The sequence below is a fragment of the Canis lupus genome, chromosome 2, assembly GCF_003254725.2.
Source record: "Canis lupus dingo isolate Sandy chromosome 2, ASM325472v2, whole genome shotgun sequence".
Classification (NCBI taxonomy): domain Eukaryota; kingdom Metazoa; phylum Chordata; class Mammalia; order Carnivora; family Canidae; genus Canis; species Canis lupus.
In genome coordinates this window covers 68,651,266-68,710,684 of record NC_064244.1, presented here as the reverse complement: position 1 = coordinate 68,710,684, position 59,419 = coordinate 68,651,266, and the positions used below count along the sequence as shown (strand labels likewise).

Genomic DNA, 59,419 nt, shown 5'->3' with positions numbered 1-59,419 from the left:
AGGCCAGGAAGAGTCACCACATTAGTAAGAGCAGCACAGGGCCGGGGAACAATACCACTTCTTAATAAAAGGCATAATCGAAATGGCACCTGTGATCTTAAAATAGCTGTCCCCCCAGTTGCAGGGGTGTCAGGTGTAGGGGAAGTCCGCAGACCCTGGAAGGGCACAAACCCAGCTTCACTCCTCACCTTTGCCCCTGGTAAGCTGTGTGGCCTAGGGCCAGTCTCATCACCTCTCTCGGTTTCCTTGTCTGTAAAATGGGTATAACAACAGGTTGGCCTTTCTTGCAGAAGTATTATAAAGATTAAGATAATGGGGGCGCCTGGCTGCCTGTCAGTTGAGCGTCTGGCTCTCGGTTTTGGCTCGGGTCCTGATCTCAGGTCAAGGGATCAGGGCCTGCATTGGGCTCCACACTCAGCATGGAGTCTGCTTGGCCCTCTCCCTCCCCCTCTGCTCTTCCACCCCCCACCCCCCCACCCCTACTCTATGAGGCGTCTATCCCTACCCCCTCCCATCACCTTCCCCCTGCCAGACATATTCTTAAAGGCTGGTTCTGAACAAGCCCTGTCTGGCTCAAGAACTTTCAGTGGCTCCCCCATAGCCTGTAGGACCCGTCCTCTGGCAGCCACTAATTAGGGGCTGCTACTCTGTCTGCACCACCCCAGTAAAGCCAAGGCCTCAGACATCTCCCGGATCCTCCAAAGTGGGGCAGCTCCGGGGCCCAGAGCCCCTGCACATGCCATCCCCAACTCCCCAAAGACACCTTGGCCACGAGGGCTGGGGGATACAAGCCTGAAGATGTCGCTGGTTTCCCCAACCTCAGCTCCACCCCATTCCCCTAAAACCCCACTGGAGGGAAACGTGGGGGTGTTTGTGGTCGGACAAGTGTACTATTTCCCATGGGGCTAATCTGATGTTGACATTTTCCACCCCACCCCTCAGCTTTGCTTTGCTAAGCAGCTCTGCTATGTGCTCCTGCTGGGGAGGACGGGGACTGGGCGAGCTCTGCCCCCGAGGGGGTTCCCAGGAATGACAGCAGGCAGTGCGGAAAGGGCAACTTGGCAGAGCACGTTGGGAGGGTTGGCTTTCCACATGCCTCATCCCATCTCACCCCGTGAAGGTTGGCTCTTGTCCCCATTTTATGGACTAAAAAACTGAGGACCCCGGGGGTGAACTGGTTTGCTGGGCTTACATTCAGAACTGAGGTTTGGGCTTGACCTGCTTTCTACTTTCCACCACACCACAGGATCCCCTGATGCTCAGGACTAAAAGGAAATGTTGAAATCCATGCAGGGTGTGCAGGGTGCAGATCTTCTCCATCTTCTCTACCTCTCCATTTCCCTCTAAAGGATGCCTGAGACTATCCTGTTAGCCCTTCTCCCTATGGGTAAAGGAATACCCTTGCCATTAACTTTATTTTTATCTTTTTATTTATTCATTTGAGAGAGAGAGAGAGAATGAGCAAAGGGGGGGCAGAAGGAGAGGTAAAGGGACAAGCAGACTCCTGGCTGAGTGTGGAGCCTGACATGGGGCTCAATCCCAGGACCCTGAGATCACCACCTGAGCTAAAGTCAGACACTTCACCAACTAAGCCACCCAGGCACCCCCCCCCCACTTGTTTTTTAAGAAAAGGTTGATTGATTGGTTGATTTTTTTTTTTTTTTTTTTTTTTTTTTTTTTTTTTAGAGAAGGAGTGTGTGTGTGAGAGTCAGGGGAGGGCCAGAAGGAGAGAATCCCCAAGCACATTCCCCGCACTGAGTGTGAGCCTGACACAGGGCTCCATCGTACAACCCAGGAGATCACAACCTGAACCGAAACCAAGAGTCGAACACCCAACCGACTAAGCCAACCAGGAGCTCCGCCATTCACTTTTTAAATTGATTTTGAATAGATAACAAATGTATGTGATATAAAATTTAAAGAACACAAAAGAACATAAAGTGAAAAATGAGTGTTCAACTCACCCCTGTCCAACAGCTACCCACTCCATCAGCCTCCCCCGGGGTAACACTATTACCAGGTTTCGGGTGTTTCCTTCCAGAGATTACTGTGCATATATAAGCACATCCATATATATACCATTACCAGAAATAGTACCATACCTTATTTACACATGTTGTGCACCATGTGTTTTTCACCAAAAAATACTTTTGGAGCTTGCTCTGTATAAGTACATGAAAAGCGTTCCCGGTCTGTATAAGGGCTTCCCCTCGACTGACTGTCTCATAACTAAAAAACCTTTCTTTCTTTCTTTCTTTTTTTAAAGATCTTATTTATTTGTTTATTTATTCATGAGAGACACAGAGAGAGAGAAGCAGAGACACAGACTGAGGGAGAAGCAGTCTCCACGCAGGGAGGCCAATGTGGGACTCGATCCTGGGACTCCAGGATCACGCCCTGGGCTGAAGGCAGGTGCTCAACCACTGAACCACCTAGGCACCCCCTAGATAACCCTTCATGGATATCCAGTAGATATTAGATTGCTCTCCATTCTTTTTCAGTTACAAATCCACAGCAATAGATACCATTGTATATGCACCGATTTCACACTGTTCAAGGACATGTGCAAAACAAACCCCTAAAAATTGAATTACTCACTTAAAGGGTACGAGTGTGCCAACTTTGATCATTATGGGCAAATTACACTTCACAGAGGTTGTACCAACACATACTCCCACCAGCAATGTAAGAGTGTCTGTTTCCCACATCCTCATCAACACAGTGAGTTATCAAACTTTTCATCTTTACCAGTATCATAGATGAAAAAATGGCTTGCATTGCAGTCAATTCATTTTATAAGTTAAGAATATCTTCATGGGTTTAGGAGCCATTTGTGTTTCTTTTTCTAAAAACTGTCTGGATCCTTTGCCGATTTGAGGGGGTGGTGGTGATCTGTTTCTTATTGATTTGAAGGTACTCTTTACATATTAAGGAAGTTCATCTTTTGTCAGCAATATAAGTCGCAAATATTTTTACACAGTTTATCTTTTGATATACCAGCAAGTTTTTTTCACCATTTTTAAAGGATCCTTGAATGTATTGATATTTTGTTATAGTATCTGTTAAGATGTCAGATTATAAAAATATTCCTGTTTTTTTTTCTAGTGCTTTTATGCTGTGTTTCTGTGTCATTTCCTCTTTTGAATTACTTGTGTATTACTGGTTTGTACCATTTTTCAGGCCGTGATCATGTTGTCTCTTCTTCCTGTTTGTGTGTTAGTCTGGAGTGGAGGCTGAACCAGGCAAGGGAGAGGCTAGGCACAGAGTGGGTGTCCTTAATGTTTGTCCCCAGGCTGCCTGTGTTCCTGGAAGGGAAGGAGTACGGGAGGCCATGTGTTGTGCAGGGAAGAGCCCTATACCAGAAACCACTCCTGCCTTCCTCCCCTTGTGTCCTGACTTGCTCTTCTATGCCTCAGTTTATTCATTCGTGAAATCAGACATTCTTCCCTCATGGATATTCAGTAGTTGCACGTGGAAGGCCATTAAACAGAAAAGGCAGAGAGACTGCAGAAGGAAGAACAGTAGGGAATCTCCAAACCAGCTCTGCTCCTAGGTCACTGTGCTACCTGACCCAAACCCCTCCTCTTCTTTGGGCGTCAGGATGAGAAGGCTGTCCTAGATGCTCTCACCAAGCTCCCCTCCTGCTGCTGTCCCACTGCTGAGCTATTTATTCTTTGAGTCTGGAGGCTGCTGTGCAGCCTGGGCTGTGGCGATCAGGGAAGACCTCCAGGAGGAGGCAGGCCTCCAGCCAGGCTCTGATGTGCTGAGACCTGAGTCTTGGATGCAGCCCGGGAGCCAAACTTGAGAGGGAGGCTGTGTGCCGAGCCCCTGCTTTGTAGCACGCAGGCTTACCTTATTGGCCTACCCTCACAACATCCCAGCGATTCAGAAAGACTGGATTCCCATTTTACAGATGAGAAAACCGAGGCTTTGAGAGGCTGAGCAGTCTGCCCAGGATCCTCCAGCCAGTACGTGGTAGAGCTGCAGTTCAAATGCTGGCTTAGGATGAGCAGAAGCTTTTTCTTGGCTTCTCTGGGGGCCCTGGGCCAGGGTGTGGACAGTGGTTGGCAATCCGTGGCTCCTCTTCAGGGCAGGAGGGTAGGTGGGGGAACAGCCGGAGCCGGGAGACAGGAAGCCAAGGGCAGGAGGTGGGCGGGCGATGTGCACAGCCCCACAGCTGGCCCCACACGGAGGCTGGAACAGGGACATGTCACTCCCGGGCTGGCGGGGCCCACGGCGGGGTTTCCCTGGGCCTGGATGCCGCAGCCCCCGCCAGGCCTCCACCGGCTCCACTGGGGCCATGTGACAGGGAGAGAAGGCCGGGGTCTGTCCCTCCGCCTCAAGCCAGCTACTCGGAAAACGATCGGTGGGGCCTGCGCCCCATGCTTCCTGTGGCTGCGGCCCGGGACTGCCTTCACCGGGGCCTCCTGCGCCCTCCCATCCCGCAGCCCCCCACCTCCTCGGCCCGACCCTCGCAGCTGCTCACATCACACCCTCACCCCCACACCTGCCCCCTGACTCCGTGAGTGTGACCCTCTGACCCAGCAGGGTGGAGACACTGAGGGTCAGAGTGTACAGTGGGCTGGGAGAGGGGATATTTGAAGGAAACTGGCAAGAGTCCCAGAGCCCCACGGTGGAACGGACTAGAACTCAGGATCCCCAACTCCCACTCCTGTGCTCACTCACCTACCTTCTCTGCTTCCCAGATGCCCTGGGGCAGGGGGAGAAGCAGAAAACCCCAAAGGAAAAAAGGGAGAAATCAATGTTCTTCTGATGGCTGGTCCTGCAACTCACCCGGCGACCCAAGCCAAGCCCCTGCCCCCCCAGGACTCAGTTTCCCTATCCACATGCAAGGAGGTTGGACCAATGACAGAGGGGGCTCCTGGGAACAACTCAGTCCACCTCTCCTTCTCCGGCCCAGAGACCACAGAGGACAAACGGCACGTTCCTTGGGCCTATTCCACTCAAGCTAATATTGACCGAGGGCTGTTGCCTTTGGCCTTGTGCGGGGACTGTGTTTGCTCTGGCGGGACCCCCAGCCAGGCCTGCGCCCCTCTGGGCTTCAGCTGTGCCAGCCAAGGCGGGAGGGGCCAGGCGGAGGAAGCGTGCCCCACAGGCCGGGAGGCCAAGCAGAGTCCGTGAGAGGTCCAGGGCCCAATCCCATGACCCACCCCCCCAGTCCCAGCTTTGAAAGCTTCTAGTGTGTTTAAAAAAATAAATAAATAAGAACTGCCCAAACATCGTTATAAAACATCTGGGTTTTTTTGACGTTGTGTTTCATAAATGAACACTCTGAGCACACATCCAACACACGCGCCTCCGTGCCCCCGTAATGCAGTCACTGTGTGTCCTACCTCATTTGGGAATCACATGGAAAACTTAAAATTTAGCCCCTTCCTTGGAGAAAAGCTGGTTGCAGAGCAGGGTCCGGGGACAGGACAAGATAACAGGATGTCTTTTGGTGCCAGAAAGTTAGGAAGTGTTGAAGAATGGCAGGGACGCAGGAGGCAGGCAGCATGAGGGCCTCCCCAGTCCCTTTGCAAAAGCAAAATAAAAAAATGTTAGTAACACACGATGATGCCCTGAACAAAACCAGAAACCATGAAGTTCACATTGATGTGAATAAACAAGCACATGAATTAAAAGTCTGATGAGGGGGCAGCCCAGGTGGCTCAGCGGTTTAGCGCCTGCCTTTGACCCAGGGCATGATTCTGGAGACCCAAGATCGAGTCCCACGTCGGGCTCCCTGAATGGAGCCTGCTTCTCCCTCTGCCTGTGTCTCTCTCTCTCTGTGTCTCTCATGAATAAATAAATAAAATATTTAAAAAAATAGTCTGATGAGGAAAGAGCAATGTACATGGTCTCAAAGTCCCTCCCTGCAAGATGCTTTCTCCTTGTGGAGGGGGAAGGAGTAACGGGGGGTGCAGGCGGACCCCAGTCAGTGGATCCAGTGACTGTGGATCCATCGGCATCACAGCGTTGTTTGTGGGGACAATGTCCCCGACAGTAGGAAAGAGATGCTGCAATATTCAAGGGCGTAGGTGGCCACGGTAGCAACTTGCCCTCAAATGCTTGGGAGGGACATAGCTTTTCATGCTGTGCTTGCAAGTCTCCTACACATGTTGAGGTTGTTAGGAAAGAAGAGGGCGGGCAGGGGTGGAGGGGGCAGATCATGACTCGGTTTCCAGCCGGGACACTCAGAAGAGGCCAGGAAGAGAAACAAACTGCCTTGAAAGAGGCCGCCTCCTCCTGGCCCCTCACCTCCCTCTGCGTTCAAAGCACCTCCAGCAGAGAAGAGAAGAAACCGATGTCCAGAGAGGGCACAGCCCTGCCTGAGGCCACACAGCCGGGGGGGCACCCGGGCACCAGCAGCTACTTTCTTTTTGCATTTCTCGCTCCACACTCAGGCTTTCTCATGCCTCCCCAGGGATCTTGGGCAGCAGCAGGTCCCACGGGGCTGACAGCAGACAGAGACGGGAGTGTCAGCCCTCCCTCCGCCTTGACTTGCACACCTGCTAGGTCAGCTTGGTCCCTTCTCTAGGCCTCCACTCCCCACGTGGTCCAAGGTACAAGCTCAGCCTCCCTGATGCTCTTGCTAGTGGCTTTCTACAGCTGGGACCTGGGGACTTGAGTTCGGCCACTCGGGCCTCTGACCTGCTGGACAACCTGGGCCAGGTCACTTAACCTCTCTGTGCTTGCTTCCTTGTCAGCACGTGGTAGGATAACATGTTGAAACACCCACCAGTGCCTCTCCCCAGAATTTCCTGGGCCCCCCTACACCGCATCCCCGCGAGGCCCTGACCACCCCCGCTCAGTCCCCATGCCGTGGAGCATGCTGCTGACGTAAGGAATAACACAGAAGAATGCAGACAACACAGGAGTCCAGTTCCCTGGCTTCTGAGTTTCCAAAATCCAGACCCTGCCGTAGTGCAGAAAATGTGGAAGCCCGTGCGATGAGCCAGAGAAACCCCCCTGCCCTTGAGACCGGGTGGACTTCCAAGCTATGGAAGAGGCAGGCAAGGAGCAGCGGAGAGAGCTGGGGGGCTGGGGGTCCCGAGCCCCCGCTGCAGTCAGAGTTGCCCAAATGTCTCTGGAGACCCAAGACAGAGGCTCAGGATGTAATGAGAACAGAGGTGCCGCCTGGCGCAGGAGCCAGGGACATGGCCCTTCTTGGGAGCAGATCCTCAGCCAGACCCCCGGCCCCTGGCCGGTGCCCAGAGAGCTCTCCCCTCAGAGGGGCAGGTGCAGTGCCATGCCTCCCCGGCACCCCTGGCGGCATAGACGCAGCACTGACCAGGGAGCTGGTGGCTCTGAACGTGACATTGTGATCAGGAATGAGGGAGGACCCAGCAGGACCCTGCAAGGAGGAGACAAGAGCAGGGACCACACCCAGAGGAAGCCAGGAGATGACGACGTCGGGGTCTAATGGGCCCCTCTCGGCCAGCGTCTCAGCGCCACTTAAACCCCCAGGCCTTCCACAACCCTCGGGCTAGGGGACCAAGAATGACCAGATGGATGATGATGTTTCATGACTTCAGGGGGGTGAAGACATCAAATAGGAATTAGGGTCACTTCAGAAAATAGAAAGCTGCCTTCCTCACATGTCTCTGCTTGCAAATCACAACCACCTCCCAGCACACAGATGGATGGGAAAGCGAACAGCCCAGCGGTGTGCTTGGAGCAGCCTCCCCGCCTCCCCCTGCCCCGGCTGGTGAGGCCGGCGGGGCCCCAGCGTCCCTAACTGTGCTCAGCAACCTTCTCAGCCACAGCGGAGGTGTTTCCCCATGGAAACTGGCAAACACCAGCAGTCAGTGATAATTGCTGCAGTTGGCTTTGTCTTTCAGAGAGATCCTGTTTACCAGCACATCCTTGGATAGGATCTCCCCCCACCCAGGGTGGTCACGGGCATCAAGTAAAATTATGCGGAGTGCTCTGCACCCGGCCTGGCACGCAGCAGATGTTTTGTAAGTGGTGGCTGCTGTCGGGGCTGTTGCCCTAACACAGGGAGGCCTGGCCCCAGCCCCGAGCCTTGTCCCTCCCCTGTCTCACTGCTGGAGGAGGGCTGTTGGGGGGGGGGGGAATGATCAAAGCCGTCCTACGTGAGGGACCCCCTGAGAAAGTCTTTTCTTGAGGATGCTGCACTGGAAGATTCGCGAGTATGCAGGGGCACAGGGGAGGCCCTCCCAGGCCAGCTGGAAGCACCAGTCTCTGGGCAGGACCCAGAGAGAGGTAGCAGCAGGGTAACGAGCCCCTGATGGTCGGGGCAGCAAAGCCAAGAGGGAGAGCCCCCCCCCCCCGCCCCCGGACACCTGGGCACTCAACTGTAGCCAACTTCATAAGGGCAAGAAAATTGCAGAGTTGTTTTGCCCCGTCCCGTGGGCTGTGTCTGTGTTTGTCATCAGCCGACAAGAACACGGTTTTCTTCCCGGATCTTGAGGCCTATCGAATGCCCCGTCACACACCGTGGAGGCCTCGCAGCCAGGTGACACCAGGATTGTTTATGTTATTTTATTTTTATTATTTAATTTACTTCGGTTCAGGATGCCCCGGCCCTGCCCAGAGACCACATTGTCATTAATAGATCACGACACTTCAGGATCCTGGGCCCACTCCACCCAGACCGGGCTTAGGGAATCCAAGGCCTATGCCGGATTCCAGCCACGGACCAGCCCCGGAGCCCGGCAGTGGTAAACGAGGGTGGGCGGGGGACCGACCTCAGGCCTCGCCGGTTGGGGCGGTTTCTTTGGATGAGGGCAGAGAGCACTGGCCAGGTGTCCCAAAATAACTCACGTGGCCAGGGCAGGGAGCCAGTCCCTCCTTGGAAAATTTAAATTAATTCTTCTTGGCTGCAGGTCCGGGCCTCCTGGTGGGCCACAGGGAATCACCTGATTGCTGTGGCTCTGCTGGTTCCAGAAGCCCAAGGAAGCCAGTCCCTGGGGCTCTGGGCTCCGTCACGTAGCCAGAGGTCATGACGTGCCCACAGGAGGACAACCCAGCTGCCAACACTTCCAGCATTGTTCAGAAGGGGAAACTGAGCCCAGAGAAGGCAAACAAAAACCCTAAGAGCAGAAGGGAGGTTTGTCCAGGCCTTGGAGGTGCCGGGCCCTGCGCTAAGCACAAATTCACACCCCACAGAGCAACCCCGCGTGCCACCCGGCAGACCACAGGGCGCTCCAGGCACAGATCTCCTTTCACAGCAGAAGGCCACCCTCGGGTCACACAGTGGGACGGGGGCAGAGTCAGGGCTGGACCCGCATCCCTGGTCCTGAGCGGCCTGCCCTTTCCAGACCCGGGGCTAGAGGAGCCAAGAACGGACCCCGGGGACCCCAGCACCGGCCTCCAGTATCTGCCCTTGGACCTCAGATGGAAAGGGTCTGGCCTCAGGAATTTCCTCGTTCCCCACACACCTGAGGGAGGAGACAGCCTGAGGCCTCGGAGTCAGAGATGGAGCCGCTCCCAGCTGCGCTCGCGGCTTGCTGACGGTCATGGCCAACGCCATGGCCAACGCCGCCGAGTCCCCCCCTGCCAGGTGCAGCAGCTCAATCCCTCAACACTCAGAAGGAAGCACTGGTATTATCATCCCCACTTTACAGATGAGGAGACTGGGGCACAGAAGATATGCGACTTCCTCAAGGTCGCCCGGTATTAGGGGCCAGTCCAAAAGGTCTGCTCATTGGGGACCTGGCCCTTTCTCCACCAGAGACCCTACATGCCCCAAAGCCCCCATCCCCTTGACCTTCCCCAGGGTCCCCAGCACCAAAGACCAGGCCTGGCCCCTCTGGCCTGCAGGGATTCAAGTGAACTGGGGCCGCTCCAGGGGCCCTGGCAGGGGCAGGGACTGGGTAACCAGGGGAACACAGGCCCATTTCATCCCCTTCTCAGCCAGCTGGACCCTCCCTGTCCCCCTGGACCCACTGGGGACTTGGGGTTTGCATACATCTGATTAGCATAAATTAGCAGCTGCCAGCAAGAGGGAGGAATGCTGCATTCCAGGGGGGCCCAGTCCTGTTTTTGGAAACGTTATGGAGTTCTGCTGAGGGCTCCCCTTGTTCAGAGGCCACTGGATGGCGGACTGGTGTTTGTGTACCCAGCAGAGGCCCACCCCAGCCCCTGGTGAGCCCATGGCCCACAGGCTCCAAGGATAACACAAAGGGAAAGAGCATGATGCCCAGGAAGGGGGCACGATGCCCCCAAGGAACATGGTGTCTGCAGACTCCAGACCCTCACTCAGGGCTCCAGACACACCGGGAGAGACCTCTGTCCCGGGTAGTGGGGTCTGCAGGGGGAGGGAACCAATGGCCTCCCCCAGTTTGTCCAGCCGGGGAGCAGGCCAGGGCTACATCCACAGAGCCCTTACAGCTGGGCACACCAACCCCATTCCTTCATGATGAAGCATGTCCACACTGATTTTCCAAGAAAAAGGAGGAGTGTCTTCCATTCCAGAAGGCCCACAGTGTGCCAAGCCCAGGGCTGGGTGCCTCCTGTGTCGTGAAAGGACCCCATGGGTGACAGACGGGCATGAACAGCTTTCGTCTGCCAAACAGCCCTTCCCTCTGCCTCTGATAACTCAGGAACCTTTAGAGCTGTTCTAGGTGAACTGAGAACGTGAGCCCTGGAACCAGACTCGGTTCAAATCCCCGCCGCGCCGCTCACCAGCTGTGTGTCTCCCTGCCTCAGTTCCTTTGCCTGTAAAATGGGGTCCTCGTAGTGAGCATTCAGTGAAGTCCAAGGTCAAGGCCCCTGCATGGAGGGTGCTCACCTGGTAGAGGACCAGGGGGTTCTCAGGGTCCTTTCTGCAAAGAATGGGATCTCATTCCTGAGGGCCCTGCACTCCAGACCTAAGCATCCCCTCACACCATCACCTTGGGGGCAGGTTTCAACATAGAAATGAGGGAGGAGCACCGACATTTGGCCTAGAGGGTGGAGTGTCCTGGGGGGCAGAGCTGCTAGGTGATAGGGCCAAAAGCCTCGACCTAGTCCCAGGGTCCTAGGAGGAACCCCGCGCACCTGTCGTCTCCCCTGTCCCTCCTAGGATGACACATTGGCCCTCTGATGGATGGCTGGGGAAGAAGAGAGAGAGCCTGGGTCTGAGCTCCAGCTCTGCCATTTTCTCAAAGCCCACTTCTCTTCCCTGAACCGGGTTTCCTCATCGGCAAACAGGGAATAATAGTCCTTCCTCCACTCTGTTGGCATGAAATAGGCTGTCACATTGAGGGCACCCACCACCCACTTGGCACCCTGCCAATGTCCCCTTTTCCACTCTCCTTGACAGAGCACAGATTGCTTCAACCCTCCAAGAAACTGAAGCGCCTCAGACGTGAAGGAACTTTCAGGTTCTCAAAAGATCCTCAGGGCAGGGATGGTAACCCCCATTTTAGAGATGGGGAGACTGAGGCTCAGAATGGTTGGGCAGCAGACCCAAGGTCACACAGTTTGTTAATGAGATCTCTCAAACTTTGACCAAGTAGCCCCAAGTCCCTGCCTCAGGGTTCTTTAGGGTCAGAGCTGAGAGCCCATGGAGAGAGATGAGGGTCTGGCAGGTGGTGTGGGACTTGAGAGGGTAAGCCCTAAGGGTTCTGTCCAGCTTCCAGAAGCTTCCAAGCTCTGCTCTCCCCACTCCCTTCAAGCCTAGACTCTGGGTCCTGGGTCGAGGGCTCCCCATGCTGGTCACGAAGGGAATGTGTCCCGGGCTCCTGGAAACCCCAGGGAAGGCACCTGGTCGGTGGACAGGCCAGGAGCTTGACCTCAGGCTCTGCGTGACTTCCATGAGCTACCCCACCTCTCCGAGCCCTGGTTTCTCCTCCGCCAAGTGGAGATAATAACAGTGTAATAAATGAGATAAAGTGCCTGGCACCATGCCCAGATCGGGGGTTCTCAAACCTGAGTGCGCCTCAGAATTACCCAGAATGTTGGTTAAAACCCAGCTCGCTGGGAGTTTCCCATTCAGCCGATCCCTGATGGGGACTGAGAACTTGCACTTCTAACAGGTCTTCGGATGGTGCACAAGCTGCCGGTCCGGGGGAAACAGTGTTCATTAAAATAGGGGATCCCTGGGTGGCTCAGCGGTTTAGCACCTGCCTTCGGGCCCAGGGCGTGACCCTGGAGACCCGGGATTGAGGCCCACGTCGGGCTCCCTGCATGGAGCCTGCTCCTCCCTCTGCCTGTCTCTCTCTCTCTCTCTCTCTGTGTGTGTGTGTGTGTGTGTGTGTCTCATGAATAAATAAAATCTTAAATAAATAAATAGATAAATAAATAAATAAATAAATAAATAAATAAATAAATAAATAAATAAGACTGGGCGCCTGGGTGGCTCAGTCAGTTAAGCATTTGGCTCATGATTTCATGATTTTGGCTCAGGTCATGGTCGCAGGGTCATGAGATCGAGCCCCACCTTAGGCTCCCTGCTCAGCGGGGAGTCCACTGGAGGATTCTCTCTCCCTCTGCCCCTCCACATCCCCTACTCGCACGCACTTTCTCTCTCTCTCTCTCTCTCTCTCTCTCAAATAAGTAAATAAATCTTTAAAAAATAAAAAAAAGACAGATAAGCCCATGAAAAAGATGCTCGACAGCATTAATCATTAGAGAAATGCAAATCAAAACTACAAATACCACTTCATACCCATGAAGACAGGCTACTGTAAGAAACAAAACAGGAAATGAACAAGCACTGGTGAGACTAAGAAGAGAGCTTGGCACTGCTGATGGAAAAAAAATGGGGTGGCCACTGTGGAAAAGGGTTGGCAATTCTTAAATCAAGCATAGAATTGCCATGCGAGGGATGCCTGGGTGGCTCAGCGGTTGAGCGTCTGCCTTCAGCTCAGGGCATGATCCCCATCCAGGGATCGAGTCCCACATTGGACTCCCTACGAGGACCCTGCTTCTCCTCTGCCTGTGTCTCTGCCTCTCTTTCTGTGTCTCATGAATAAATACATAAAATCTTGAAGAAAAAAAAATGCCATGCAATCCAGCAATTTCACCTCGAGGCGTACACCCAAAAGAACTGAAGGCAGGGTCTCAGATACCTGCACACACCCCCGTGTTCAGAGCAGCATTATTCACGATGGCCAAGAGGGAGGCGCGGCCCAAGTGTCCATCCACGCGTGGAAGGATAAGTAAACCACATGTGGTTCACACGCACGGTGGAAGGTCATTCAGCCTTAGAAAGGAAGGGAATTCTGACGCCTGCTACAATGCGGATAAACCTTGGGGACATGTTGCAAAGCGAAATAAGCCAGGGACAAGTGGACAAGTATTATAGGATTCCACTTGATATGAGGCACCTCAAATAGGTCATAGAGACAGAAGGTAGAATGGGAGTTCTCAGGGGCTGGGAGAGGGGGAAACGGGGAGTTCGTGTTTGATGGGTATGGAGTTGGAGTCTGGGAAGATGAAAAAGTTCTGGAGATGGATGGTGGGGATGGTCGCACAACAGCGTGAGTGTATATAATGCCACTGAGCTGTACACTTACAAATGCTTAAAATGGTAAACAGTGTTGTGTATATTTTACCATAAAGAATAAATAGATAAAAGAGCACTTGAACCGAGACCCAAAGGACGGGCGTTCATTCCTCCAAAGAAGGGGAGAGCGTCCAAGCAGAGGGAACGGGGAGTCCAGCCTGAGAGGCCAGAGTTCCCAGGGCATCCCAGGGCCTGGGAGGGAAACTGATCACCGAGACCCCTGCGTCTCAACCTCCTCGGCCAAAATATGGCCATGATGCATCCTCCTCCCAGAGACAAGGTACCCCGTCAGGTCCCCAGAAACAAGGGGAGAGAAAGCCCAACCAGGACCTTGGTTTCTCTGAAGTGGGGATGTGGGTGGCAGGGTTACATTCTGGGGCCAAAAGCTTCCCAGGAACTATAACAACCCCACCTCCACTCATCCTCCCCAAAGGAAAGAAAGCTGCATCCCCCTGTACTGGACCCCGTTCCACCCCCACCCCACCTCGCCCTGCAGAGGACCTGGAGACTGGGGCCTGGACGAGCAGGGTTCTAAGACGCCACCAGGGGGCGCCCTGCACCCGCAAACCCAGCTCAGCTCCAGCTCTGGACAGGGACCCAAGAGGATGACTGTCCTGGGGCCCCTTCGCAGGCAAGGGGCTCCACGGTCTGTTGAGAGGTGCCCCTGGGTGGCGAGAGCAGGGGCCACAGAGTTGGAAGGGACTTAGAATGGGGACATTTTTACAGAGGTGAGGAGCCCTGGTCACACGCAGTTCAGGGAAGAATCGGACCGCCACTTGCATCCCCAGGACACTCACACCTGCTCCTCTCCAGGCCCCTGGAGAGCTTGGCCCAGACAGACCAGGGATCAAGACAAGGAATTGTGGGGAGGGGGCTGTAGCATCCCCACCAGCCCCAGGATGCTGGGCCACAGGGAGACTGAGGCACAGAGAGAGATTGTCTGCATCACTCCTGAGCAAGTCAGGGCCCCAGGGTGGGTGCCAAGGAGCCTCCTCCGCTCCTCCATGGGGCGTATTAGGGGACAGTGCTGTGCCTGGCCGGGCAGACCAGGCCCCTGTGGACACCGGCCCAGAGCCCAGCGGAGAGCCATCGATCGGAGCTGCGGTGGGGAGGGCGCTGGGGTCAGCCCACCACGGGCCCGTGGAGGACAGACCATCTGATGGGGCCCCGGACAGGAGGTGTCCAGAGTCCCACCGGCCTCTGCAGGGCCTCCCTCCCCTCGGCCAGCTCCCGGTCCCACCTCCCTCCTCAAATGTCTGCTGAAAACAGCACCTGCTCCCCATGGAACGAGAAGCCCCAAAGGCCCTCTCCTTTCTAGTTCATCCCCATCTTCCTGCCAAGCCCCCGATGCCTGCATGAAGACGGGGAACTGCTCAGAGGCACCCCAAGAAGGCCGCAGGCAGCCTCCACACCTCGGCCTCCACGGCCCAGGCATTGGCACACGCTGCCCCTATCGTCCTCCGCAGTGCCCTGCCAGGCAGGCCGCTGAAGGCCCCGTCACACGGATGAGGAACACGAGTACCAGAAAACTGTCCCCATGTTGTGCTCTCGGCCATTGCCCAGACCTCGGATGGCAGAGCACCTAGGCGGTCCCTCCATGACCCAGGTGAGAAGCGGGCCTCTGCGGGGCCCGCTGAGCAGGTGAAGGGACCTGCATGGAAAGACCACAGCCAAAGGCCACGCGGGAACACAGGTTGGCCCCCAACGCCTTACCCAGCCCCCCCTCCATTACCATCTGAAACTCTAGAGACTGGAAGGCTAATTTCTCATTTTCCTAACTACCTTCCAGCCAAGGGCATTTCTGGACCAGGAGATCTAGGTGGGAGCCTGCTAGGAGGGCTTCCCTTCCCAAATAAAAAAGACAAAGCCTCCCAAATTGGAGACCTTTGACCTTTCTACCACCCTGCTGCCTGGAATGCATATTAGAGGGCTGGAGGTATGGCAGCCACATTGGGACTAAGAGGGCAAAAACCACAAGTCAGGGACGATAGACTGGAGAGAGCCCCTTCTCTGCGCATGCTGCTGGGCTACTGCGCCAGCCCTAGAATTCTAATCCATGAGAATGAGAAGCCCCAAGTTCTTTCAACAGTGCTAAGGAAGCTTCCTGTTGGTCTCAGCCTACCCCGGTTTGCATTCCCGGCTGATAGGGAGCAGCGCTGAGTAGGGGTTAAGACTGTACTCTTACACTCTTAACCTACAGATTAGCAGCTGTGGGACCTTGAGTAAGTGGTTTTGTGGTTCAGAAGCTCGGGCCCTCATCCACTAAAGGAGCTCACCCAGTGTCCTACCGCAGGGACTGCCTTCAGCCCAGGGCCGCGTGCACACGTACAGGGCAGCTGTCATCAGAGACAGAGGGAAGCACATGAGAAGAAGCAGAGACCAGATGCCCTCCCCTCCGGGAAGGATGCTCGGAAGTGAGGTTTCACTGAGGACAATTGAGCGGCACCTCCTGACAGATCAGGAGCTCCCTGAGCCCCAGACTGTTGACTCCCTTCCCTTTTAATTAAGTGCAAAGCTTAGCAGACTCAATTCGCTGACCCAGCAGGCAAAGGGGCCGCTTCTCTGTCAGGGGGTTGCTGAGTACACCAGGGATGTGGAAAGGACCCTCCCACCCCCACCCAACTTCAGCCTTCCAAGTCTCTCCTTTACCACCTCTCCCAGTCAGGCATTCATTCCACTGTTAGAGATTCACTGCTTTGGGTATAACAGCTTGTAGGAGCTCGGTTCAGAATCTCCAGGGCAGGACTCAGGACACGGGTCTTTGTGTACAGTTCCCCAGGTAAGCCAGGCTGGCACCCTGATAAGAAGCCACGATTTTAGGGGATGTTCCAGAGACCACTACTGAGGTAAATGCCTGGAAACGTGTCACTTTCTTCTTATTTTTTTTTAATATTTTGTTTATTTATCCATGAAAGACACACAGAAAGAGAAAGACAGACACAGGCAGAGGAGCAGGGAGCTCCCCTTCAGGCAGCCGGATGTGGAACCCGATCCCAGGACCCCGGGGTCATACCCTGAGCCAAAGGCAGACGTTCAACGACTGAGCCACCCAGGTGCCCAAAACATGTCACCTTCTCAGCCGTGGTGACCAATGGCACCTGGGAGCAGGGAAGGGAAGAGAAGCCACTCACACCTTGCAGCCGTGCGCAGCACCACAGACCAGAGAGCACACGCGGCCTGGCCTCTGTTAGCACAGCAACGCCGGGAAGGGGAGCCAGCAGCCTCCGAAGAGGTAAGGGACTTGCCCAAGGTCCCACGAGCCACCCCAAGGAGCCTCTGCACTGCAAGGCACAGCCCCGGCCCCGGGCACGGCTCCGTGGAGCAGGCCACCTCCCTCTCCCGGTGGCATCATCTCGGATCTCAGGAAGCCAGAGGCTGTCTGGGGCTAAACCCCAGCCCCGCCCCTTGCACACCCTGAACCCTGCGTGCCTCGGGTGCTCATCTGTGAAGGGGGGGGCCTGGGAGGGGGATAGCGGTCTTGCAGGCTGCAGGCTGTCGTGAGGATCAGCACCCAGGGGCGCGGGCCTGGCCCTCGGGCAGTGCCGCCCTTACTCTGACCCACACCAGTTACTCTCATGGGCGCCCTGAGGCCCCGACAGGTGCCCTGGAGGGGTGAGGACAGAAGCAGGGCAGGAGGTGGCCAGGAAGAGCCGAGCAGTGAGGGCAAGGCAGCCTCCCCAACAGTATTGGTGACGTAAGAGCCGTGTTCCCTGCTCTTCGACCCTCTGATGGTCTCACAAAACTGGGGATAAGCCCCAGGTCCCCACTGCCTGGCCTCTCAAGGAGACCCTTTGTCTGGGGCATCAGAGGCCAGTTCCGGCCCCTCGAGGGCCTGACCAAACTGCAGGGCCGGCCTGGGACAAAAGGCCCTCCCACGGCTCTGTCCGGACGCTCCCGCTGCGCCCCAACTTCCGCGGCCCCGGGGCTGGTGGGGCTGAGCCGGGCCCACGCACACATGCCGCAGCCTGGCCAGGATCCAAGGCAGCAGGGACAGAGGCCAGCACCCGCGGGCAGGGGGCCCTGGGTCAGGGGCGGCAGGAAGGGGCTTGGCAGGGCCTGCTCAGGATCAAAGGCTCCTGAAGTTCCCCATTGGAGAGCCAGAGAGCGATTTCTAAACTAAATAAAGCCCTCAAAGTCCTCCAGAAGCTTCCGCCACCCTCCAGACCACACATCCCCAGCCCCACGAAGCGCGGCCCCTGGGGGCCTCCCTGCAGAACTTTCATCTACACTTTCATCCACTGTCCCCGCCGCCCTCTCGCCCTCTCGCTCTCTCGCAAGGTCACCATGCACCCACCTGCTGCTGAGGCCACCTGCCAGGCTCCAGCCCTCAGGTCCTGTGCCCGGCCTCAGCAGGGGACACGTCTCTCTCCTCTTGACTGCTGGGACAGCCTCTCTCTCCCCAGTCTTCCTCCTGCTTCCTGGCGGCTCCTCCAGAGGCTCCTCCAAGTCAGGACTCGCTGGCTCCCCGCCTCGCCCCCTGCAGTCTCTGGTCTAACCACCTGCTTCCTGCTGAAACTCATGCCTCCGGCCCCAACCTCTCCCCATGGCCCCAAATTCCTGTGTCGGTCCCCATCTCCAGCACGAGTCCAGTGGCCAATGCCCGGGTGAAGCCACCAGGCAGCCCTGCCCTCCACCTGGGGTCCTCCGTAGCCTCCCAGCCTGTGTACAACACCCCTCCCCAGGCCCGGGGCTCCTCACCACCCCCACACCTGTCTCCTGCCCCCCTGCAGGCCGATCCGCCCCTCCACCCTCAAAGCAGACCCAGAATCCGGCCACTGCTACCGCTCCCATTGCCGGCACCCTGGAATTCTGCCAGAGGTCCCGCCCGTCTCCCTACTCCCTGCCCCCCTCCCGCTCTGGCCTACACCACCCTGCACAGCTGCCCTCTGCTGTCACCCTCTGACCTCTGCCCACACCCCTCGCCCCCTCACTCCAGCACAGGGCTCGCCTCACCATTTCACAAACATTCTGAGCTTCCTCCTCACTCAAGACCTTGGCATCTGCTGTTCCCTCCACCTGCACCACCCTTCCCTCAGATCACAGCAAACTCCCTCATTTCCAAGTGTCACTGGATCAGAGTAGCTTCCCTGACTGCCCTTTATTAAAAACAAAAACAACTGGGACGCCCAGGGGCTCAGCGGTTGAGCGTCTGCCTTTGGCTCAGGGCGTGATCCCGGGGTCCTGGGATCGAGTCCCACATCGGGCTCCCTGCATGGAGCCTGCTTCTCCCTCTGCCTGTGTCTCTGTGTGTCTCTCATGAATAAATAAAATCTTTAAAAAACAAAAACAACCACGTCCCCCAGGCACGCTCCCCATCACCCCCATGGCTGAATAATCTCCTCCAACGAATTTATCACCTACTGACACCCTCCGTATTTGCTGCACGCCCTACCCCACCATCCCCAGGAAGAGGCTCCATGAGAACAGACTTCACCTGGTCAATGCTAGCACCTACAAGAGTGCCCACACTTTCTGGTAAAGGGTCTCCACAAATATTTGCTGAATCAGCAAATGAGCTGAGCAGAGGGTTGAAGGAAAAGTGTGTTTGCCAGCTGGGTGGTGGGAAGAGAGGCCAGGGGGAGGGAGCAGCATGTACGAGAGATTGAGGTGTGTTCAAGGAGGCCAGTGAGGAGGTGTGCAGGGTCGACAGTGGAGTGTCTGAGTTTAGTGCTGGGGAGTTAGGCAAGAGCCTGGTCATGAAAGGCATTTGTTCATTTAATTGTTCTTTTAATATTTATTAAGCCCCACGTGGAGCCTGGCCTTCTGCCCCTCTAAGGGGATGGGACTTCATCCTGAGGGTACTTGGGAACCATTGACAGACACAGAGCATGGGCAGCACATCTTGTTACTGTTCGCAATGTTCCAGGAAACCCCAGTAGGCCCCTAGGTCTTCCCCCCCTGCTCCCCAGGGAGCCTGCTCTGCTTCTGCCTCGGCTCCAGGGCAGCCCTTCGGAGGTCTGGGGACACCGTGCCCACTGAGGTTTCTCCTGGTGATGTTGCCCCACAGATGAATCTCCACACGAGCCAGCCCCTCCACCTGTGACCCTCCCAAGGTGAGGGTCGCCACAGCCCAGATGGGGAACTTGAACCTTCCAGGCTAGGGAAGAACCTCAAAGAATCCAGAAATCTTTCATTTCCCAGACGGAGCAACTGAGACCACCAAAGAAAGAGGACGTACTCAAGGTCACGCTGTACCAGTCTCAGCTCTTTGGTTTGTAAGTAACAAGCCCCCAACCTTGATGGACTTGGAGGAGGAGGAGGAGGAGGAGGCAGAGGCAGGAGGGAGAGAGATTTGGGTCACATAACCAGGATACTGAAGAGTGAACTTCAGGTACAGTTGGATCCAGGCCTCAGAAAACAGTTGGCTCAACTTCAGACACAGGCTGTCCCTTGAACCAATTATCGGGCCAGAGGTCTGCAGAACTCTCGATGGCCAAACCTGGGTATGATATGCCTACCTCTGAGGTGGGGTGGGATGAGGAGGGGAGAAGTGTCAGCCTAGCACGACACCCCAGGACTGAGAAAGGGGCAGGGTAGGACCTCAAAGGAACATCAGAGTACTGACCCAAGAAGAGGGGGAAACAGAAGCAGATGTGCGTCCACCACGCCCAGGAACTCAGGGACAGAGCCGAAACGAGGACCCCGGGCACCTGACTCCCGACCACTCACACACCCCACTTTCCAGAACTGTGTCAGCAAGATTAACTAGACCCGAGTGTAGGGGACAGATTGGGCCAGGGTTACAGGCTGTGGGAGCTGGCGGCAGGGGGCCAGTTAGGAGGTCGTCTAGGCTAGAGGTAATGAGCCCCTTGACAGAAACTAATCAATCTCCTAACTCCCTAACCCACTTTCCCACTTCAGCATTTTGCTGAGGGAAACATCTGTCACTTCTCCAAGATGAATGATGCACCAACACCATTATTAATGTATTTTTAAGTGGTGTTTAGAATCTACTTCATTTGAAATCAAAGAAAACGACATAGGTCTTCCCTGACTTGTGTAGACCCTAGAGGCACTGGCACAACACAGCAGCCGCCTCCACAGGGGGATGCGCGGGCTCGTCCCCCAGCAGGTGCCCGGAGCCAGGCCCGCTGCACCCAGAGAGAAACCTGGCGCTGGGGTCGGGGGAGGTGAGATGAACAGTGTCCCGCTGGCGGGACTCAGTGCCGTTTTTTCTGGAAGGAAGGATGTTTGGGTTGCTTCAAGAGGTTTGTATCCTCTGGCCCGCTCGTCCCCGCTTCTGGGAACACCTCTTGAAGATATCACTGAAGACGGGAGACAGGCTTTAGTGCCGGAGATGTTCGTCATGGCATTATTTATAATAGAAAGAAACTGGAAATCACCTAGATGTCCAACCGGAGGTCAGTGATAGAGCAAACCAAGACCGGCCCGCTCAGTGGAACATTTTATGTCTGTCCAAAAATGTTGCCAACAAAGATTATTGGCAAAAGATGATATGATCGGGAAAGCAGAAACTTACGGGAGCTCAAATCACACAGACTATTTTAATGGCCAGAGGAATTCCCCACCGTTCGGCCGCCAACAGCATAGCCGGGAGACACAAAACCTGCCAGGTCCCAGGGCAGCGTGTGTCCCCCGGGGCCACCAGGGCTCTCCCCCGCCTCGCTGCTCTCTGACTTCAGTGCTGTCTCTCTATAGACTGGCTTGGCAGCGCCACCCCAGAGCTTCCCTTCTATTCCAGCTGAGTCTCTGATCTGATCTTCAACTCCTGCAGAAAGAAGAAGAGAAAGGGAGAGAGGGAGAGAGGAAGGAGAAAGGAGGGAGGGAAGGAAGGAAGGAAGGAAGGAAGGAAGGAAGGAAGGAAGGAAGGAAGGAAGGAAGGAAGGAAGGAAGGAAAAAGGAAGAAAGAAAGAGGGAAAGAGGGAAAGAGGGAAAGGAAGAATTTCTGGAAGGAGTCAAGCTGCGTCAGTCAGCTGTGCTGGACCAGGAGCACGGCCCACACTCCATCAGGATTCCATTCCAGGGTTCGGGTGGGGTCAGGCAGGGGGACCGGGTCAGAGGATGAAGTAGTGCTCTACTGCTGCGGAGCATATTACGCCCTAACATTAGTGGTTCAGAGCAGCATTTATTAGCTCTGTGTCTGAGGGTGAGGAATGGAGAAGTGGCTTCGCTGGGTGGTCCTGACTCTGGTCCCTGGTGAGGTTGAAGTCAGATGTCAGCCTGGGCTCTATCTTCTGCAGGCTTGATGGGGCTGGAGGACCCACTTGCAAGCTCACCCTGCGGCCATCGGCCATTGGCTGGAGACTGCAGCTCCTGCCTTCACGGGCCTTCCATCGGGCTGTCCATGGCAGCACAGCTGGCCTTCCCCAGAGCAAATGATCTAAGACAGGGAGGTGACCCGGACTGAAGCTGCCCTGTCTCTTCGGACCTAATCTCAGAAGTGAGGCTCCAGCACTTCCGTCCATATCTTATTGGTCACCAAGACCAGCCCTGGGGGGATCCCTGGGTGGTGCAGCGGTTTGCTGCCTGCCTTTGGCCCAGCGTGTGATCCTGGGGACCCGAGATCGAGTCCCACATCAGGCTCCCTGCATGGAGCCTGCGTCTTCCTCTGCCTCTCTCTCTGTGCCTTTCATGAATAAATAAATAAAATCTTTAAAAAAAAAAAAAAAAAAAAGACCAGCCCTGGTACAATGTGGAGGGAGAGCACTGCACAAGGGCATGAACACCACCAGCAGGATGGATCATAGAAAAACTCACCCTGTAACAATGGTTTCAAAGGTGTATGTGCTCGCCCATTTTTAATATGCAAATCAATTGAGGTGAACCTCATCCAAAAGAAAGCCTTTTTATAAAAATGGCTTGCCTTTGATTTCTTCTACAGGGTCATAGAGGGTCTGACTGAGCCAGAACTGGGACTGGACACACGTGGGGTTGGGGGCTCAGCACCCAGTCATCCACCTGCAACCACTAGGTCACAAGATGGTGGCAGGACCACGATCGCTTTGGGTCCAGGTGCACATGAGACATGCCCGGCAGACGAGAGGCAGGCACCTAATGGAAGCCAGGAAGGACTGTCAGGAACCTAAAGGAGAAACCCTTCATAAGAAAGTCACGGGACAAGCCAGACGTCAGAGTAGGGGCTTCATGATGGAGGGAGTCGGCAAGGTCTAGATATTAATAATAAGGCCACCAGTGAGGCTTTCACCATTTAAGATTCTTACAACCACAAGGTTGGAGATAGCTCAGGAAATCTAGTCCAGACCCACCTGAGGTTGGAATCCTTTGTCCACACATCCCAACCAGACCCTCAAAGTCTTGAACACTCCCAGGAATGGGAGGCTCACCACTCCACCAGGAGGTTCATTCCACAACTGGACCACTCTGACACATGGAGAGTTCCTTCTGAAACTTGAGACAAAATCCATCTTCCGACGGATGACCTCCTATGTCTACACTACACACCCGTGAGAGTGGCTAAAATTGGAAAGACGGACCAGACCAAGTGCTGATGAGGATGTGGAGTGACGGGGACCCCCATACACTGCGGGTGAGGATGGAAAATGGTACGGCCTTCTTGGAAATGGTCCACACGACCCAGCCCTTCCATCACTGGGTATTCACCGAGAGAAACGAAAATATACATCCACACAAAGACTGGTACCCAAATGCTCCTAAGAGCTTTATTTATAACAGCCAAAGCTGTGGGGGGCAGAAAACAACATCCATCAACCAAAGGTGAACAGAAAGACAAGCTGTGGTGCATCCATACCATAGAATCGTACCCAGCAATACAAAGGGACGTGACTGTAGGGATGAATCTCGAAAAGACTACGCCGATGAAGGAAGCCAGACACAGAAGCCTACACGTGGTACGATTTCATTTATATGAACGTCTGGAAAAGGCAAAGCGATCTATACTGACAGAAAACACCTCACTGTGTGCCAGAGAATGGGCCCGGAGGGAGGCAGGTGGCTACAGGCAACGAGAGCACTTGGAGGAGGCCAGAGATGTCAGGCGTGGTGACCGTGGTGGTATTCTCACCAGTGTCTACACCTGTCGAAACCAGATCGAATACTTTAAATATGATCAAGGTGCACACATCAAGTTGGGACAATGAAAAAAAAATTGGGACGTGTTTTAAGTCGTTCTTTAAAAACTGACTTGTGAGGGGCGCCTGGGTGGCTCAGTTGGTTAAGCCATCGATTCTTTGTTATTTTTATTTTTATTTTTTTTAAAGATTTATTTATTTATGATAGACATAGAGAGAGAGAGAGGCAGAGACACCGGCGGAGGGAGAAGCAGGCTCCATGCCGGGAGCCCGATGTGGGACTTGATCCCGGGACTCCAGGATCGCACCCTGGGCCAAAGGCAGGCACTAAACCGCTGGGCCACCCAGGGATCCCCTAAGCCATCGATTCTTGATTTCTGCTCAGGTCACAATCTCAAGGTCATGAGATCAAACCCCACGACAGGCTCCCCGCTCAGCATAGAGTCTCCTTCTCTCTCCCCCTAACTCTCCCTCTGTCTTTCCCCCTGCTTGCTCATACACACTCTCTCTCTCAAATAAATAAATAAATCTTAAAAAAAAAAAAACCAACTATGCTAATCCCTTGATGGGGTGATATAATACCCTGGGGCCACGCTGAGGGCCTCCTGGTCTGTCTTGACAAACCCTGTGTAATTGGTGCATGGACGATGCTCACTGAGCACCTGCCAAACTTGGCAGGTTTCGACCTAGTTCATCTCCGATTCTGGAAGCGGTCTTCCAGGACTCACCAAAGGTCACTCGGCCAAGCCCCGGGTTCAGCCCCGGTGTCCTGAGTCACGGGCTTCTTCCCCACAGTGTAAGAAGAAATAGAAGCCCATGCCATGGAGAGCCTCGAGGTTCCCCGAGCCGCTTGACATCTGTAATCTCATTTCCTGGAGTAATCCTATTTAACACAGTCGAGTGTGTAATGGATAAGACGGGACCGGGAGAAGAACATACAGCTTGTTTATTTATAGCAGGCATCTATCCTGATGGCTTGGGGCCAGGCCAGGCCAATTGTTGAATATCTGGAATAACCCTCCTGGGTTAAGTATCCAGGGCTTTGGAGTCGGAGAGATCCGGGCTGGAATCCAGGCACCACTGCTTACTAGTGGAGCAAACCATTCAACAGCCCCTGAGCCTCAGTTTCCTCCCCCAGGACAAAAAGGGGATACTGGACAGCACGGGTAGCTCAGTGGTTTAGTGCCGCCTTCGGCCCAGGGTGTGATCCTGGAGACCCGGGATCGAGTCCCACATTAGGCTCCCTGCATGGAGCCTGCTTCTCCCTCTGCCTGTGTCTCTGCCTGTGTCTCTGCCTCTCTCTCTCTCTCTCTCTCTCTCTCTCTCTCTCTCCTCTCTCTCTGTCTCTTATAAATAAATAAATAAAATCTTAAAAAAAAAAAAACCAGAAAGGGGATACTGACAGTAACTACCTCATAAAGCCGCAGGGAAGATTAAATGGCATCTAGCATGCAGAAAACACTCAAAGTCTGGCAGCCGCCACTGGTACCCTATTACGAGTAATCTCTACAATACCCTTATGAAGTAGGTCCTATTATTATCCCTATTTCACAGATAAAGACACGAAGGCTCAGAGAGGCAAAGTGATCTGCCCCAGATGACATAGAAAGTCCCTCCCCAAAAAATAAAATAAAATAAAATAAAATAAAATAAAATAAAATAAAATAATAAAAAAATAAAAATAAATTTTTAAAAAAGACATAGAAAGTCCCCTCTGCGGCTCCAAGCCAACTTTGGCTCCCGTGTGCCACACTGTCACCTGCTCGGGTAGTGGCAGGTGCAGCAAGGCCTGTAAGATGGGGAGGTACGATCAATACCCCGACCCACCCACCCGATGTCTGCCGGTTCCAATTAGAGCTGAAGGAAGCCAAGGCCTGGCCAGACTGGCATAGGTGAGGTCAGACAGGAGTCCCCTTCAGGACCCTGGGTTCTGTCCCTTTGAAAACCAGGACAGCACAGAGAAGAGAGCCAGCAAGGAAGGGTAGACTCCCCAGCTCCCTCACATCCCTGAGGGTGACCGGCCCTGCTCCTTCCACCAATGTCCAAACAACAGATCATCAGGATCCGTACTCAAAACTGCCATAGGGCCAGTGTGTGACCCCGGGCAGGTCCCCACCAACTGAGAGCCCCACGTCCAGCCACAAGCTGAGGGCATTGGACAAGATGACCTACAATCGCCTGTCCAGCTCAGACCATCTTAGTTTCCAAAGCAACAGTGATGCCTGGGATGTAGGTGATGACTTAACTCCAGGTGGGTTGGGGCCTTAGAAAGTACAAAGGGGGGTGTCCCGAGGAGAGTACACTGGAGCAAGGGCCTGGCCCCAGCAAGGGGTCACTGATCATCCAAACAGATCGCCTTGGGAAGGAAAAAAACAGCTTTGGAGACAAGACACCAGGATTCAAATTCCACTCTGCTATTCACTAGCTCTGTGAGCCTGGCCATCTTCTTGCCTGGCTCTGAGCCTTAGGGTCTTTATCCACAAGATAGAGACAATCATACCAACTTTATAAGGCTACGTGGTACTTAAATAAAATCATTTCTCTATGGGATCCCTGGGTGGCTCAGTGGTTTGGCACCTGCCTTCAGTCCAGGGTGTGATCCCGGAGTCCTGGGATCGGGATCGAGCCCCACATCAGGCTCCCTGCATGGAGCCTGCTTCTCCCTCTGCCTGTGTCTCTGCTTCTCTCTCTCTCCATATCTCTCATGAATAAATAAATAAAATCTTTTTTGAAAAATCATTTCTCTGAAGCACCTGTAAACACTCACTAAATGACAGCTCTTTCAACTGCTGTCTCCCACCTCCACCCCTGGAAGCAACATTCACACGGCCTCCCCGAGGGCCTGAGTCCCCGGATTTCAGGGAAGTTCACCTTCCAAATATTAAGGCCACGTCTGTTCTGCTATTGCTGCTGCTGCTTGAATTCACAGACTTGCTGAGCAGCTGGAACAGGATCAGCATGAAAATTCAAAAAGAACTCGAGTCCCGATGCATGTGATAGGGTAGAGGCTAGAAGAGTGGTCAGTCACCAGGGGAAGTATCAACTGGGAGGGGCTTGAGGGAGCCCCCGGACCTAGGTGATGGCCACTTGACTGTACATATGTAAAGACCCATTGAGCTGCACGCCTAAGATTTGTGCCCCTTACTGTATGTAACTTACACCTCGATTTTAAAAAACCCTCAAGTTTTCCACAAAGGTCTAGGAACACATGTGCACACCTGTGCACTCTCAGGCAGTCCCTGCCCAGACGACATGCACGCAGATGGGCACCCCCACAGCGGTCACCGCAGTCCACCATACAGGCAGTTCTCCTCGTGCCAGACCCATGTAGAGCCACATGCCCACCTGGGCAGGTACACTTGCACAGATGGACACACAGCCGCTGCACACCAGGGGATCTGTAGCAAGAGTTGCTGGAAAAATATGGAAAGTCATCAACAGCTCCACTGACACAGGGAGTAGCCAGCTCCCCACCACGATTTCCAACACGGAGAGGACACCTCCTAGTGTCTGTGGCTGGGCTGTTGGAGGCATCCACAGCCTTGGTGCTGCTTCGGCAGGAGTCTCATCAAATCAGCAGGTGTCTACACAGCCTGCAGCACCAGGGGGTCTGCAGAAAGGGGAAGCCAAGGTCCCGGGAGGAGGAGAAGGCTCTTGTCTGGCTCTACCCTCCTTCCAGGCCAAGACTGTGCCAGCCCAACCCTGGAGTCAGTCAGCAAGTGTGTGAGTCCCCAAGAAGCAAGGATGGGAGAGAGGGAGTCCTGGGGGGCAGGAGGCTGGACAGGGAGTATGAGGCGAGAGGGGGGGCGGTCTTTGTGGCAGGACGGTGCAGTGGTTACGCAAGAAGTTTGGGAACAAGAGAGCTCTGCTTTGCCCCCTGGCTCTGCCGTTTATTAGCTGTGTGACCCTGGACAGGTTACTTAGCCTCTCTGGACCTCAGTGTGCTCCTCTATCAGATTGAGATAATAATACTACCTAGTGGGATAACATTACACGGTGGGAATGCCAGGGGGATACGGGATGGGGGTGTCAATTGACATCACACGTGCCCCTGAACACAGAAAGTACTCAACAGCTTGAGACCCTTTTATCAAGGGCAGGACGAAGCCACTAGATAATGAGTGTCCCACGGATTGTAAAGTGACAGCCCATGAGCCCAGATGCAGCCCATACGTGGAGTCCGGCCCAATCAGTGCGTTTCTTTTTCCTTTTAAAATTGTTATTGGGGGGATCCCTGGGTGGCGCAGCGGTTTGGCGCCTGCCTTTGGCCCGGGGCGCGATCCTGGAGACCCGGGATCGAATCCCATGTTGGGCTCCCGGTACATGGAGCCTGCTTCTCCCTCTGCCTGTGTCTCTGCCTCTCTCTCTCTCTGTGTGACTATCATGAATAAATAAATAAAATCTTTAAAAAAAAAATTGTTATTGGGGATCCCTGGGTGGCGCAGTGGTTTGGTGCCTGCCTTTGGCCCAGGGCGCGATCCTGGAGACCCGGGATCAAATCCCACATCGGGCTCCTGGTGCATGGAGCCTGCTTCTCCCTCTGCCTATGTCTCTGCCTCTCTCTCTCTCTGTGTGACTATCATAAATAAATTTTTTTAAAAAATTTTAAAAAATAAAATAAAATAAAATAAAATAAAATAAAATAAAATTGTTATTGATGTCTCAAAATCAAATATCATATCAAAATCCACATTTTCTGTTTCTCTTGAAGAGTTCAAATATTTGGCAACCCCGGTCTGCATCCCCACCTGGTGACTACCAGCCAGAGCCAGTTCCAACTGCCTGCCCTGCTCCACCCAGCCCTGTGGCACCAGAGATGGCACTTCGTGGCTCAGGGCTCTAGGGAGGGGACCCACCTGGAGTCACCCAGCAAGTCAGTGGCAGAGCTGGAAGGAGAACTCAGGTGCCAGATCCTAGGTCCTCCCGGAGCACCGATGAGATGCCAAGGGGAGAAACTGGCTGTGTTCCGAAAGTTCCTGCACCTACAGCCCTTACCTGAGAGCCAAGATCATCACCAGGCCCATGACTTACTCCTCTGAGCCTCAGTTTCTTCATCTGTAAAATGGGATAATAATAGGGTGATTGTGAGGGCAAAATAAAGTAAAGAAGCAGGGATCACAGGGCAGCACCCGGCACACAGCAACTGCTTGACCAGTGGCAGCCAACACGACTGTTCTTAGCCCCACCTGACAGAGGGCTGATGAGATTCACATAGCCAGTGATGGAGCCAGGCTTTGGAGTTCTTTTTTTTAAGATTTTATTGATTTATTTGAAAGAGAAAGAGTACACAAGCGGTGGGGGCGGGGCATGGGGAGAGGGAGAAGCAGACTCCCTGCTGAGCGGGGACCCTGATGAGGGGGTTTAATCTCAGGACCCTGAGATCATGACCTGAGCCAAAGGCAGACACTTCACCAACTGAGCCACCCAGGTGACCCCAGGATTTGGAATTCTAACTCAAGCTCAAGGTAGGACTGTCTGGCTCCAAACACCAGTGGTCTCCATGCACCAGATAATGACTGAGGACCTCCTGTGCCCTGGGCACTGCACTGCGGCAGACACTGGGCCTACGGCACCAAACGGACAGGTGCCCAGCTCAGCCTGAGAGGCAGGAGAGGGGCAACAATGAAGCGGCACTCAGGCCCTGGCAGCAGTAGGTGCCGGGGGAAAGCCAGGAGAGCGTTGTTGAGTGTGTCGAGGGGACACAGGGGGCACCCTGCCCCCAGGGAGGTGACATTACATGGGAACCTGAAGCTGGGAAGGACCCAGCCATGTGGCAACTGAACAGGAGGCAGAGTCGCCGCAAAGGCTCCCAGTTGGACTAAGGCTGGTGACTTCCAGACACAGGAGGAAGGCCAGCGCGGCCGCCGCAGAGTGAGGAGAAAGGTGAAGAGGAAGTGAAGTCAGAAAGCTGGGTGAGGGTCCCATTACCGAGCAGCAGAGCACCCAATTAAAAATAGTAGTACCCATGCCGCCTGGGTGGCTCAGTCAGTTAAGCATCTGACTCTTGGTTTTCGGCTCAGGTCATGATCATAGGATCAGGGTCATAGGGTCGAGCCCCCTGTCAGGCTCCATGCTCAGCGGGGAGTCTGCTTGAGGTTCTCTCTCGGGGCAGCCCGGGTGGCTCAGCGGTTTAGCACCTGCCTTCAGCCCAGGGCCTGATCCTGGAGTCCCGGGATCAAGTCCCGCGTCGGGCTCCCTGCATGGAGCCTGCTTCTCCCTCTGCCTGTGTCTCTGCCTCGCTCTCTCTCTCTCTTTGAAAGAAAGAAAGAAAGAAAGAAAGAAAGAAAGAAAGAAAGAAAGAAAGAAAGAAAGAGAAAATAATAATAGTACCCTCCACTCTTCCCTAGGGCGTGCACCCAGACCTCTACCGCGATACCTCATGTCATCCTCCCCAGGCACCTACAGCTACAGCTGTGAGCTACAGCTCACTGACCCTATCTGTCAGGGGTCAACACTGAGGTCCCAAGTGAGGCAGGGACTTGCCTGAAGCCATCCTACTGGGGGAGATGGGTGGAGGCCTGGAACTCCCATCTGACCCCTAAACTAGGCTAAGCCAGACTGTCACCCGGTTCCCTCTACCAGGGGACACACCACAGACCCCCAGTCTTCATGTGATCAGAACAGGAAAGGGACCATTCTCCAGCCCACACAAACCTCTTCCTGGGACAATAAGGCTCTAATGGCCCCGTCCCTGGTAACACCAGGCTTTCAGCCCATGGGCACGGACATGCACAGCACACACACACACACACACGCCATATACACACATGTGCACAAATGTGCACATACACGCATATACAGCAGCCCAGCCAGGAAGAAGCCCTGGGGAGGGTGTAAGGGGCAGTCAGAAGCTACCGGTAAACCTAGCTCTAAAGGCAAGAATCTTTCCTGCTTTCATGTCCCCTCCCCCCCCACCACCCCCACTTTATGCTAGAGAATCAAGGGCAAGACAGTGGCAGCAGCTCCTGGGGACTTGGGGGTGGGGAAACCAGTTTAAAATATGGTGATGTCACCAGCACAAGGCACCTGCTGATGGACACCAACGTCACTCTCTCTCTCTCTCTCTCTCTCTCTCTCTCTCACACACACACACACACACACACACCCCTGAGTTCCCATTTCCTAGCTATCAGGTTGCAGTGACTCTGCTGCTCCAAAACAAAACAAGAAACCCAAAGACTGAGTCAGCCGGATGGGGCGAGGGGCTGAAAATATGAAACCCCCCTGCTCTCCACCAATGATCACCCCCAGTCCCCACCTACAAGCCAGAGCTGGGCTGGGAGGACCCTCCCTGGAGAGCAGCTCACCTCCCAGCCCCAGGCATTGACAGGGCCCCGTCTCTGATCCAGGGCCCCGAATTCCTGCACTGTGCCAGCTCCCTGCCCCACACAGGGCCTCCTGTCTCATCGGTAAGGCGTGGGTGGATGATCTCTGAGGGTCCTCCCAGTTTGGATACTCCACCTTTTATGGACATTTGGTCGCCAGCCCCAGTGGCCGGAGTCTCCAGAGCCGCAGGTGCAGTGCCAGAGGGAAGGCCAGCAGGGGACGCGCAAGCCTCGTAGACAGGAGGTGGGCTCCGGGAGCGGGTGGAGGTGGGCGCCGAAGGATCCTGGAAGCAGAGCTGACTAGTCCCCCTCCCCACTTAGTTTTCCTGGAGCTCTGCACAGCTGCAGCGCGGTCCTCTCTCCCCTGGACAACCGCCTCTCCCAGATGCTTCAATGGCTCCACGGTGCCAGTTACAGGCCTGGCCCCGAACAGGTACCGCAACGCGTTGGTAGATGGATGGGGAGAGCTGCTCCAAGCAGCCCAGCCGCCGTTCTCCAAAAGCAAGTAACACGGCAAGGAAAACCTCTGGGGAGGAAAGCATTTTAAAAACTAAAACACTTATTGACACTTGGGTAGACACTTGTACCCGGTGTGATGATCTTATTAAACTTACCAAACCCCTTTGGGGCAGGTACTAATGCCCCCATTTTACAGAGGGGTACACTGAAGTTTCAAGACAGCCAAGTACATTGCCCAAGTCACCCAAGCACATCAGTGGAAGAAGCAGGATTTGAACTCAAATCCGTTTACTTTTCATCGTACTGTTACTCAAACATCTCAACTCTGAGCTCACCCTCCTCCTGACCCCCCAGCAGGGTCCTCTGTGTGGGCCCTAGGAGCAGACAAATGCATGCAGCCCCACCCCTCCTGAGCAGGCTGGCAGCCCAGGTCCTAGTTTTGCATAACCCTATCCTGACTCTCAACCTAACCCAAATTCTGGAGAACCTAATTCTGATCCCCACTAATAACAGCTAAATTTACAAAGTGCTTATCACATGCTGAGCACTTTGTTGTTTTTCTTTTTAATATTTTATTTATTTATTCATGAGAGACACACAGAGAGAGAAGCAGAGACACAGGCAGAGGAAGAAGCAGGCTCCATGCAGGGAGCCCGACATGGGACTCCATCTGGGGTCTCCAGGGTCGAGCCCCAGGCTGAAGGCGGCGCTAAACCACTGAGCCACCCGGGCTGCCCAGCACTTTGGACGCAACATTTGTGATCCTCACCAAAACCCAACATGAAGATGTCATCCCCATTTTACAGAAGAGGAAAGAGATTCAGGAAGGTTAAATGATGCCCGAGGACACACAGCAAAGAGATAGCACAGGGGGTGGAATTCCAGCCCAGGGCTGTCTGTTTGCACACCCCAGCTCTTAACTGTTACTTAAACTCACTTTCTCCCGTCCTCCCCGTGGCCTCTCTGGCCATGCCTCAGCTCATTTGTCATCCGGAAAATGTGACGACCCTGCTCACACCCCTCACAACGAGAATCAAGGCCACGACCCCAAGCCCTGGCTTCACTTTGATTTTCTAGGATTCTCCTCCAAGGATGGGAGCTCTGATGAAGCCGAAAGGAGCACCTTCCCCCTCTCCAGAAGCAGAGGGGTCCCCAGATCCTTGTCCTAAACACTCCCTGAATCACGGAGATCCTGACTCTCTGCCACCATCCCCTCTGGGCTTGGGAAGGCCTTTGAAGAGCTCTGTTTTTTCCATCTGTGAAATGATGTTAATAGTATCAGGATCCCAGGGCGGCCAAGGGTATTCCCTGGCACACTCAGGTGTGTATCTGTGCTAGCTCCCTTCCCTTGAACCTCCTAAGGCCAATCTAGAGACCTAGCTAGCCATGGGAAACCTCCTATTTATTTATTCACTCCCTCATTCAGCAAGCCTCTGTGCATAGCTGATCCATGCCGGGCTCTGTGCTGGGAAGAACGAGGCCGCAGAGAGGGCTGGTTAAGACTCTAACTCTGCAGAGAGACTGGCAGAGGGCATATGACTTAAGGGCATATGACCTTGAGCAAGTCACCTCACCCGTGTGTTTCCACTCACCATCTATAAAATGGGGATGAATGTGGCCCCTGCCTCCAGGGTGGTCAAGAGAAGTGGAAATCATGCAGGCAAAGTCTTAGCACCATACCTGGCACATAGTAAGAGCTTAGTGGTGGCAGCTGTTCGGATATTATTGGGCAATGTTCAAAGTCTGGGAGAGAAGGGGCTGCTAATCAACTAATCTTCAAACAATAGGATCACTGGGAATTCCCGGCCACACAAGGTGATGGGGGCACACTGGAAAAGGAGCAACTAGTCCTGCCTGGGGAAGTCAGGGAAGGCTGCCCAGAGGAGGTGCCATTTGAGGGATAAGTAGGATTTCACCAGGAGGATAAAAGAGGAAGGGCATTCCTGGCAGAGAGAACAGCAGTTTCAGAGGCTCAGAGGCTCTTGGAGGCACAAGGAGACGTTTACTGAAAAGTTGGTTGTGTCTGGGGAAGTTTGGGGACACGGAGCTGGAAAGGGGGGTGGGAGGTGCTGGTAAAGAGCCGTGTTGGCCTGTCTGGGGAACTGGGACCCTCTCCTGGGGCAGCAGGGGGCAGGGAAAGACTAGATCCAACTGGTCTTTGAGAAGAAGGATCCAGGTGGCCGCAGGGTCTGGGAGGATGGTGCATGGACAGGATGGGGGGCAAAGCCTGAGGGGCCACGCCTGAGCTGAGATGGAGGGAAGGAAGGGGAGGGGAGGCTCTAGGTGATGGAGGAGCAGTGTTCACACTCTCAGGCCCCAAGACCCCTTACAGGAAGGAGAGACTGAGACAGGGCAAGGGACTGGGGTGACCATGACTCCTGTCAGCCGGGACCAGAGTTGAGGCTGGGGGGGGAGGGGGCTGCCAGCATACTGAGTCACTCACTGGCTTATGGGATTGCAGACAAATTGCTCTCCTTCTCCACAGCTGGGCAGCCAAGGGCCCTGCATTAAAGCCGCACTGTCCATCAGCCTCGGAGCAAGAGCCCAGAGCAGGAATGGGCAGGCGCAGAGGAGAGAGAAGCATGACCCTGGAATTGTCAGAGTCGGCCCTGGACAGGCTGGTGCTCAGAGCTGATCCACAGGGAGGGGGGTGGTGCTTGGATGCTGGAGCTGGCCAGCCAGCTTCGTGTCCTAGCTTAGCCTTTAATGGCTATGTGACCTGGGGCCACTTCCTTAACCTCTCTGTGCCTCAAATGGGGATCATCATAGGGCCTACCTAGGACAGAGGGTCGTCTTGGGGGTTATTAAATAAAACCCGTCAGATGCCGGGCATGTCGCTGTCTTGGCAAGGACTGAGTGGTACTGTCTGTGCTGACAGGGCCACTGATCCTGTCTCAGCCCTCAGCTTTCCAAGGCTCCCGGAGGCAAAATCCATGCTTGGCATCAGGCCGTTCACCATGAGCCCGGTCCCCCCCCCACCCCCCACCAGCCTGCCCCTGCTCCTACCATTCTGAACTCCCAGCAATGCTTCCTACAGCTTATGATGGTTCACCCCCCACACCTTTGCCCGAGCCTGTCCTCCCACCCTCATCTAGTCCCCTTGTCCGTCATTAGCTCTTCGTGGTTTCTACAGGGGGCCTCAGCTAAGAAACCCTGTCCTCCAGGGAACCCTGGGTGGCTCAGGTGGTTTCGCATCCGACTCTTGGGTTTCAGCTCAGGTTGTGATCCCAGGGCTGCACCCACCTCTGTGCTCAGCAAGAAGTCAGCTTGGGATTCTTTCTCTCCATCTACCCCTTCTCTCTCTCTCTCTCTCTCTCTCAAATAAATAAATAAATAAATAAATCTAAAAACAAAAAACAAAGACATCCTGTCCTCTAATTTGGGGCATCCTTCGTGCCCCTCCATCCCTGACCATTCGGGGTGGCCACCTCCTCTAACTGTGCTCTCGGAGCTCTGGCCTAACACTTGCCATTCGTGGTTTACATGTGCGCTTGTGCACTCCCTTACATGACCGATGAGTCCACATTCCAGAGCACAACATATCTGCGGCATCAGCTGGTAGTGGGCAACTGAGTGAGCGTGTAAACACTAACAGGACCCTACAGAAGCGCTGGTTAGTAAGCACCTCTGTGCCAGATGCTCTGCACCCGCCACCCTATTGGGTCCTCACAACTGCCTGGTGGCACCCACCTTACAGATGAGGAAGTCCAGATTCAATGCAGGGACCGTCCAAGGCCACCTAGGCAAGAGGGGGCAGAGCACAGATGACAATCCAGGTCCCACTGCCCTCTGCCCAGTTCCTAACCACAGCCCCCTCTCCCCCTCCCCCCACCTCTGGACACCTCCCCAGACCCCGCCCACCACTGCAGCTCACAGAGCACACTGAGATAAGGCGTCCTTGGCTGGCAGAAGCCACAGGGAACCACAGAGACTTGAGCTGCAACAAGCTGCCCATTTCCTGCGCTGGCCTGGGGGCACCGTGAGGATCACCCACCCAGGTCACAGCAGCTGACTGCACACTTGGCTCCCCAATGGGACCTGATGTTTAAGTGATAATCTGCATAATCATCATCTAGATGGACCCCCCCCCCCCCCCCCCGCCCCTTTACAGATGAGGAAGCTGAGGCTGCAGAAGCTGAAATGCCTGCCCAGGCTCCGGTGTGAGTAAATGACAGAGCAGAGGCTCAAGTTAGTGTTTTCTGCAGGAAACCTAGCACCTTCCCCCAAAACGCTGCCCAAATAGCGCTTACCCTTGAGGTCACCGAATGCATCAAGGTGCCACTCCAAGTGACAATAGCCAGCACTCACTGAGCACTCACTGTGCACATGTCCTGAGCTGCACTTGTACTAACGAGGGTGCTACGATTAACCCAGGGGGAAACTAAGGCACGAGTCGTTTAGACGCCCTCCTCAAGGACGCACTGCTAGTAAGAGGCTGGGCCGGGATGCGAACCTGGGCTGGGGGCAGCCTGGGTGGCTCAGCGGTTTAGCTGCACCTGCCTGCAGCCCACGGCGTGGTCCTGGAGACCCAGGATCGAGTCCCACGTCCCGCTCCCCGCATGGAGCCTGCTCCTCCCTCTGCCTGTGTCTCTCTCTCTCTGTTTCTCATGAATAAATAAATAAAATCTTTGTGGGGAAAAAAAAAGAACCCGGGCTGGCCGACCTCAGCCCCAGGGCAGGCGGGAGCGAGGCGGGCCTCCAGTCGGACCGGGTCCTGGAGCGCGCGGACCCCGCCATCCGAGCTGGGCGCCTCCCCGCCCCCTCCTGCGCGCGCCCCTCGATCCGGGGACTCGGAGGTGGGCGGGGCAGGGGGACGCACCTCCCACCCCGCTCGCGCCCGGGGGCCGCCCCGCCGAGGGGAAGCTGTCGCCCGATGGGTCCCCGAGGGGTCCCCGGGCTCCCAGGGAGCGCGATGCCTTAGTGGCAGGGCCGGCTGCGCGCGGGGTGGGGGACCGGGAGCCCTGGCCTCCCCGCCGGCCTCGGCGCGTCCCCGCTCCTGCGCTCCGAGGTCACCTCCCCTCCCGGTGACGGTGACGCGCCCCCACCGCGGGGCCGGTGCGCCGTGAGCTCGGCTGCAGCCCCTCCCGGGGCACCGGCGGGTCATGAGATCTGGAGATGGACGGAGGTGGCAGCCCACGTTTGCGCCTCGCTTCCCGGTGCAGCGAGCAGGCTCCGCGCTTTAACTGGGACAGTCCCCCCCGCCCCCCCAGCCCCCGCAGGACCATCAGCTACGGCCAGGAAACTGAGGCCCAAGGTCATGCACTAGTAAATGGCGGGCATCCATTTTCTGGAAGTTTCCTCCACGCCGGAGAAGGAGAGCAGCTGTCATTTTAAACCTCGCCACCTCCCTGAGCATCAAAGAAAGTTAATGAGCTCTCCCATCTTTTGCCCATTAAATCCGAGAAGTAGAGACGACCCGGATATGACCGGAATAGTTTTCTCGGTAAAAGTGGGCTTTGAACCTGGAGCTAAACTTGATACCAAAGGCCGGTTCTTGCCACCCTGGGCTGAGACCTGTGGAGGGAACCATGGAGCGCAAGCAGCGGTATCAGGAGCCCCCCACCCCCACCCCTAGAATAAGTGGTATCTGTATGGGTCTTTTTTTTTTTTTTTAATGATAGTCACACACACAGAGAGAGAGAGAGAGAGGCAGAAACACAGGCAGAGGGAGAAGCAGGCACCATGCACCGGGAGCCCGATGTGGGATTCGATCCCTGGTCTCCAGGATCGCGCCCTGGGCCAAAGGCAGGCGCCATACCGCTGCGCCACCCAGGGATCCCTGTACTGGGTCTTGAAGGATGAGTAGGAGTTCACAAAAGAGGAAGGAGAGAGCCAACAGCCTCAGAATCCCTGAGGACCCGCCCTGATCATCCCTCTTAACTGCTGGAAGTCAATTCAGTCTGTTCAGCTCTCCCAGTCTCCATTTCTTCATCTGCAAAATGGGAATGATAGTCCTAAAGTTGTCAGGATTGAGTGAGATCCTGCAAGTACAAGTGCTTGAACAACTGTCCCCAGACGGGTGCGACAGTGCCTGCTGAGCACCAGCTGGCAGGGTATGGGCTGCCTGGAGGGCTCATCAGCTTCTCCTGGAAATGACTCTTCTCAGCTCATAAAAAAAGCAAAAAAAAGCAGACAAATGATATTCCTAGTCTATCGATGAGCAAACTGAGAGGCCCAGCGAGGTTAAAGGACTGACACAAGGTCACACAGCGGTAACTGGCAGCAGCAAGATCTGAACTGAGATTCATCTGACTACAAAGACCATCGCTGTCTCACTGTATCGGCTCCGACGGCTGCTCCACATCCCACGGATTGACCTTCACCATAACCTTTCTCTCGATATTGCACATGAAGCTTTACATTCTTGCAAATAACGTTCAGCTGAGCATCTTTGTGCACAGACCTCTGCCACGCTTTACGTTATTTCCTGAGACTATCCTCAGAGAAGGTTATTGGTTCTAGAGGTACAAACGTTTTTATGGCTTTTGCTAAATATTTTCAAGTTGCTTTCAAAAGGGCTGCCGTTTTGCTGTCCCACTTGCAACATATAAGACATGTTTTTGCTGGATCCCCACCAGTTTTTTTTTTTTTTAATCTCCCAAGTGTCCAAGATGAAAAATGGTATCACATCGTGGTGTTGGCATGCGGAGGAGGAGTAGTAGTAGTAGTATTGCCGATGAAGTTTTTAAGGCCTGGAAATTTAACAGGATGTGTGTCAGAAGTCGCAGGCCTTGGGAGGGACTGGAGTCAGGTGGGTAGGCAGAAATGTTCATTTCTGGCTAAATGGTTGAGAAAAGGAATGCACGGCCAGGGCCAGGGCGGGCAGCGGTTTCTGGAGCCCGGGGGCAGCTTGCGGCAATTGTTCTTTCTTCTTTCTGGAACATTCTTTCCTGACTCCTCAGCAGCTGATCCTTCAGCTCTCAGCTCCAGCATCAGCTCCTCTGAGAGATCCCTCTCCACCTCCCACCATTATAGGTGCCACCCTCCCCGTGTCTCTGATTTATTTTCTTCACAGCCCTCAGCATACCTGAAATGCTTATTCATTTATTTCTGGGACCGTTATCTGCCTCTGCCTCTGCCTCTAGAATGTGAGCCCCTTGGGAACAGGGCTTGGGCTTCTTCATCTGGTGCCCGTATCCCCCTCCTAGAACAATGCTTTTAATGGATTAATTGCTTCCACTTGTGGGTCATCTTGCTGCCAAGCAGGGCTGCTCCCGTCGGCATCCCAGTGCACAGATGCGCGGATGCAAGCTGGCCCCTTTTCTGGCATCCCTTCCCCATGCCCCCAACACCACTCACACGCGACCCTGTGTGCCTGCAGCCTTTCCCGAAGTCTCTACCTGCCATGTTGCTCAGCATCTCTCCTGCTGTGACTCTGCTGCCCAGGTGTCAGGGCTCCCCCTTCCTTAGGACTGCACCTCAAAATTCCATTGCCCTACTATGTTAGATTAGATCAAGTTCACTCTCCTCTCTGACCTGCCTCTGGAGACCTTCTAGCATCCCTGCTCCCAGAAGAATCATCTGCCCCAGGTACCTTGTGCAGAGCAGGACAAGAAAGCTGGCAGAGGCATCCCAATGACCACTGTCCCCTTCTCCCACTGGGCTCTGCACAGCCAAGGGCATGATCTAGTATTTTATCTCCCCAGGATATGGACAAACCACCACAATCCCATGCCCTACCATAGAACCAGAGTGGGAAGTAGTAGAGACTGTTTTGGGTTTTAGTAATTTTTTGCTCTCTGTCCTCCAACCGTATCTACAATAATCATCACCTAATAGTATTTCTCCCTTGGAGCCTCCCAGGAGCTTCGTGTGTGGGCAGGAGCTGTCTCTCTGATTTTAAATGGCAGAGGCCATCTTCCTTCTTGCCAGTTTTCCTGTGGGCGAGGCCCCAGTGACCCAGTGGAACTCCAGAAGCTACCATGGGGTCCCTGCTGCCAACGCCACTGAGATCACCAGCCAGTACTTCTTGGCCGAGCTGTGTTAGGATGATAGCCTCAGAGACCCCAGGGAGTGGGGCTCTCTTGGGTTCAGGTGAGTTTCTATGTTCATGGGGAGAAAAAACTGTTACCTTTACGAGACAGATTGACCTGAATGAGTGGTTAAAAATGCGAGGCAAAGCGAAGAAGTAATTTCGGTGCTAATGAGTATTGATTACAGAGAGGAAACGGGTTAATTGAGTGAGTTGGTAAGTTGGTTGCTACGGTAACATCTCGCCTGGAATAAAATCATCACCACGGAGAGTGCAAACTGTATCTCTGGGTAAGGACCAGAGGGGTCGCAGAATGTTTTCTGTTTGGGGACCAAGAATATGAAACATTAAGAGATTGGAGAGTCCTGGAGAAGAGGAGCTTAGAGTCTTCCCTTTGACCAAGGTTAATGCCTTCCTACCATGAAGGGCTGCACTTGATGCTTCGAACAGAAGCCTCCCTGCTCGCTGGATCTCGTTCACAAGATACAGGAGAAATTTCGGGGCGTCTCTCTCTCTCTCTGTCTGGTGAGTGGGCATGTCATCAACTTTCCATTGGAAATAACGGGAGGGAGGAAAAGGCACTATTTTCCTGAGATTTAAAAGAAAAGCCGAGGTTTGGGGCGCCTGGGTGGCTCAGTCAGTGAAGCGTCTGCCTTGGGCTTAGGTCATGATCTCAGGGTCCATGGGATCAAGCCCCACGTCAGGCTCCTTGCTCAGCAGGGAGTCTGCTTCTCCCTCTGCCCTCCCCACCCCCATTCTCTCTCTCTCTCTCTCTCTCTCAAATAAATAAAATCTTTAAAAAAAAAAAAAGCGCCAAGGTTTATTTGTAGAGAAGTTGGTAACAGTTGTGCTTAGGAGAGAGGTAAGGTTGATGCCTAAGGTTTATAGTTTTTACTTGGCGTTTAACACATTGGATGGTGTTAAATGCTAAAAATAAGCCACTGGATGGAACAAGGCAAAACTGACATCCCAGTCAAGCAAATGGTCAATACCTTGAGTCACATGTGTTATTCACTAACTTTCTTCTTTTTGTCTTATTCACATATCCTTAGTTTGTTTCCCTGCCCCCTTGAGTTCCTCAACTGGTTTTACCCTATTATATGCATATTATATAATTTGGCAAGCCCCCTCAAATCCTTTTTTGGAATGAGATGAGTAAACATAAACAAAATCTGATTTCTTTGAGGTGTTGTGATGATAACATGGATGTTTTTAATAGAAAAACCAAAGAAACTGAATCAAGATTTATAGTCCACCTCTGAGTTTTCCCTACCTGGAGAAGACCTTTCTGATACACCTTGTATCATGTTTACCTGTTTACAATGAACAAAACTCCAGTGTTAATATCTAAAAATATATGATAGACCTTGGGATGCCTGGGTGGCCCAGTGGTTGAGCATCTGCCTTCGGCTCAGGGCACGACCTTGGGGTGCTGGGATCGAGTCCTGCATCAGGGTCTCTACAGGGAGCCTGCTTCTCCCTCTGCTTATGTCTCTGCCTCTCTCTCTGTGTCTCCCATGAATAAATAAATTTTAAAAATAAAGATGGGAAATTTTTTAAAAAAGATATGATAGACCTCTATTTGCAATGATCAAGGGAATGAAACTGTCACAACCCATAAAAATGTGAGAATTTTTTTTTTGAATGGGTGATGTCTGGCTGTAGCCTCTGTGGGAAGGTTAACAAAAATAATAATAATAACTAGGATAAATCTGTCTGAACTGACATGGGTGAGATGTGATTTAATCAAAATCTTGCTGGACTATCACACGGTAGACCGTGCACAGCTGAGGACCAAGGAAAACAGGAGGGCAGCCTCCTAGGCGTAAGACTTCTTAATGCATAGGAAAGATTTCAAATAACCTGTTTCTCTTAGTGCATATCACAGGTATTGCCTTAGTGTTTTAAAAATTACAGATATTTCTCTATGCAACGTACATTTTTTTCCTAACAAAATTGAGTTGCACTGTACTTTTTGAAACTTGCCTTTTATTTACATAATTATGTCATGATTATCTGTTACCAAGGAGTTCCCTCTACAGCGTCATTTTTTTTTTAAGATTTTATTTATTTATTCATGAGAGACACAGAGAGAGAAGCAGAGACACAGGCAGAGGGAGAAGCAGGCTCCATGCAGGGAGCCGGATCCTGGGTCTCCAGGAGCACGCCCTGGGCTGAAGACAGGCACCAAACTGCTGAGCCACCCAGGCATCTCTACAGCGTGATTTTAAAGGCTTCATAGAAATCCATTCTATGAGTGAAATATATTTTATTTATTTGTCTATTTTTGCACATTTGAGGTAGAGGAATTTTTGGTTTGTTTTGGGGGTTTCGTTTTAGGTTGGAATTTGGGGAGGACTTGGGGATATTTTTTTTGCTAATATAAACAATACTTCAAAATCATCCTTGCAATTAAATCACTGGCACATCCATGATTATTTCCTTTGAGTAAATTCTAAGAAGGGTAATTTCTGAGTCAATTTGTATGTAAATTGTAAAGCTTTTCGTAGGTATTTCCAAATTGCAGAAAGTTTTAAAAATCCAATTTACACCTAGAAACCATGTTTTTAAAAAGTTAATTATTTAACTATACAGAGAGAGAAGTCAGAAGATAATATGAGCAAAGTTATGAAAGGCAAAACCGTGCATGGTCTTACCACCCGGACAGTCTCTGTTACCAGTTACAGATCCACCACCTTGCTGTCTCACTCCCTCTTTCTAGCTCTTGTCTCTTATTTGTCTCTCTCTCTGACTCTGTCTCTGTCTCTCCTGGGTCCCTGTCTAGCCCTCTGTCTCTGTCTCTTTCCCTCCCAAATCTCTCCTTCCCTCCCTCCCTCTCTCCTGTCTCTCTGTCTCTCCCTCTGGGTCTCTCTCTCCTTTTCTTGCTGTCTCCTGTGTATCTCTCTTTGTTCTGTGTCTGTCTCATTGTCTCTCTGTCTCTGTCTCTCTGAACAGACCTGGGGGCTCACCTCGCTCAGACTTGTAACCCCAGGCGACACTATTCATTCCCCGTGCCTAGGCAGGACCGGGAGCTGGCAAAGCATTTTCACATGTTATTATCGCCTCTTCCAGGTGAGCCCCTGAGGGTCAGAGCGCCCCTCGTTCCTTGCCAAAGGCCCACAGCTCAGGAGCTGGCCGTCAAGGCTCCCCGCTGTCCCGGCCACTCTGTGAGACCACACATGTGCCACCAACACACACGCACCTGCCTGTGCTATCCCCCTCGGGGATGTGTGGCTGCAGGGTCAGGCAGCTACACTAACACATAGCCCGCCCGGCTGTCCCCAGGACGCCCAGGGCCCCTGCCCAGGAAAAAGCTAGAAAGGACGCAGCTGCCTCTCCCCTTGGCCTCCCTCTGCACCAATCTGCCTCTTTCAGCACTCTGCAGTCCTGCCCCTCAGGGTGCACCTCTTCCCTGCCACCCTCCTCCCCTCTGCTCCCTCCTCCCCAGGCCACCAGGTCACCAAGCCTCCCCAGTGCCTCCTAATTCTTGCACCCAGCGACTGGGTGGACCATAACGTTGCTTCCTGAGATGCAGACCCAGGGCGGTGCAGAGCCCAGGGTCCGCTGCCCTGACCCCAGCAGAGTGCTCCTGGACTCTGGCACATGTGACACCCACCACCTGCTCTCCAGAGCCTGACACACCACACACATCGTCCACCCAGGTGTGTGGAGCGGATGCCCAGGTGTGCTCTGGGCTCTGGCAGTCCTCCACCCCCTACTTATCTTTTCCTCCCTCCTCCTTCCTCACATCCCTCTGGATTCCCCTCCTCCTGCCTCTCCTCTGTTGTCTCCTGCCCCTCTCTGTCTACACTTTCTCCTTCTTTGGTCTAATCAAGCCCCAAGGCTTTACACACCACGTCTACCCTCTCAAGGCCCACATTTATACCTGCAGGCCAGACCTCTGCCCAGACCTTCACACCTGCGTATCTCAAGCATGACACATCCCAACACAAGCTCTGGGTTTTCTCCCCCAAAAGCCGTTTTCCAGCATCATACCCCTAGCACTGCCCTGGGTCCGTATCTCAGGAAGCAACGTCATGGTCCACCCAGTCGCTGGGTGCAACAATTAAGAAGCATCCATCATCCCTACCTACCTACAGTCCATTTACATCCAAACTGTCAAACTCAGCAGCCCCTCCCAGTCCATTGCCATTGCCAGCTCCACTGTCTCTAACCTGGACACCTGTGTGGTCCTCCTGGCCTCCTTTCCTGCCCCTCTCCTACTGCCTCCCCATTAGGCAGCCACCACTGAGAGCTGCTCCTTATACAAATCAGGTCCATTCACAGGGTTCCTGCGTAGAACCTTCCAGTGGTTTCCACTGCCCTTAGAATACACCACACTGCACATCCCCACCCACAAGGCTTTGTGGCATCTGCCCCCTGCCTGCCTCTCCCCCTCATCGTAGGCCTCCCTCTCGAGCCTCACCACCTCTAGCCTCCTCTGCCACCTTCCAGCCTCAAGGACGCACAGACTCATTCTGACCTCCAGGCCTTTGTTCACACCATGCCCTGCCTGGGTCTCTCTCCCCTCTCATGGCTCTACTCACTATTCAGATCTCTGTTCCTTACATGTCACTTCCTCCGAGAAATCATCCCTGACCTCTCAGCCTCTCTAAAGAACATCCCTCGTTATGCTTTATATCAACATACTACGTCTAACAATCTATCTTTATCTCCCCCTTTCTTCCACCTCCCCCAAGAGATGCTCCAAGGAGCAGAAACCAGGTCATCATATAGCAGGTGCTCAATAAAAATTAACTGACCAAATAATAAAGTGGCTAAGAGTGCAACGTCAGGGTGAGATGAATCTGGGTCCTCCTCCTGGCTCTACCACGGGAGAGTTCTTGCGGCCTGGCCTCCACCAGGGGCCTGCGCCTTCTGCTCCTCGGCGTTTCCATCGGAAATAAGAATCCCATCTCAGCATTGTAAAGGGTAAATGGGATGATGGAAGTGCAGTTCTCAGCACAGTAAATGCATTAAATCACAACAAATAAATAAATAAGTGCTCGATAGATGCAGATATTTCCCCACACATTGGTCAGATGAATGAGCCGCCCTGAAAAGCATGTATTTAGAGACGTGGAATTCAAGGCTCAGAAAGAGTGACTTGTTCACAGTCGCATAGTTAAGGAGTGTGGAGTTCGGGTCCCCTACCAGGTCTGTCCAACGGCAGGTGCATCAATAGTGTGTTGATTTTCCAAACCGGGGTGTCCATGGGGCATGGTGTGCAGACGGGAGGTTAAATAGAGAGAACTCAGACCAGTGGGGCCAGGAGAGGAACATAAGGAGGAGAGGGCGACCCTGCGAGCGGGACAGACCCGGATGCAGGGTCAGAACGGGCAGGACATCGAGCAGTGACCACGTAAAGACTTGCCCCTAAATATAAGGGAATTTGGGGTCTCCATGTCCTGCACTTAATGTGGGATCCTGGGAGCCACCCGACTGACCCTGCGTGCTGGGAATACCGCCTGTGTGACCCTGGGGACTCTCCTGCCCCTGCCAGGGTGGAAGGGTGGGGCCTCAGGCAGCAGAGTGGCAGAGGCCCCCTGGACACCTCAGGATGCTGAGGCCCGGGGAGGCGGTGCATCAGCAGGTGGGCTGGGGTCCAGGTCCATCTTGGACCGGCTGTGAGTTTCCATGGAGCCCGTCGCCATGGTAACCAAACCTCCGCGGCAGGACTCCAGCAGAGCCAGGAAAGACCAGCTCCTTTCTTGTCCATATCCCAGGAGCCTAACAGGAGGGGGTGGAGGGAAGTGGGGACAATCAGGCTTTCTGAGCCAGGATGGGATGGGGGCAGGGAGGACTGGAGCTTGTCTTCCTGCTCAGTGGGCCGGCCATAAACCACCAGAACGTGGCACCGCATTTCACGCCTCCGTGCCTTTGCTCGCACTCTTTTTCTCCTGTGGGATGCCCTCCCCCATGCCCTGTCTCCCTGGAGTGCTCCCAGCTGCCATCGGAGCCTCACTCTTTACTCGCTGACCTTTCCAGGCTGACTCAGCCCCTCCCTCCCCGGGCCACCCAAAATCCTCCCCTCTCACACAGCCCCAGGATGTCTGGCTCACTCAAGAGCCTGGGGAGGGTAGTGGTGGTGAAGAGCATAGGCTCTGGGATCAGAGAGACCCGGGTTCGATGCTAGCTCTGCCATTAGCGTGTCGGATGATGCACGGTAAGCCAAGCATCCTCTCCCAGCCTCGTCTGCCATTTCCTGCCGTGTGATCTTGGGTACGTTTCATCTGAAAAATGAAGTGGTGCCCGTGAGATGTCTGGGGCACAGTCAGCATGTAATAAATGCCAGTGGTTGTTCTCATTTGTATGAGCGCCGCCTCTCTGTCCCCTTGGGAATGAACCTCCAGCCCACCAGGCCTGGATCTTCCCTGGGCTCATACCCCAGACCCTGTACGGAGCCCTCGGTCTTCTGCCAGGACTCCTGGCCTGGCATTGTCCACGCCTTTCAGAGCAGGGTCTTCTGAGACAGGAAGCTTTCCCTGCCCAGAGCAGGCCTGGTGCACAGCGCAGCACTGACATTTCCAGCATGAAGCCTGAGAGCAAGCATTGTGAAGGAGAATAGATGCCCCTTGAGCCTGCTGACAGCTGGGCTGGCCTCTGGACTGCACGCAACGGCCCCTCGCACACATTCACACGCATGCATGCGTGTGTGTGTGTGTGTGTGTGTGTGTGTGAGAAAGAGAGAGGGAGGGAGATGGGGGAGGGAGAGAGAGAGAGGGAGGGAGGGAGGGAGAGGGACAGTGGCTGGCAGCAAACATTCTAACACACATTCACACACAGACACACATGTACCCACGTTCTCACAAATTCTTTCACACGTACACCATACACAAACCTGGTGGAGGAAGGTGCAAGGACATCCCTCGTCCCTCTAGTCAGTGTCTCAGGGACCACCCCAGGGCCCCATTCCTCCCCAGCCTGCTCCCGGTGGATCCCAACCAGAGGCCCTCTGCAGTTTACAGAGCAGGAGAGAAGTGAAGCAGTGATCCTTTCTGGTCTCATCAACCAGTGATTCAGTCTTTGGAAGTTAAAAAGCCAGGTCACCAGCCAGACAATTGTCTACCTGAACACAGGTCTCTGCCTTTAGAAACACCCCATCATCTGGGATCATGCAGCAGCATCCCTGCTGAAGCGGGCCTGGCTAGGAACTGTCCCCCTGCACCCCCCATCCTGCTGCCACTGCCCTTTGAGTTCTCTGGTCAAGGCTGAGATCTCCAGCCCCCAGCCCCTTTGTTCTGTCCCGGGCATCAGAGCTCACAAGACAAGGCCATGTCCCCTGGCTCCCTGATGTCCCTCCATACCCATCCTGAGAAGCAGGCAGGGCAAGTGGTCACGTCCCCAAGTCACAAAGCTAATAAACATCAGCTAACACTGATGGAGCACTTATTTCATGCCAGGCACTGTGCTCAGCACTGTATTATCCCTTGATCTTCATAATATCTCTATAAGGGAGTCAACCTTATAATCCCCACTTTAGAGATGGAGAGACTGAGGCATAGATAGGCTATGAAACCCAGCTTAAAGGGTACCCCAATCAGAATTTAAATTAGGCACTGAAAGAGCCCAAACTCTTGAGTATTCACTATATTATGTCTACTCAGTCACAGAGCTGAGCATGGTTGGGATGTGAGGGGGCTCAAAAAGTGACACCACAGTTCCCCTGGTGAGTTTGGAACCTACTGTGAGATTCCTGCAGGTATGTTGGCTCCCTCCATTCATTCAACCAATATTTACTGAGCACCTACTATGTGCAAGCCCTGCACCATGTATTGGGGATATTGCAGCATAAAGAACAAACAAATATCCTTGGTCACACAGAGTGGTTGTTGTAGTGGGAGAGACATAATAAACAAGGTGACCGAAATAAATCGTGTGCTGGCGGTAAGTGCTAAGGAGAAAAATAATGCAGGGGAGGGAGAATATGAAGTGCTGAGGGCTGTGGGAGGCATTTCGATTTTAAAAAGCCAAGAAGGTGATACTTGAGTTAAGACCTGAAGTGAGTAAGTGAGGTCATGCCTTCATCTGGGGGAAGAACAACTCGGGTTGAGGAACAGAATGTGCAAGGGCCCTGCAACAGGAGTGTGGTTGTGTAGTCTGGAAGCAGCATGGCCAGTGTCAGAGTGAAGGGAGAGGAAGGAAAAAAGTTGGATGAGGCCACTAACAGACGAATGGATAAAGACGCAGTGAACGTACACAATGGAATATTACTCAGCCATAAAAAGGAATGAGATCCTGCCATTTGCAACACGGATAGGGGATTTATGCTAAGCGAAATATTTCTTTTTTTTTAATTTTTATTTATTTATGATAGTCACACAGGGAGAGAGAGAGAGAGGCAGAGACACAGGCAGCGGGAGAAGCCGGCTCCATGCACCGGGAGCCCGACGTGGGATTCGATCCCGGGTCTCCAGGATCGCGCCCTGGGCCAAAGGCAGGCGCCAAACCGCTGCGCCACCCAGGGATCCCGCTAAGCGAAATAAATCAGACAGAGGGACACCTGGGTGGCTCAGTGGTTGAGCATCTGCCTTTGGCTCAGGTCGTGATCCCAGGTGCAGGGATCGAGTCCCATATTGGGCTCCCCGCAGGGAGCCTGCTTCTCCCTCTGCCTGTGTATCTGACTCTCTCTGTGTCTCTCATGAATAAATAAATAAAATCTTAAAAAAAGAGAGAGAAATCAGAAAGAGAAAGACTAATACCATATGATTTCATTTATATGTGGAATCCAAAACACAAATAAGCAAACAAATAAAACAGAAATAGACTCATAAATCGGAGAACAGACTGGTGGTTGCGTGGGGAGAGGGGTGGCAGGAGTGGAAAAAACAGGTGAAGGGGATTAAGAGGTATGAACTTTCAGTTACAAAATAAATAAGTCGCAGAAATGAAAAAGTACAGCATAGGGAATATAGTCAATCACACTGTAATAACGTCGCGTGGTACATGGCGAGCACACTGACCGGGGAACACTGTGAAATGTAGAGGATTGTAGAATCACCATGTTATACCCCTGAAACTAATAAAACACTGTGTGTCAACTATACATCAATAATTTTTTTTTAGGGGCAGCCCTGGTGGCACAGCAGTTTAGCACCGCCTGCAGCCCAGGGCATGATCCTGGAGTCCCAGGATCGAGTCCCACGTCGGGCTCCCTGCATGAAGCCTGCTTCTCCCTCTGCCTGTGTCTCTGCCTCTCTCTCTCTATGTCTCTCATGAATAAATAAAAATAAAATATTTGAAAAAAAATAATTTCCTAAAGGTTTAAGTTGGGTGAGGCCCTAGGGACCCTGGGCCTGGATGCTATGCCACCTGTGGGTCACCCAGGTGACCCAGGGAGAGGAATCTGGCTTAGGCTCTCATGAGATAGAAAGCCAGGGACAGATAAGGCAGCCTGGAGGAGGGGCTTTAAACCTACAGCCAGATGGGTTTGCTAGAACCCAGCCCCTGAAGTAGACAGACTTAACCTCCTGCCCCCCGTAGCACTGGGCAACCACAGGCCACCCCGACAGGCAGAGCCAGCCCACTGAGGCCACCTAGCATCAAAGAACCAACCAGAACACAGCCCCTCTGCAGGCAGACACAGTGAGGCCCAGAGAGAGCAGAGCATGCTCAGGCCTTCCCCCAGACTCCCCCACCAGCTCACAGGAGTCAGGGAGAGGTGGGGACAGACCGGGAGTCACACAGGTGGCTGCCCTTCTGCGCCCCTCCTCCCCGCCACTCAGCTTGGTGATAAAAAGGGAAGAAATGAGTCTGGCCCAGGCATCCAGTGTTGGGGAGCCTGTCTCAGGCTGGGCATGTGCAGGCTTGAATTATTAATGTTAGCACAGCTACTGGCTCCCTTTGAAAGGAATAATAACCCCTCAGGTCTGAAGAGAAATGTACATTCTGTACTGTGCTTTCCATTTTAAGGAGGGGAAAACTGAGGCCCAGGGGGAGGAAGGCTTTGCCGGTGGCCTCAGACATGTGAGGATTACTGAGAGCCGGACCCAGGGCGGCCCCACTCCACGCCCTCCCCTGCCCTTCCATGTGCCCTAGCTAGTCACCCAGCAGGGCTAGCATTTCAGCTGAGCCTGCAGCTCTGTCTTGATGTGGAAGCTGACAAGATGGAACACCTTGAAGTATTGAAAATAAGGCATGTGGGGCCCCTGGGTGGCTCCAATGATTAAGCATCCAACTCTTGATTTCGGCTCAGGTCATGATGTCAGGGTCTTGAGACTGAGCTCCGCGTCAGGCTCCACGCTCAGCGGGGAGTCTGCCTGTCCCTCTCCCTCTGCCCCGCCCTCACGCTTTCTCTCTCTCTCTAGAATAAATAAAATCTTTTAAAAAATTAAGGCATGTGCATTTTACCAAAATTAAAAAATAGAAATAAAAAATGACAACGAAGAAGAAATATAAAATAGGACCCTGTCATCTCTATTTATCAGTGAGCACGTGTGACTCCTAATGAGGGCGGCCGTGTATGTGAGTGCTATGTGCTTGGCTTGTGCCAAGTGCTCTACGGGCAACATCCCCCTCACATTCCCACCTTGGAATCTGCAATGCTCAGATATTTCCAGGGATAATTTGAGGGCCAATGATCTCACAACTCCTAGACTACAGAGGAGCCGTTGGGCCCTCAGCTGACAAGAGCCAGGGCTCAAGGTTTTGAAAGGGACCTCAAACCCTGTCCATACAAGGCTGAAGCTGGGAAGAACCTGGCTCTGGGGGCCTCTGGGCAGCCCCTTCACTAACTGTGAGCCTCACGTTCCTCATCCGGAAAATGGAAGTGAAGTAACGGGTAACAAGTTCTAAATACAAGAATACAAGAACCCCTATAAAGCAGCAGGGTGTCCATAACAAGGGGCGTGTGGTTACTAGCGGGTAGGGATGGGTCCCTATTCCGGCCCAACTGGGGATAGGACGCAACTTACTACAGTGACTTTCAAAACCAACTGATTTTACTTTTCAGCCTCCAGATCAGTGGTTCTCAAACCTGAGCTGCCCCTGAATCCCCAGGAGGGCGTATTAAAACACAGACTGTTGGGTCCACCCCCAGAGTTTCTGATTCCCCAGTGGCACTGGGGTGGGGCCTGAGAAGGTGCATTCTAACAAGTTCCCAAGGTGATGTTTGATGCTGCTGGCCCGGGGTCCAGGCCCTGAGGACCCCCGTTCTCCTTCTCAACCCTGGCTGCCCATCAGCATTGATCTGAGAAGGAGCCAAGGCTGGCACCGCACCCCCAGGGGTCCCGACGTCATTGCTCAAAGGTGTAGCTCAGCCCTGGGAGTTTGAAGGCACCCCCCCGCCCCGACAGGTGATTCAAATATGGAACCAAAATTGAGAACCGCTGCCCGAGACCTCAGGGAGGAACACTAAATGCCTGCCACTCACCCCAACGGCTAAGAGCCATCATCAGTTCAGGGAGGGGGTCAAGAACTAGATGGTGGCTAACAATGACAGCTAACGTTCCTGGGCACACACATGTGCCAGGCACCATCCGAAATACTATAAATCTAGTGATTCACTAAGTAACCCCCAAGGTGCGTCACAGTATCACTTCCAGTTTTCGCTGGAGTGATACACAGCTCCACTCCTTGAGGGACAAACAGAAAGGGATGGAGCCGGATTTGAACCAGGTTGCCCACCTCAACATTCTTGCCCTTGACCACTGGGCTAAGCAGAATGTACTCGTGATTAATTCTTGCCAAAAAAGACTCTGTAGTGCGTGGGGGAAGGAATCCTGTTCTGTGTCCACTTACTTTTTTGTTCTGGATGCGGGGGCCTTGGGCCAAATGCTATAGGATGCAGACTTGTAAATATCTGCTGAGGTACCTTTTCCAGAGCACATGTGCAGGCTCTGTCTTATGTAGAAGGCCCCAAAGGCATGTGCTCTCTCGACACCCTTCCCCCAAGCCATGCTCCAGCCAAATGAACTACTTTGCAATTTAATTCAATTAAGCCAACATTTATTAAGTGCATACCTTGGGCCAGTCGCCAGGCTACCGCCTGAGGACAAAGAGAGGCTGAGACTCTGAGGTCTCTGCAAGGAAGTAACCTGCCCAAGGGCAAGTTCAAGGCAGAGCCAGGGCCCCTCTCAGTCGAATGCTCTCATTTTTGAGGAACTGAGAGATGAACAAGGAGAGGAAGTGGCAGTGCTGGAACAGCAACCCTGCAAGCCCACAGGCCAGGGATCCGCATGGCCTCGAACAGCTCCCTGGAGGAAAAGACAGAACTGGGGGCCGGCAGGAACTGGGGGAGGGGCATGGAGGCCCAGGCTTAGGGCAAGAGGGGGCTGCTGCTCAGACTAGGCCTTGGCTCAGCCCCTCTCTGCCCCCCGCCCCCCAGCCAGGCAACTTTCCCACCAAAAAGTGCAATGACTCCAGGCAACCTGCAAGACCATAAGTAGGGGTTCTAACCTCCCAACAGGACTCAGATCTAGACTTTTATACACAAATGAGATCAGACATCCAATCCTTGTACCTTTGTTCATCATGATAATTGGTAAATGTGAACCAAGCAAATAACCACCATTTCTGTTACCCCATTTTGGGCACATCTTAATTTTTTTTTTTTTTAACCATAGCCAGAAGCCTTGAAAAGAGAAGTGGCCCAAGCCTCTCAGCACCTCTGAGACACTCTGCTGACAGATCAGAAGACAGCAGCCCAGCAAGGAAAAGTGACTTACCCAAAGTCACACAACAAGCCGGTGTCAGAGTCTGGATCACGACCCAGGGTCCCTGACCCCTAACCAAGTGTCCCTAGGGCTCTAAAGGATCTCCTTACCTGACAAAATTGCTCTTAAACATTCTAATCCTTAAGTGGCCTCAGTAGCCACCTTTATGCTGGTCACCCCAGCCCAGACCTTCCCCACCGATAGCCCCCCGACCCCGATATCCCACCACCACCTCAGGCTCAGCAGATCCACCTCTGATTTAGCCACTTTCCCCTTGAAACCTGCCCCATCTCCCCCCATCTTCAGCTGCTCAAGCCAAAAACACAGGCTTTATCCCAGGCACCTCCTTCTCCCTCCCCCCACAGCCTTAGTGAACCAGCCAGGCCCATCCCTGTCCTTCTCATCTCTTCAACTCATCCATCTTTCCCATCCCCCCCCACCCCACATGGAAGCCAGCCTCACCATTTCACTCTCAGAAACCCCACCCCCACCCCACCCACTCCAAGGAATGCCAGAGCACCTCCTGTGGGCTGCCGCTGAGCTGGGACCCAGGGCTCCGCAAGACAAACAAGAACCAGTGAGACTGCATGAGACCCCCATCTGCCCGTGCCTCCCCACTTCAGATCCCTGGTGGGCTCCCCATTACCCTGGGATGGAGGGCAAACCCCCCACCCAGGTCTTCACCTTCCTGGACCCTCTAAAGACCCTACAGGTCATTCAGATCCGTCTCCTAACATCCCGCCTCACCTAGGCTGAGCCAAACAAGCTAGTGGCCATTCTTCCAAGCACATTAGCTCAAAGGTCACCTCCTCCATGAAGCAAGCTGCCTGCAAGCACAGAGAATTTTGCCCTCCTCTGGAATCCCCAAAAAGATAGGATTTGTACGTCTGCCTCCCTGCCTGGGCTGTGACTCCTAGGGGCCAAGGGACTGAGCCAACGCCAGCGCAGAGCCTGCTTGCTACTTAGAGGTACTGCTGGATGGACCTAGAGATGGAAGGGAAGAGCAGAAATCCAACTACCCTTTGCAGTCCATTTGCTCTTTTCTGGAAGCTCCTCCCGTTGTCTACCCTAAACCTGTCTGCTGTAATCACTGAAGTTGATGCCTGTTCCCTCTGTAAGTCTGTCATCCACGACGTCCTTGCCCCAAAGCACAGGACGTCCGGCCTTCCCTTAATTGGGTGACAAGTCACCAGAAACACGTCTGGCGAGACACATCAGAGAAAGGCCGGGCCGGCCTCCCCAAGGTCTCAGGCCCCGGCCCGGGAGCCAGAGCCTTCCAGCAGGCTCGAGAAGAAGGTGCCTCGGAGGCCGGCCTTGCGCTTTGAAGCAGTGAGTCACCTTCTGGCTGCAAGTCAAGGAGCTCTCGCTGCGCCCTTGTTTGGAGAAGCACCGGCCGGCGAGGCTGGCGGGGGGGGGCGGGGGGGGGGGGCACGGACGGGCAGCAGAGATGCGGAGAGACAGAGACCCCCCCGGGGGCGGGGGCGCAGAGACGGAGGGTCGAGGAGGAGTCGCCGAGCCACTAAGGAGGCAGACACAGACAGAAGGACCGAGACGAACGGAGACAGGACGCACGCGCAGAGACAGAGCGAGCGCAGGCGGGATGCGGGGCGCGGAGGGATGCGGGGCGCGGGGCACCGCGGCGGGGGCTCAGCTCAGCATCCACGCGGCCGCCAGGCCCCGCGCCCCCGCCGCCGCGCCCACCGCGGCCCGGCCGGCCAATCAGCTGCGAGAGCCGGGGATTACCTCACCAGCTGCGGCCGCCATTGGCTGGGCCGGCCGCCGGGACCGGCTGTTGCTAGGAGGGCGCGGGCAGGCTCTGGGCTCGGCGGGGAGCGCCGGGTCCCAGCTCCTTCCAGCTTGCGGCGGGGCCCAGGGACCCCACCCCACGCCGCTCAGCCCCACGCACCCCAACTCCTCCGAAGGCGCCCGTTCACCCCCGTGCCACAGCCCGGCCCTCCAGCGCCAGAACGAACAGCCGTGCATGGTCCTGCAGACAGACGGGAGCACCATCCCGCAGCTCCAGAGGAGCGCGCCTCCACCCCTCCCCGAGCCCCAGGCTGAGCGAGCACACGGCCCCGCGGAAAATCACAAGCCCCGGACGAGGGCCCGGCGCAGGGCCCGTGGGGGCACAGGCGAAGGGCCCCGGTGCCGACCTGCCAGGTCCCGAAGGCTTCCGGGAGAAAGAGATGCTGCAGCGGGACCTGAAGCAGTTAGCAGATGAGGAAGGGTGGGGAAGGGAATTCCGGCCCCGGGAACAGCCTGTGCAAAGAGAGGAGGCAAGAGAAAGCAAGGTGCCCTTGCGGGATTTGGGGGACTCTGGCAGGAAACTCAATGGGGTGGGGAGTGAGAAGGAGAATGAATTGGGGGTAAAGCTGGAAAGAGAAGCGGGAACGAGATTCCCCAGGGCTTGGAAGTCATGCCAAGGGATCTTGGACCATATTCCCGAGTGGCTGGAGAGATTTGAGGGGAGGGACTGGGATTAGGCTTGCAATGTTAAGAAGCTCTTCACTCCTGCTGCTGTGTGGAGGATGGGCTGGGGGGAGCTGGGAGACCAGTTATCACAGGGACTGGGGAGAGGTGGTGGTGGGGGCGACCAAGCCCTCTAGAGTGGAGATGTGAAGAACCACATTTAGGAGGGGACATAAAGATGCTGGAATAGATGTCACCACCTCACCTGGGAAGCTGTCAGGGCCTTCCTGGCATCCAGACGGAATTATCACTCCCCCTGCCTTACAACATCAACATCTTGTGTATGCCACTTCTGTGTTCAGAGTCCTGCTGCCCTGAAAAGATGTCGATCTGTTTCCACACCTGCGCACACACACACACACACACACACACACACAGTTATTCATCTCTGCATTCCCAGCAGAGGGCACAGAGTGTCTCCCAAGTCCAGGTCCACAGAGCTGCTCGCCCCCCACCCCATGACCAGCCCCTAACTCCAGCCCACATCCCTCCTTCCCACCTCCATGCACTTCTCTCCCCTCTCTCATAATCACCTGGCAGCCACGCCTGAAGGTTGGGGCTGGCCCCCTCCCCCATCACACCCCTCCCTCCTCTAGCCCCCCAGTAGAGAGGAAAAGTTGCCTGTCTTTTGGATGGGATGTCGGAAGACTGATGGGACCTGTTTTCTGGTTGGGGGGGGGCATTATAGGACAATCAAGGAGTTGTTACTGAGAATTAAATAGTTTGTGACCTGGCACACAGTCACTATCCAATCAATCAGCTACAGTGATGGCATTAGTATTACAGTGTTAGAGGGACAGGCAGGGCCAGCCAGGACTCCAGTAGGACCCAGCTCTGCACCCAGATAGAGGCCGTTTGCTTAGCTCATCACAAAGTGGTGTTTTGACTTCTTATTTGTCACCTGTGCTTGTTATACACTCTCTTGGGGGAAATCACAAGATGAAATAGGACAGTGAGACAAGAATCCTAGATTTTTGTCATAATGCCACATTAACACCATCCAAACCTCATCTAAATCCCTCATACGGTGGTTACAGATGTCCCCTCTCAAGGAACAAAGGTGAGACATCCTGGCAGCTCCTTAAATGTCAAGAGAATCGATCTGGGTGTTATAATGAAGGAATCTTCAGAAATTCAGAGCTGGTGGTGCCCTCCGAATCCTTTCATCCAATCCTCGGTTTCACAGACGAGGACACTGAGGGCCTGAGAAGGGAAATGATTGCCAAATCATACAGCCCAGGTGTGTGACAACCAGGAGATTTCTTCAGTGTCTCAACCTCCAAATTCACCACAATTTCCCAGCTATGGTCGGCCTCGCTGTTGAACGGTGGCTGAGAACTCCTCCAGCCCAGGCACCCTTGAGGTCGTCACATACATCACTGCTTTAGACATTCACGACACCAAGATGGGTGTTATTATTCCCATTGGAAAGGTTCAGAGGGAGGGTGACTCACCCAAGGCTGCAAAGCCTTATGGGATTGAACACAGCTTACCAGAGTCCAAAATCTGTGTTCTTGGCATGACATCAGTTTGACCCTAGGACCACTCAGTAGGGTTTGCTTGGAGCTTGGGGCCATCAGGGACAATTGCCAACATAATCACTGAAAGGAGAAGAGGTAGATCTGGACAAAAACAAAAGAGATCCTAGAGCTCTTGCACATTTGCGTTTTATGCACACTCACCCTGTTTTGTGCAAAGCCCCCCTCAGAATACTAATATGACTAAAAAAGTTATACCCCACCCTGAAGGTCTTTGAGGGGAGCACCTGGGAGGCTGATTTTGAGGCTTGGGCACATTTGCAGAGTGAGACACCACCCCCCACACTCTCTGAGTAGAGGACCCACAGAATGAACACTGAAGAGTAAGTTTTACTGAGACCTTGGCATGAGTTGGTGGGTCTTGAAGTGGTCATACCTTCAGGGAATCTGGGGGGCAGGGCCAGGAGGACACCCACAGAATAGTAGCAGGGGCAGATGTGATTGTGTTAACGTCGTGCCTTGGGAGGTTGTCACAGCACAGGGCCCTACAGCCTCCTCCATGCTGGGAGGGCAGAGGCCCTCAGTCTGAAAGGGATGTCATTCTTGACTCACAAGGAATGGCTGGTTCTCCATCTTCAGGAGGTTTTATTTCTAGCTCTAGAAAACACCTTAACTGTGAATCAGAAAAAAGAAATGCTATATCTGGCTCTGGACATACCTCCCTGCCTCTGGAAAATATTTTGGGGGTATTTATAGCACCACAACATTGTTGACTCTAGGAAAAGCTCCAGGGCTCCTGAAGATTTTCGGCTCCTGGTCCTGGAATTTTCCAGCCTGTTTCTGGAGGACCCTTCCTCCCTGATTTTGTGCTGCACTGCCTTCTGGGCTCCATCAGATTGTCCAATCCCAAGTCTGAGAAATGGTCCGACTATGGAGCCAAAGAGCTGTTCATCCCTGGCTCTGGAGGGGATCTGGAGACCAGTGAGACTAGCCTGGAAGAATGATGGTCTGGAGGTGTCTATGCCCCTGGACTTGGACAACTCTCCATTTCTTGTCTCTGGAATAGGAGGAGAGGGATGGGTGTGTTTGGGGGATGGGAAGGTAGGACTAGTGGAGTGGCCACTGTGGTGTCCGTTCTGCTCAGCAACCCGGGCTAAGTCTGAGCTCCCATGGCCAAAGTGTAGAGGCCCAGAGCTGTTCAGATTTCACGAGCAGCTTGGTGAGGTCTGGGTACAACAAGCAGAACTGCTTTGGGGACCCAATGCAGGGGACCCAGAGTCACAGAGGAGGCTGTTCTCCCCATGGCTTTTGAGCCCAGAAAGACTCTGGGAATCTGATGGTGAGGTACCTGGGAACACTTACAAACAGCAGTCTTGGGGAACAATCCCAAGATTGGCAGAAGTAGTAATGGGTCCTTGCCAGGCCTCTATAGGGACAACAGACCCAGACAAGTAGAAGAGGGCAGAAAAGGAGGGACACGACGGAAGTCCCACGGGGTTTGCATTTGGCCATTTGAAGGTCTTCCTTACTGTGCCACACAGCCATGACCCACCCCTGCCCTTCTGTATTCTTCCTGGAATAACCGGGGCCAGGAGTTTAAAAACTACATTTCCAGACACCCTCAGAGCTGGGTTCCGGTTGCGCTCTGACAATGGATGATATCTGTGTGAGATTAGGTGGCAGGAAGGAGGTGGAAGCCACTCTGCTTCTGGAAGAAGCCTCAGTGGGAGTGCAAGCCTCTGTCTCCTGACTGATGACAATAACGGCAGTCCAGCAGCATTGATGGTGACTGTACCCTCCACTTACCCCACAGGCCCTTCTGACATATTTGTAACCAATTCCTGAATGAAAGTGCCCTCTGTTTGCAGTACCTAGAGTGGTTTCTGTTTTCCTGGCTGGACACTGAAAGACACACTTGCCAAGGATTTCTGAGTCCCTACTATGTGCCAGATGTCGTTCTGACAACTAGGAATGTGACACTGAACAGGACCCACACATTCCTGAGGAGGGGACAAGATGACAGACGCATCAATGTGTAGGATTATTTCAGGAACATGTAGGTGCTTTGAAAATAAATCAATACTATGATGCGGCGGAGAGTAAGTGGGTGTGGTGAGTGTGGTGGAAGGTGTGGGGTCAGAAGCCATAGCCTGAGCAAGGATGGTGCAGAAGGCCCCCTGAGGGGACACTGGAATTGGGCCCTGCCTGAGAAGGAAGAAGTGATGAGAAGGTCTGGAGAGAGTATTCCAAAAACTTCTGTAAACATGAAGACCCTAAGACATGCCCAGTCAAGGAAGAGAAGGAAGCCAGTGTGGCCACAGCTTGGTACAGGGAGGGGGGTGGTGTCAAAGAGGAGGGTGGGACCAAAGCCACATGGGGCATGTGAAGCCATGGGAAAGATTTTGGGCTTCAATCTGACTTCTTCTTCTTCTTTTTTTTTTTTTTTTAAGATTCTATTTAGAGGCGCCTGGGTGGCTCAGTGGTCGAACATCTGCCTTTGGCTCAGGTCATGATCCCGGGGTCCTGGGATCGAGTCCCGCATTGAGCTTCCTGCAGGGAGCCTGCTTCTCCCTCTGCCTGTATCTCTGCCTCTCTCTCTCTCTCTCTCTCTCTCTCTCTGTGTGTCCATCATGAATAAATAAATAAAATCTTAAAAAAAAAAAAAAAAGCAGATGCTCAACCACTGAGCCCCCCAGGTGCCCCTTCAATCTGACTTCAATGCCAAGAGCATCCTATGTGGTAGAAGGGAGGAATCGGATCCACAGCCTGGACAGCTTGGACGGCTGGACTCCAGCAGGCTCCAGCAGGCCCACAGAAGAACAGGGAGAGAGCTGGGCGCGTGAGAGACCCAGGCTACAGACCGCGGAGACTTGAAGCCAGTGAGGGGGTGGAGTAATTTCAACATTTGCTAGATCGTGATGATGGCAAGACACTGCATAATGACTCCCAGAAAGGGGAGGTTAGGGGGTTAGGAGGTTTCGGGCCTCCTGTGGATGGGGGATTATGAATGACTCCAGGGCCTGCAGGAGAGGTGATCTCTAGCTGTTTGGCTTGGGGGTGTTGTAACCCAGGGGCATCAGAGTCTGAGAAGGGAAGACGTTGGGATGTAATTTTAGCAAAGTGCTGGCAGAGGGGAATTGAGCGTTTTTAGCCAGGATCTCAAAACTGGGTCAAGACAGCACTCAAGAAATACCCTGTTAGAAGATGACAGCCAGGGGCTGGGGTCTGTTTTAGAAATGGAGCTGAAGGGATCTATGGCTGGATGCCTGCGTGTTGGACTGGAGGGAAAGAGAGGAATGTTGAATGACCATGGACTTCCAGAAACAGAAGGCTAGGTTTTCAAGACCAGCTATTCCATCAAAAATAAATAAAGATGCTAGATAAAATTTTAAAAGCTTCTTCAAAGCAATAAAGAACGGACAAGGTTGTAAGAAATGACCAGGGCAGGTTGGGAGGAAATATAAGAACCCAGAGAGGAAAGTGATCCCGGAAACCACTTTTGTCCTGAGGCCATTGGCAGAGAATAACACAGAGCAGACACAAATAAACAATATCAAAAATAAAAGGAAAGAGGGGTCTCTCACTGAGGACACT

The 59,419-nt window shown here is 53.7% G+C and overlaps 1 long non-coding RNA gene across 1 annotated transcript; it reads right to left on the bottom strand.

Annotated features, from left to right (window-relative positions):
- Positions 1 to 28,706: 28,706 nt before the first annotated feature.
- LOC112660428 (uncharacterized) lies at positions 28,707 to 36,031 on the bottom strand. The gene is made up of 4 exons (XR_003136918.3): positions 35,504 to 36,031; positions 34,944 to 34,992; positions 30,931 to 31,320; positions 28,707 to 29,720 (listed from the first exon to the last, which is right to left on the bottom strand). It is a non-coding gene; the product is annotated as an uncharacterized LOC112660428 (long non-coding RNA).
- Positions 36,032 to 59,419: the final 23,388 nt, after the last annotated feature.